This window comes from Mercenaria mercenaria, chromosome 19, assembly GCF_021730395.1.
Source record: "Mercenaria mercenaria strain notata chromosome 19, MADL_Memer_1, whole genome shotgun sequence".
Taxonomy (NCBI): Eukaryota; Metazoa; Mollusca; class Bivalvia; order Venerida; family Veneridae; genus Mercenaria; species Mercenaria mercenaria.
This window is the reverse complement of record NC_069379.1, coordinates 33,247,910-33,319,998: the sequence shown is the minus strand read 5'-3', so window position 1 is coordinate 33,319,998 and position 72,089 is coordinate 33,247,910. Positions and strand designations below refer to the sequence as shown.

The following is a 72,089-nucleotide window of genomic DNA, read 5'->3' as shown; positions in this document are numbered from 1 at the left end:
CCGTCACCGTTTTCGTTGTTGTTGTTTTTACCCATAATTCCCGGAACTGCTGCCGTGCAGTTTGCGCAATAAATAATTTTCAGGACGACATTTGATAAAGTAAAATTGCTTATGAACGATCCGGCGCCGTATTATCAAAACAAATTATTCTATCGAGTTGAAAATTCGCGGTATTAATGGAAATCGGTGTTATTCGGGTTTCTTCATGTAACGAGTTTATGGATGATTCAAGCGGCCCGCTTTTTGTTTCCAATATGGAATAATAATGTAGGCTACATTACAGCAGTGTTTGAATAACAAAATCATCGTTTCTTTATTCTTTTTTAATGTAGAAAAGCCAATAATTTCAAAAATATCAAAGTAAAACGAATTTAGACACGCTGCCCTAACAAAATTTATTTATATACATAATTTTATCGCCAAATTGCGTCGCACTTCACCGTGGTCCAAGATGTTTGAACTATTTCTTTTTTTTTTTTTTTTTTTTTTTTTTTTTTTTTGTCTCACAGTCTTTCCATACATTGCACTACTTTCTCCAAAAAAATCAATTTATTGACTAGAGCTTTACACTTGGAAAAAAATGTTGGCTATAAACTTGAGAGGCCCCAACTACGATCCCTATCGAGGTAAGAAATTAACCTTAATCATACTTAAAAAAAGAAAAAGGCCCCTGACTATTAGGAGTTAGGTAAATTAAATTGGATTTCTTGAATTTCGACCAAGAATGTTTGTGTTATAGATAAAATTCTGGTCAAGAACTTTTTAGAATGAATTTTAAATAAGAATTTTACATGTAAATGGTTGTTTGTCATCCTCACATACAAGAGTTTTATCATAGCTGTATTAGTGGGCCACAATTTGTCCTAAGAGTGACATTTGACAATAATGGCATTTAAAAGAATTGAAATAGTCAGTGTTTAGGATAGCAGGAATATGTATGTTCCGGTATCTATACTACAAAAGATTTTTTTGGGTCGTTTTTAAAAACTATTTGTAACAAATGAACTGAAAAGAAACTGTGCATTCCCGGATTCAGAAATTTGTATTATAGAAACAAATTGACAGCAAAGGCATGATCGTTGAGGCGCATAGCGCCAAGTGTAGGTATGTACCGAAGAGGGTATACTGAACAATTTTAAAAATAAGTACGTACGTGACTGGTGGCCTACTGGTACTGATGATAAACCCGGACAGATGATAAAGTCGACCACCTTGGAATTATTCGATTGCAATCGGTTATTTATATAATTGAACACACCATCTAATAGCAACCACTTACAACACCAACTGGTGTAAACAAAAACAAAATTGGTAATATTCTGTATAAATGAATGACTTACATTTATTTGTATAATAAAATATTTATCCAAAATTACTGGGGAAGAGGGTGTTTTTACGCATGCTCACTGTCAACACATAAAGGCCTGACATTGGGTCACTTTTCATTATTTGATCCAGAATGACTGTTGCAGCATTTTTGGGAAAGTTTCAATATAATACTATGAGGAAAATTTTGTAAATGACAAAGTGGTCGAATTTATCAATGTTCGTACAGTCCCCATTTTACATACCCCTTTCAGGCCCTCACTTCGAGTGAGTTTGCTTACTAAATATAAACTCGAATTATGTAAAGTTTTCAGCAAATGTTAAGCATTATTTTGATACCAACCATGATTGATAACAATTTGCAGAAATAAAAAAGTTACAGGTAAAAAAAAATCCTCATTTTCTGTCCGGGTTTATCATCAGTACCATTATGGGTGCATTTTGGGACTAGATTCTGTGCACCCAAATATCACTATTATATTTAAATCATGAACACTATTTTCCATTGTCTGTCTAGTCTTGACACATTTGAAGAAATGATTAGATCTACGTTCATTTAAACAAAACATTTTAAAACATTTTCATTTGTTAATTTTTATAACAAGAGCAAAACCATCAGGCTTACTGTCAAAACTGAAAGCCAAACCGAAAATATCAGAAAGAACAATTTATGCAGAAAAAAGAAAGAATCCGTATGACTAGGTTTTCCCGTCAGATAGACAGCGCCTAATTTCATATTATGTTTTGTAGTTCAATGAAAAAAATCAATTAATGAATATTAAACAAAAAATACATTCGTTATTACTTCTCATATTTGGTCTTATCCATGCGCACACAAATATGGCATTGTTACATTTTTCATTTAATTCGGTTTAATCATACAGTGCTTTAGGGTATAGCGGATAGCTAACTAATTTTTCCTGCATTCCAATTCAAATAAATGACAATAATAGTTTTTTTCAGTATATCAGACAGAAAACATCTATTCTTCTTAAAACAGCCAGCTTTTCATAGAAATTCATGTGTTTTTTTCTCTTCACGCCATTGTTTACATATGAGCTGATTTAGGGTGTACAGGATAGCTTTGGTCATTTTTTTACATTATTAGTTTAAATCCTCATCGTAACAAACTATATGTATTCTCTTTTCAAAAACATTCAGCTTTTTAAATTTCTATCAAATACTTTTCATTCATTGACGTTTTTTTTACATATTCACTGATTTAGTCTATAGGGAATAGCTTTATTTTACATTTGATGACATATGAAAAATAACACAATAAGCAAATATTTAAAATGTATGTCAGAATGTCTGTTTGCATGCCAGTAAAAGAATGATATAAAAATTTGTGTGTGTGTGTGTGTGTGTGTGTGTGCTCGGGTTTAACGTCTTTTTCAACAATTTTTCAGTCATATAAACGACGGTGTCTACTTGTAGCAGTGAGCACAATGCCCAACTTTGTAGTGCTGCCTCACTGGAATATCACGCCGTAGACACGTGGCATGATAGCCCATCCAGTCACATTATACGGACACCGGGCTGACCAGTCCTAGCACTATCCCCTTAATGCTGAGCGCCAAGCGAGGAAGCTGCTAGTACCATTTTTTACGTCTTTGGTATGACGCGGCCGGGGATCGAACCCACGACCTACCGCACTCGAAGCAGCGCTCTACCACTAGGCTACCGAGGCGGTGGTATGAAAATTTATACAATAATTCAAGTCTAAATATAAAATTTACCAGTCCATCCTCTATACCCTAAAATCCGCTATACCCTAAAGCACTGTATCGGATGTTAGTTAAAACACTCAAGATTTCAAGACTTTTCAAGATTTAGTTTAGCTGGATGTTTTTGTAGCTGACTCCAACGTTAGACCCAAATTGACAAAACGACCCCCACGTACCTCGGTCTTATATTGGAAAGCAAACTGGCCTGAATTTCACAAATACATGGGTTTAGAGGGTGAAAGAATAAGCAGCCTATTTTATAGTAAAACCCTGTCAGTCGAAGAGTTATGGGGTGAAATAAAAACTGCTATCAATAAAGGCATTTCCAAATTCATCCCCTCTAAAACCATCAGGTCCAGTTATTCTGTCCCTTGGATTACGCAAGAAATTAAAAGGCTTATGCGTAAGCGTGACAGTCTGTATATTAAAATGAAGAAAAATAAGAATCAAGGTCATAAAATTTCTACCCAGTTTCATAAGTTAAAAGGTCAAATAAAAAAGAAAATCAAAATAGCCCATGAGAACTATATCCAACATGTACTAGGTTTGGATGACACAGACTGTGAAAAGGGTCATAACTCTACATATTCCACTAAGAAGCTATATAGTCTACTTAAGGCGTCTAAACAGGATGCACAGGGTATCCCTCCTTTAAATGCAAGGAAAGCCCTTCGTCAATAACACAACAGGAGCAACTTTAGACCAAAGTACAGATAAAGCCACTCTACTTAATAAACAGTTCCAATCGGTATTTACTAAAGTGTCTCCCTTTTCATTCCCTCAAACCTCAGAGAGTAAATACCCAAATATGACTGATATAACGATAAGTGTAAATGGTGTCAAAAAGCCCCTGTGTAATTTAAAGCCCCACAAGGCTGCAGGTCCTGTCACACCAGGTCCTGTCACTCCAGGTGTCCCTCAAGGCTCAGTCCTTGGCCCCTCTTATTCCTATTATACATAAATGATCTACCTCAGTCCTTACAATCACAAGTCAGGTTATTTGCAGATGACACCGCAGTTTACCTCACAATCGCTAAAGAACAAGACTGCGTCACACTATAGCAGGACCTCCAGAAACTAGAAACTTGGGAGCACGTCTGGGAGATGGAGTTCAATCCCAGCAAATGTCAGGTCATGAACATAACAAAAAACAGAAAGAAATTTACACATAACTACATTTTACACGGTCAAATCCTGGAAGTGGTCTCCAGTGCAAAGTATCTAGGGGTAGATATAGCAAATGATCTCTCCTGGAACACACATGTAGATAGAATCACAAACAATGCAAACAAAACACTGGGTTTCCTACGCAGAAACCTCCCGGTCAAAAACCAAAATATTAAAGAAACCTCCTACAAGACTCTAGTTAGGCCACAACTAGAGTATGCCTCTACGGTATGGTCACCACACACACAAAGAAACATACATAAAATAGAAATGGTGCAAAGAAGATCTGCCAGGTGGGTAAAGGGTCAATATTCATATTATGATAGTGTAACAAACATGTTAAATGATCTCAGTTGGCAGACACTCGAGGACAGACGGACAATTGCTAGACTTTTCATGTTTTACAAAATCGTTCATGGTTACGTAGCTATTCCAGTCCCTCCGTATCTAGTACAGCCATTGAGACGAACACGTCATATGCACGACCACTCCCTTAGGCAGATCCATACAAACATTAATGTTTTTAAGTTCTCTTTCTTTCCATACACCGTTACCCTATGGTATCAACTGCCACCCCTGATCGTTAATCAGCCTGATCCTGAACATTTCAGACATGCTGTTAACGCATCCCACTACTATTAAGTGACTACACCCTGTTTTGATCCTGATTTTACTCTTGTTAATACAGTTTTATCTTGCACTATCTTCCTTTTGACATCTTACTGTCATTCTTTGGGCAGGTGTATTCCCCGGAAAACCCGGAAATTTTACGGCTAATTTCCGGAAATCATGTACATGGCCATAAGTTTATTATTTGGTGTTATAATCGAAATATTTTGATATATAATCATTTTAGAGCATCTAAGCCTTGGGTAGAAGTAATTTTCTTTAGAGATATTGCTATATGGAAAGTATAACTGACTGTTAAAATTAACCGTTTTTTGCCGTGGAATTGTCATATTTGGAAAACCCGGAAATCATTTACATGGCTACAAGTTTCTAATTTGTTGTTTTAAACCAAATATTTTGAAATATAATCATTTTTGAGCATCTATGCTTTGTGTAGAAGTAAATTATTGTAGAGATATTGTTATATTTAAAGTATAATCGACTGTCAAAATTGAACTTTTTTTCCCGCGAAATTGTCATATTTGGAAAATCCGGAAATCATTTTCATGGTTATAAGTTTCTAATTTGTTGTTTTAATCTAAATATTCTGGTATGATATCTTTTCTGAACATGTATTCATGGGGTAAGTAGAAAAAAAAATTACTGTACATTTAAAGAATAAATGTCTGTCAAAATTTACTGTTTTTGGTCGTCAAAATCGTCATAAAAAAAAGAACTCCATGTCTACCTATAAAATAAAAACACACACATATCAATATAAATTTAATTGCATAATAATCAACATAAAATAAGAATTAATCCATTGATAATCATACAATTTTTACATGCTTAAATGCTTAAAAGTCCATCATGACATAAATATTGTCACATTACTTTCAACACGTTAAATATATTTAATACTGATCCACGTTACACAAAATTATATATATTTATCTAATTATGACAAGAAAAGCATTTTCCAAAACACAAGAAGTTATAATACACTTCAAAACCACCGTATTCACTTTGTATTTACTAATTTAAAGTCCGGTGAAATTTTCTCACCAGGAACAAAAGTGGCAAAGCCATGTTTTGCCTCTGACAGTCTCAACAAATCCTACACATTTCTTATGATACCACTTATGTCTACATTTTTTATTGTCACATTTTACCATATCCCCAACAATATCTGGTAATTTGCATGTACAATACAGTCTTACAGTTTGAACTCGTGCATCTTTACATGGCATTTTTGGCATTTTGTTAATTTTTGGGAATGCACTGAAAGAACATTTGCTTATACATTCGTACAAATGAGCTCGCATTTTAGATATATCGAACCTAATAGTTGAAACATCTACTGTAAAGTTTGTCATTAAGAGTTCGGTCAAATATGCCACCGCAAAAACACCACAGTCGGATGAATTCTCCTGCCGTTGAACTTCTGGAATTATTACTTTCAGACTGTCTTTATGATTGTCATATATTTGGGAGAGTTGAATTGTAATGCTATTGTTCAATGTTCTTTGCGACTTTAAGCTGTCCAATATACACACTGGCTCATTCTCCGAACTTTGAAACGACATTACCCAGTGATGACTACCGTTATAATGGATTTGCGCTGAAGGTGCTGACTGTTTCTGTAAGTTGTCATTAAGATTCCAAAAGCCTAGATTTTCATCAAAGTTTGGTACATATAATGTGTCTTGCATTCCACTGACATTGCTAAATTCGATTTTCAAAATTTCCTGTGCTTTATTAATAATTTTATCATTAAGCCAGCCACTTGGGTTTTCAACTAGTTCAAAATCACTTTGTGACAGTTCTTTGTTATATTCTAAATTAACACTTTGGTGTAGATTGAACGACATATTGTCTGATATTTCTAGTTCATTTTCCTCTGTTAAAACTTCTTCGGCGATAGATGTTAAATTCAACTTATCAAAATCATCAGAGTCAAATTTAATTTTCTTACACGTAGAACTTTTAATGTCAGATTTTTTTCTCTTATTGTTTGTGCTCGGAGTTTTTACATTGATTTTGGACGACGGTGTCATGAAAATTGAATCAGGTGCCGGTTGTACTTCGAAATCTGACGATTTAGGTTTCTTTTGCCCTGTCTTCTTTGCTACCCTTGGGCGACTGTTTCTTTTCAACAAGGAGAGATTTTTTACTTTTGGCTTATCACAAATACCGTCTATGTTCAAAGACATTTTAACTGCCAGTATGTGGTAACATTGCCCTGTAGATGGGCAGCTACAACTTTCTTTTGGTGTAATTGTAACTAGTCTTTTGGAACCCTTAATACCTTCTACAACAAATGTCTTCATTGACGGCACCATTTTTATTTTTAACTTTTATTCTGGCACAGACGCGAACCTGCTAGTTATACCCGAAAGGGGCGTCAAGCAGTATACATACATACATACATAGTTAATACTGTCATTGGTCATAAAAACATGCGACCAGGGACGTTTTGACTTGATAATGTTATAATATCCCTTTGTGGTAATTATTTCTCTTTAAGTTCAAAAGCAATTGAAATTGTTACCAGTCTAAGCATCATTTCCGGGTTGACAGGTAAATAACTTTCAAAAAATAAAAGCTGTTTTTTCCGAAAAATAACTTAAGAGTCTAAAAAAAAATCATATTGCAGGGGTTTATTTTTGTATATCTTTATTTTACTGACCATATGAGCAGCCAAGTGGGACTTTTTTTGGGCACAAACGAAGGGGAGCAACTCGTCACTCACTTTAAATAATTTGACACACCTGTGTTTCGGTTTACCAAAGTTGTCTCAATAATTAGAATGAGACATACAAAAGTCAAACTCTGAGTAGTATTGGAAGTAGTGGAAGTATCTTTGTTTAAGGCATGGTATAGTGTAGCCTTATTCATTTGGCTTATTGTGATGGCTTATTTTACAACAGATTAGTCCAAATAATTTGACGTCAACAGGGGTCACACTGGGAATTTCTTTCTCTGAGCCACTGCTTTTTCTGAAGATAAAATTATGAGGCCAACAACGGCGAAGCGCATAGCATTGACGTTCTTGTAGGACTACATTATATGTACCAAAGTACTCATACTACTCAAGTTCATGTAAAGTGTTTGAGACTGCCCCTCGACTGAATTTTTGTTTCATGTTTTGAGACCTCATAGGCTTTTGTTTTTCATACATTGTATACCAAACTGTTCAGAAAGAGTAGACCTGTCATTCAAGACAGGTTGTTTTGTTCGGTACAATAATATTTCTCTTATATGACATGTACTTTGCTTGTTCACATTCTGTTTTGTAAAAAATATCAAACTTGTTTTTCAAAAATATTTTGACATTAGGTCTGTACTTATTGTGTGCCTAACATATTTCTCCAGGTACTCCCAGCGTTAAAATTGCTACAATACATCTACATTTCAAAAAGTTGCCAAAATTGCAAAACGAAAGTGAAAGTAGAGCTGTCAAAATGACAAAATACTCCTATAATTCAGAAAATATGTAAGTTAACTGTATTTTAATACTAGGAGTACCTAGATAAATATGTTACAGACACAAACAAAACGTATTTAAAGAAAAAATACTTTTGAAAAAAAAAGTTTGATATTTTCTACAAAATAGAACCGTGACGGTCGAAGTACGTGTAATTTTAGACAAAATACTTAGTCTCAAAGAAGCTTACCTTTGTATAATTTATTCCCTACTTCCTCTTAACAATTCAGTGTATTTATAATAAATAGAAACGGTCTTCGAAGAATAAATTTCCAAAATCAAAATTCACCTGAGGGGTGGTCTCCAAACACTTTACATGAACCTTAATGTAGTTATTACATATTTCTTAGTAACCCTTTAAAAAGCTTTTAGAAAATCAATTTGTGTTAATTTCTAAAATTATCATTTTTATAAACATCTGCCATTTAATAAAAAAATCTGAAAATCACATTTAAAATAAAGATGTCAAAAAAGAAAAAAAAATGTTTAAAAAAAACAGTGTCTTATTTTGCACATTGCCTACATATGTGGGTGGGGTTCAATGCCTTCGCATGTTTTATTCTCGAAAAATACTTCAAAATAAGAGCTCCTTTTGCAACAGTTGTCATATTTTTCTTAAATGTAGACTTTTTATTGGCTTTTTATTAAGATTGCACTAAAAAATCTCGTCAGAAATGACAGAAATATCCGAAAATCACGGTCGCGAAAACGGGTGACAAATTCGGAAAACGTAAGTTGGAATTAAATATTTGATAAAATACCTATGTTTTTTTGCTTTTCTATCATCATAGCTATTCAATACTTACAATTTCTGCTTGTCTAAAGCATTTTTATTTGTTTTTGCCCAAACTAACCCTCGGTAATTATAGAAAATTTGTCTAACGGCCGACTGCTCATAAAATCGTATCAAGTGCACAAAATGATGATTATAATTATCCAGTTTGTTATTCAATAATCTAATTATCGCCAATTAACTGCCTGATCAAATAAAAATTTTGCAAACTGGCTCCCTCCTTTTCAATAACGGATGTTGTGTCTACACAGATTATCGATTTTTCACACCTTTTGGTTCGTAAAACTGGCAATATTCGTAGTTTTGCAGACAGACATAGCTTCGGGCCATTTTCGCCAATTAGAAAATTTCGGAGCCACATTTAATTTTTTGTCGCAAATGGCTCAAGTGGCGATCGACAGCGTGACCCCTGCGTCAAAACTGATAGGTCATAATCCCTATCTTTACGTCAAAACCAGTTAAAGACCTCTTCTGTGGTGAAAGTAGATTAAGGTAAAAACACGATCAGGCAATATACTTAAACGATGAAATCGTAAAACAAAATAAAACTGAATCATTTTATGGTTTAAACATAACAGTAAATAACATGTTAATAAAGTGTAAACACTGTATGTTTCATTTTGGCTACCCCGCTGTATTAACACATCCGCCATTACACTCGGTACACGCTGACAGTGCGGTTGGTCGTTATCGATCACGTGACATGAATCGGAGCCATGTAAAATTTGTGCATTGTTTAAAACAGTGACAAACTCGTGTTTTGCCTTTTATTCACATAATCATCAATTGAATGGGAGGAAAAAATGGATATTCTTTCCAGGTATCTTAAAATTCCACTAATGTTTTTGGTTTTGAGTAGTTAAATTGCTATTTAAAAATCGCCACCTAGAATCGTCGCGGAAGGTTCACCACATAAAAGGTCCTTCATATGTTGTACGTGGAGGAAAGATATCGACCTATGCAAATATTGTCACAATATCATGACTCACGTACAGTTAGTTGGACTAACAACAGATCTGATATTTTACAGTTGTCATTCCTCTTAGTCAAAATAATTTTACGTTCAGATTGCTTTGTATTTGTGACTGGCAATCTAAACGTCAAAACTTTGAAGGACCAAAATAATGGAGGATGAATCACAGTACACAGTCATGTAAAGTTAATTTTGGATATTATTTGATAATTTTTACATAAATCAATGAGGAATTAAATCCCCTTTTGAAACATGTAAGTTTGCCATTTGAAACATGTGGTACAATATACTCAGGTGAGCGATTCAGGGTCATCATGACCCTCTTGTGTTTAGATTAATATGTATGCCTGTGGTACAAAGTACAGTTAATTTTGAGTTAAATTACTTCTTTTTTTGTATCAAATTTCAATAGAATGGCTAATACAGAACAGTTTATTATATTATTTTGTTGGCTTAAAATGAGTGTTATTGTAGACAAAAAAGTTCCTAAACTCATGGAATTACGTTTAAATTTCATTTTCTTGCTTTTCCTAAAAAAAAGCAAACATTTTCTAAATTAAAAAAAGAATTGACAAATCCAGCAGTTTCATTTATTGTTAACCCTTAGCCTGCTGGTGGCAAGTGATTTTTGCCTTTTCGACCAGTGCAGACCAGTTGAAGATCAGCCTACATGTCCGAGCAGTCTGATCATGGTCTGCACTGTTCGCTATTCAGTCAGAAAATTTTCAGTGAACACCCCTTTAAATAATAAGTGATGCTGCCCAAATTGAATGATGGACCAGTCCATTGTAGAAATACAAATGTACATGTATAGCAGGGTAAGGGTTAAAGTAGAAGGCAAATGTTGCTAAGTAGAGATGGGTCTTGGATTCCACCGTTTTTTGACTTGATTTGCTGCAGCAAAAAATAACTAGGTCTTCAGGTGCTGGGTTCACAAAACATTTTCAGTCTCAGCTGAGTTTGATAATGAAACTTTATGTATCATTTATGTCTAAATAGCATGTTTAAAACTAAATTTAAAGTTATTAACTATTTTCAAGTGACCTTTTGGTATTAATGGTCAGTCTTATAATATAGCTGAAACTTAACCTTGAAGTTTTAGTAAAATTGATATTAAAATCTCAAACTCAGCTGAGGCTGAAATATGTTTTGTGAAAAATGGGGCCAGGCCACTATAACAGAGTGAAATCCTGCCCCCCCCCCCCCCCAGCCCCCTCCTTACCAACCTTTCCTTTTAATAATGAAAAATCTGAAGCAGTGTATGTTTAAAGAGCGAGTACTAAGCATATAGGTGCAAAGTGAAATTAGATCATGGTCATTTGGCAGGTTTGGGAAAAGAAGATGACTGTGTTGCTGTAATCGTATAAATGATGACGATATGTTTATATTTAGACACGTTAAATGATGGTCATAAGTGTGTTTTATGATGTGCTAATTAATTTCATTTACTCGTAGTGTCGTGATTGTAGGACATGCTTGTTGTATAAGGATTTTTTCATGGTTTATCCATCGGCTGATTTAAACAGTAAGTGTGATTGATTTACTCATTTTTGAACATTTAATGCCCAGAACGTTTAGTTTTTTTTTTTTTCAAATTTTTCATTACACTCTGTGTGTACGATACTGTTTAAAAAGGCAGGAAATTTTATAAGAGAAGTAGTAGTAGATAAATATAAATTACTTTCATTTTTTCTAGTAAAGAAAATTCTTAAACTAAAGCATGAGATCACGATCAGGGAAGCAGTTAATTTAATTAGATCAGTTAAGCCTTAATTATGATAGAATAAATAGGAAGAATAACACACATGGTGCACTTTAAGCTGTAACAGTTGAATGCATAATATATACATGTACAGTGCAATGTACATTTAGTTTATAAAATACATGAGTCATGCTATCATGCAGTACGCATGCAATTTATGACAAATATTAACAATATCACCTTGTAAACCTGTCAAACTATAACCTCTTTTTTTTTAATGAGTAAGCGAAGAATATAATCGAACTAGTTTCGTGTTTTAGTTAATTACAGTGCAACTTGGTTAGAGCAAAATTACTTGAAAGTCTGAACTTTGTTCAAGGTGGTTGTGTTATTTTGTTTTGTTGAGCTTCACAATCATGATTGTTTCAAAATTTGGAAATTTTTAACCCACCTACTTACAAAAAATGTAGCTTGGTAGGGAGATCCGCCAGCTTAGCTTGGTAGGGAGATTTCTGATCTATGGATCGTGAGTTTGATCCTGAAGTATGTTCTCCATGACGATTTGATGAAAAGACATTGTGTTTGAAATCATTCGTCCTCCACCTCTGATTCGATCATGGGAAGTTGGCAGTTACTTGGGGAGAACAGGTGTGCACTGGTACAGAATCCAGAAACATTGGCTGGGTTAACTGCCCACCGCTACATAACTGAAATACCGTTGAAAAATGGTGTTAAACCCAAAACAGACAAAACACATTCAAGTCATTTTGTCATCATCCGTGTGTGGTTAGAGCAGTTTTAAGGTGAACATCAGTGGAGGATAATATTCCCCTCAAGACGTAACTTTTAGCTTGCTGGCATCAACTTGCCGTCAAGTGATTTTGTCTTTGCAACTAGTGCCTCTGTGCAGGTTGATCTTTATCTGCACTGTTCACTGAGTCAGTAAATTTTCAGTGAACACCCCTCTGAACAATAAGTGATACTGCCAAAATTGAATGATAGGCCAGTCTATTTAAGAAATTTAGCAGGGTATAAAGGTTAACGGCCTCAGGCCGAATGATTTGGGGCAAGCTTATAGTTTTGAGGAGTGTCTAGTTTAGAAGGGTTAGCAGTATTTTCATGAAAAAATCAGAATGATAATTCTATTGAAAAAGCTTTTAAAAGAAATGCAGGTCAATTGTAAGTTTATTCTTGACTGTTGTAAATCCTAGTTAAGATGAAACTGATTTTAAAATTATTTTTTGAGAAATTTTCTTTGTATAAATTTCCTACTAGCGGTCAAGGTCACTGACTTCAAATCACTTGCCCTTCATCGATGTGGGTTCAAACCTCACTTTGGGCGTTGAATTTTTCATGTGAGGAAGCCATTCAGCTGGCTTACGGAAGGTCGGTGGTTCTACCCAGGCGCCCTCTCGTGATGAAATAATTCACGGAGGGGCACCTGGGGTCTTCCTCCACCATCAAAGCTGGAAAGTCGCCATATGACCTAAAATTGTGTCGGTGTGACGTTAAACCCAACAAAATGAATAAATTCTTAACTGTAATAATGCGAAAATACATGTAGACAGGCCAGATATCTATGAGATAGGTATGCAAAACAACTTTTTTCTAAGCTAAGTAATTACACTGCATAAGTGTAACACATTATTCGTGATTACTGCATATTACTGCAATGATCGGGGTAATTACCGATAGTTATTATAACAATACAACTGAACAATACAACTGTGTTATAATTACAGTAAGGCCAAGGAAAAAGTATTGTATTGTTGTTCCATGTCAGGTGGATTTTACATGGAGTTTAGGTTGAAGCTTATATTAATTTTTCACGAGGATTGAATCTGATTTGGTTAAAAATCCGGAAGTCTGTTGAGATACAGGTCGTGTCCAAATCAGCTGTCTCACAGTTTAGTGGCTGACAGTAACTGGTACTTGCCATTTCCTTGCCAGTACACCCACCCCACAGCACACACACTCATTTTGTCTATTTGTTCAGTTATTCTCACTAATTGGGTGTTACATCTTCCCACTGGCAATGTTGTTATCCCCCGACGAAAGTCGGAGGGATATAGTTTTGGCGTTGTCCGTCCGTCCGTCCTTCCGTCCGTCTTTCCGTCCGTCCGTCCGGAGCCATATCTAGGAAATGGTTGGGAATATTTATTTAAAACTTCATATACATGTTCACCACTATGAGTTCTTGCGGCCCGTGAACTTTCAGTCAGATTGCCCAAGTAACACCAGAGTTATGGCCCTTAGAAGTTTCTAGTGTTAACTATATAGGGTACTATAAATATGGCAATTTCTGCATCATAACTTTTGATATATTTGACCTAGAACTATGAAACTTAAACAGAATTTAGATCACCATAATGTGGTTGTGTACACACAATTTCATTTGAATTTATGTGTAAATTAAGAGTTATTGCCCTTTAATTGTATAAAAATCCACATATTTGTACATAACAAACTTACCATTTGGTAGAATTTCATTAAATTTCTTTCATTCTTTTTCATGAACATTTATTGTAAACATGTGAAGTTGTGTACCCACACCTGGTCACCCCCTTACCTTGATCACACCCCTCCCCCCCCCCCCCCCACCAAAGAAAAAAAAAAAATCCTTATTTTAGATTCTTTTCAAACAAACTTCATATTCATGTTCACCACTGTGAGGTTATGGGGCCCATCAAGTTTCAGACAGATTGCCCAAGTAACACCAGAGTTATGGCCCTTAGAAGTTTCTAGTGTTAACTATATAGGGTACTATAGATATGGCAATTTCTGCATCATAACTTTTGATATATTTGACCTAGAACTATGAAACTTTAACAGAATTTAGAGCACTATGATGTGGTTGTGCACAGACAATTTTGTATGGATTTCTTTTGTAACTTCAGAGTTATTGCCCTTTAATTGTCTAAAAATCCACATATTTGTACATAACAAACTTACCATTTGGCAGAATTTCATTAAATTTCTTTCATTCTTTTCTGTGAACATTTATTATAAACATGTGAAGTTGCGCACCCACTTGCCTTCCCTTTTTTTTTCAATCGTTCTGATAGCCGTATAATGCCAAAATCAGTCGCATTGTACCCACAGAATGAATACATTAACTATATAAGCCTCACAAAAAGTGTGGCCTATCATTTGTTGAAAATTTTATTTATTTTAAACACCACCTTAAAGGCACTGACCTCCAGATTGTTCGAAAACAAAAATAGAAGATTTTTCTAGATATCATTCTGGAATTTAACGCTGTATTTCTTAAGAAAGCTTTGAAACTTAATTACTGTCACACATGTACTATAATATAATTATGTTATGGAAACACATGAGAATTAGTTGTTTTTACTACTTTTTAGCTCGACTATTCAAAGAATAGTCTAGCTATTCTACTCACCCTGGCGTCGGCGTCGGCGTCACACCTTGGTTAAGTTTTTGCATGCAAGTACATACAGCTATCATTTAAAGGCATATAGCTTTGAAACTTATTTATTCTTTTTCTAGGTCAATTACCAACCTCACTGGGTCAAGTTCCATAACTCTAACATGTATTTTGAGCAAATTATGCCCCCTTTTGGACTTAGAAAATTCTGGTTAAAGTTTTACATGCAAGTTACTATCTCCAAAACTAATGCAGATATTGAATTGAAACTTCACATGTGTCTTCGGGGTTATAAAACTAGTTGATAGCACCAAGTCCCATAACTCTGACCTTCATTTTGGCCAAATTATGCCCCCTTTTGGACTTAGAAAATTCTGGTTAAAGTTTTGCGTGCAAGTACATACAGCTATTACTAAAAGGCATATAGATTTAAAACTTATTTTTTCTTTTTCTAGATCAATTACCTACCTCACTGGGTCAAGTCCCATAACTCTGACATGTATTTTGGCCAAATTATGCCCCCTTTTGGACTTAGAAAATTCTGGTTAAAGTTTTACATGCAAGTTATTATCTCCAAAACTAATGCAGATATTGAATTGAAACTTCACATGTGTCTTCGGGGTTATAAAACTAGTTGATAGCACCAAGTCCCATAAATCTGACCTTTAATTTGGCCAAATTATGCCCCCTTTTTGACTTAGAAAATTCTGGTTAAAGTTTTGCGTGCAAGTACATACAGCTATTACTAAAAGGCATATAGATTTGAAACTTATTTTTTCTTTTTCTAGATCAATTACCTACCTCACTGGGTCAAGTCCCATAACTCTGACATGTATTTTGGCCAAATTATGCCCCCTTTTGGACTTAGAAAATCCTGGTTAAAGTTTTACATGCAAGTAACTATCTCCAAAACTACTACAGATATTAAATTGAAACTTCACATGTGTCTTCGGGGTTATAAAACTAGTTGATAGCACCAAGTCCTATAACTCTGACTTGTATTTTGGGCAAATTATGCCCCCTTTTGGACTTAGAAAATCCTGGTTAAAGTTTTGCGTGCAAGTACATACAGCTATTACCAAAAGGCATATAGCTTTGAAACTTATTTATTCTTTTTCTAGGTCAATTACCAACCTCACTGGGTCAAGTTCCATAACTCTTAACATGTATTTTGAGCAAATTATGCCCCCTTTTGGACTTAGAAAATCATCTGGTTAAAGTTTTACATGCAAGTTACTATCCCCAAAACTAATGCAGATATTGAATTGAAACTTAACATGTTTCTTCGGGGTTATAAAACTAGTTGATAGCACCAAGTCCCATAACTCTGATATGTATTTTGGTCAAATTATGTCCCCTTTCGAACTTAAAACTCTTTTGATATTTAACATTTTGGGTAATAATTTCCTGCTTCTGTGACAATATTTCGAATAGTCGAGCTTGGCTGTCTTACGGACAGCTCTTGTTATGATGAAAATCTAAAAGCATTTGTAACGCTTTATGCGAGGTAAATGATGTCTCGATTATAAATATCTATATTAAACGAACACTAAATCCTCAATAGCTGTATTGGTAATGGCAGCGGGAAACTTCTTTATTAATTAATTAATGCTGAGGCGGTCTGGGTTCGATTCCCGATGCAGTCATCTTTTTTTCTTGATTTGGCATTTTAAAATAGTTCAGAAACAAAATCTCATATTCTAAATTGATTGGGTCTTAGGCATATCGACTATACCGATATATCAGAAGACAAATATCATTGATACATCGATATATCGATTATTAAGTTAGATTAACAACCTATTTGTTCATATGCATACTATATACCTACCTGTAAATGCTAGTTTTAGTTTTATTGCCTACTTTTCATATTACTGTTTGATTATGTTGTATTTGTATTTATGAAAATAAAAGAAACAAATAAAAATTAATAAAATCTTTCATTTTTATTTTGCCTTCACTTCTCTTTTGCATTTATCTAAATTTACAACTTTGTAAGCTTAATTGTTTTTGAGGGTCTGAGTGTTTTTCTCAGGATAGTTTTTTCTCTCTGTAAACTATCGATTTTTGAAAATGGGAATCGATAATCGATCGACAAAAAAATATCGTTGATACATCGATATCGTTTCTATCGATGACAGCCCTAATTCTAATGTTCATAATGTTGGGGTCGGGGATGAGGGGGAGGGGTGATGCATTTGTCCCTAATATGGCAGCTCTTGTTTATTTTGTGGTTGATATTCACATCTAGTCAAATTTCTTTGTCAAACTGCTGGTAAATGTTGGCAGTCTGTTGTGGAAACAAATGACAAATATGTTCCGGCCTAATGCATGTTGTGAAAATGCATTAAGTACACAATGTGAAAGTCAACATAAAAGCAGGTGGTTTGTGTGGTATTGGAAATATATTTTTTGTTAACATTGAGTCATCTATTTGGATTTATTATTTGATCTCTTGTCTTATAGTGAATGTGGAGGTAAGTGTAATAAATATTTCTTAGTGTCTTATAGTATGGAGTGGAATCTTTTGATTTTGCAGGGACATAAGTTCATGGATTTCAAATTTAACCTTTAGCCTGCTGGTGGCAATTGCTTTTGCCTTTGCGACCAGTGCAGACCAAGATCAGCCTACACATCCGTGCAGGCTGATCATGGTCTTCACTGTTCGCTATCCAGTCAGTAAATTTTCAGTGAACACCCCTTCTATTAATAAATGGTTTTGCCCCAATTGAATGATGGACCAGTCCATTTTAGAAATTTAGCAGGCTAAGCGTTAAACAACAAAATCTGCTAAAGTTATCATATATATATATACTCCCTTGGGCTTTAGCTAAGGGGGAGATACTGTGGTCAGTGGTTGTCTGTCGTGCATCAACATTTTGCTTTAAACAACATCTCCTAAACCATCAGGCCAATTTAGATGAAACTTTACAGGAATGTTCCTTAGATGGTCTGCTTTAAAAGTTGTTCAAAGAATTGAATTCTGTACAGAACTCTTGTTGCCATGGCAACCGAAAGAAAAAACTTCAAAAATAGTTTTGTCCAAAACTAATGGGCCTAGGGCTTTGATATCTGGTATGTTGCATCATCTAGTGGTCCTCTACAAAGATTGTTCAAATTATCCTACTTGTGTCAAATATGGCCCTGCCCTTGGGGTCACATAGTTTACATAGACTTATATAGGGAAAAATGTTGAAAATCATGTCCAAAACCACAGAGCCTAGGGCTTTGATATTTTGTATATAGCATCACCTAGTGGTCCTCTACCTAGATAGTTCAAATCATCCCCCTAGGGTCAAATATGGCCCCGCCCTGGTGGGGCACATGGTTTAAATAGACACAGGTAAGCCATAAAGGGGAATCATGGCCCTCTTGTCATCTATATTTGATATCACCCACCCCCTCCTTGGTTTTCTATTCTCCGTGAAATGGTATACATTGTACTTTAGGTTTGGTTCATTATACAGGGATAACGCATGTTTTTTGCAGAATCCCTCAGGATTGATTGGCGCCAACATATCCCGAGGGATTCTCAAAATATTGTAACGCAAAATAAACACGCCCCTAACACTGTTCTAGCATAAAATGGGTAAAAACTGATAAATGAATGTAGTGTCCCATAGTGCCCCTCAACGTCATTGAATTTCCAAGATATGTGCGGGAATATCTGCATTGTTTTATCACATTGGAATTATCATTTTGAAGACGTAATACATTTACGTTTTGCGACTGCATGAATGTGCATCTGAAAAAAAGGTGTTTAACAGCACATGAGTGCAAGAATCTCTATGTTAACACATGTTTACTCACAACCCCAAAACTGACAAGAACAGCAGTTTTATGCTAGAATGCATTTCTTGCAGTTTACTCAATTGTGTATAAATGGATGCTCAGTCGGGTATAACCGTATTACTTGAATTCTCCCTTATGCTTTGATTCATTTCGGTTATGGTATATTCACTACCCACCAGGGTTTTTGATATATTCTTGTCAGTGATTTAGGAAGTTTTTTCCACTTACTTGAAATAAAAATCCCAGCTATCTAATCTAGTGGATTCTTCAAGTAGAACATTAGCTGTTTGCCTCCAAATATGGTAGCATTGATGTAAATATAAGTGTCCTTCACAGCTTATGGTGAAGTATGTTGATGTTTTTGGTTTAGGGTTACCATATTAGGACTAAAATATTCGAGATGACCTTTTTAGCAAAAGTTGTACGCATGTTCATTAAATGTATACAATAACAAGTCAGGGAGGACCTGGTAGCCAAGTCTGTAGCAATGAGCAGATTAGAGGAATTTCCATAAACTATGAGTTTTCTTTCTTTGAGTCATTTTTGCCCATTTGTGTACTGCTGTTGTTTAAACCTGCCCAGTTAGCTCAGTAGGGTCTAACACAGAGGTCCCAATTTAAATTGGTATTAGCTTGGTAAATTTTCTTCATGATGACAGGTAGATAAAATCTGCTCTCTGAATCATGATTCATGATTTGTAGGGACATTGCTGTGTGGCTACCTTACTTACTGAACTACCTTTGAAAAAGGTGTGTAAAAATCAAAGACCATTTAACATTAAGCCTGCTGGTGGCAAGTGATTCTGCCTTTGCGACCAGTGCAGACCAAGACCAGCCTGCACACCCATGCTCTGCACTGTTCGCTGTTCAATCAGTAAATTTTCAGCAAACACCCTTCTAGTATTAAATGGTATTGTCCAAATTGAATGATGAACCAGTCCATTTTAGAAATTTAGCAGGGTAAAGGTTAATGACATATTTTCTGCCATAAGTGCATTACTTTCCATGTGTGAAGTGGATATGTATTAATTATTGCTTAACGACAATTTTATGACAGATTGACAGGTTAACTGCATGTACTAATAACTGTGCTGCACACACTCTGTATATGCTAATTAGTTCAAAATCTGGAAATTTATTAGGATATGTGCAACAGAGTTACTGCCCTTGGAATTAAAATTGATGCTGTGTTAGGCTTTGTAGGGATTTTATGGTAACTGCTAGGTCTGTGATCAGATTGTGATAATAGTGTATTCATGAAAGGAGAAAGTCAAGGACTATTTGGTATAGAGCTACGTCATTGTCCTTGCTAAAGTTCAAACTTTATCCTCTTTATCAATAGATTGTAGAAATTTATGAGTATAAATGATGCAGTGTACAAAATTTCATGATAATTGATACATTGAAAAAAGAAAAAGATACTGCTCAAGATAAGTATTTTATCAAGAGTTAAAAAGAAATTTTCAGTCAATGGTTGAACACTCAACATCAGACTAATTTAGCTATTTTTTGGCCTGTGATATGACAGTCTGAATATATTTAACCCTTAGCCTGCTAAATTTCTAAAATGGACTGTTCCGTCATTCAGTTTGGGCAATACCATTAATTATTCGAAGGGGTGTTCACTGAAAATTTACTAACTGAATAGCGAACAGTGCAGACCATGATCAGCCTGCACGGACGTGCAGGCTGATCTTGGTCTACACTGGTCGCAAAGGCAAAACCAATCGCCACCAGCAGGCTAAGGGTTAATGCTATGAAGTAATTGTGTTCCCACCTTCAGCATTTTCTTGGCAGTTAACATAGTTCATAGTAGCACATAGGTTTCTATACCAGTTTGGGAATGCTGAAATTGCATAGGGATATTATGTTTTTGTTAATATCGCCATTATGTGTCCACCACATGAAAATAAGCGTACATGGTTATCAGTTAAAGTAAGTAAGGGTCATTGCCTGGCCCAGGGGTTGTGCTTTAATTGGTAAGAAACCGAAGAAGTTAATCAGATCTTGTGATAATTTACTGCTAAATTTGAAGTTGTAAACAAAAGTAATTAAATTTAAGGTTTACTATTAATCAGTGTTTTATGTAAATCAACTCCCAATGAGAAAATACAGGTGTTTTCTTGTATGAAAACAGGCATGTATTGTTTTACATGAAAGTTTTTGAATTCTTTTTCCCCCCATCTTATTTTACTTTTGATATAAATATGACAGGGTTTCAACAATGGGAAGTTTGTTTTCATTTTTATCTCTGCTCCTTCAAATTGAGAAGAGAAGTGTGGGTTTGACATGGATATCTATAAAATACATTTTCCTGATACAGATTACAAGATACAAACATACAAAGGCCAATGTAATATTATGATTGGTTTCTGGAGCAGGAATTTTTCTTTAATCTGAGTCATGTGTTATGAAACTTAAGTTTGAAAACCAGTCTAAGATTACTGCATTTTCATTGGTTAATTTAGAGACTGTGTTCAGAAACAGCCAATCAGATGTTGGAGTTACCAGACTGAGTCTCCAACTTGCATTTTGAATTTTAGTGCTCTTTTTTTTTCATGCCTTTAAACGAAAACATTGAAGCATCCAAAGTTTCTTATTAAATGATAGAAAACTTGCTGTTGGTTTCATTTGACAGGATTTGCTTCTGTGCATTGCACAGTGCAGCACATTTAACTCTTAGCCTGCTGGCGGCAAATGATTATGCCCTTGCGACCAGTGCAGACCAAGATCAGACTGCACATCCGTGCAGTCTGATCATGGTCTGCACTGTTCGCTATTCAGTCAGTAAATTTTCAGTGAAAACCCCTTTGAATAATAAGTGGTACTGTCCAAATTGAAAGACGGACCAGTCCATTATAGAAATAAAGCAGGGTAAGGGTTAAAGTCAAACCAGAGTTCTTATTGCACTCTTTAATTGCTTTTAATACTTTGCTATAAATGCAGACTCATAACTTCATGTTATAAAAAAAAAAATCCTCCGTTAAAATTGCTGGAATGAATTAGAATTAACATAGAAACAAGTTATCTTATGAAATGAATTATACCGGTAAGTAGCGAATATTTACTAGGGTGGTTGAGACAGTAGACAGGACATCCCTTCTTTTCCGGGAGGAAACTTAACATCTTTCATTAAACACTTCAAAAACGGTAGTTAGAGGGATTAGGACAATATGGCTGTATTTGCTAATTCATATCAGTACCTTTATACAATGTTCTTGCTTTAATCCTTTGATTGCCCTTGAATATTGTTATCAGCAGCAAACACACTCAAACTGTGCAGTACTCTGCACTGTTGTGAAATATGTACAAGTTTTCTGATGTCTGGCTGTTCAGATTTCATACAGTTCTAATAGTATTTAAGGCCATATATGATTTGTTATACAGCATGGTTTACTTGTGAAGTTTTTTTTAAGTTGGAGCTTGTCTTAAATGCCATATAGCCTTTGCACTGCCTATAAGCTTGTTCCAGTGAGACTTTACACATATGTTGAACATGATGGTCAAGTGTGTCATGCACAAGAGACAGGTTTGTACCAACATCGCCAAGGTCACAGGTCAAAACGTCCATTTTGTGGGAACATGAATTTGAGGATTTCAGATTTTAAAACGTAAACAACAAATGTATTCGCTAGCTAGGATTTAATTATCATTTATGACACAACAGCAAAATATAAAAAATTTGTACCTCATGAATAATATTATTTCACGGTATTAAGATATCGAGATGAGATCATTTTATGTTTACCGACATGTTTTATTGAGTCACTTAAGTTGTAAAAAGAAATTTCAAAATGTAAAATGCAGTCATACAAATGATTTTGGGAGAAATAATTTTATCAAAGATCACAGTTATATCAATATATTGTATTTCAACAACACACATTACCACAGCTTGATTCAGTGTTGAAGTGTTTTATCTTCGAATTAGAAAAATATTCATCCATCTTTTGAAGCGTTTAGTCAAATACGGCTTGATATATTGCAATTATTCGGCTTGATGTATTACGAGATCGGTCGTTGAAATAGACGCAAGTATTTTCATTCCTCATTTTATTACATGGACTAAACATTTGAACAAAATTTTGTTATTTTTTATTGATGCAAAGTGGTTTAATCTTGCCTGTTATTGATTTTAGAAGATGGAGTGTTAGGTTAGAAACTGCAGGGAAGAAATAGTGAAAAGTTGATGCATTTTTTTGGAAATAAAGTACCTTATGTGCACTCATCAGGATAATTCTGCTTTTTGTTCATACTTTGAGGATTATTCACCTCTGTGTTAAGAGTAAGGTAACATAGATTTTTAAATGTGAAATTGAGATAAAGCGTAAATTAGCATAGACTGCTTTGAGCAGAATATGTTGGCTGTTTAATAGGCTGGTCAAAGTTCAAGGCTGAACTTCGTTGTAAGATACTCAGTATGGTAAAGCACAGTGGTGCAGGGTATAAAATACTCAGTTGGGCAAGCACAGTGTTGCAGGAGTAGAACGTCAGACCTTTAATCGGACGATTGCGAGTTAAAGGTTTGAATACCAGTGGGAGGGGAGTTTTACCATGTTACCGATAAGAAGTCAAGGAAGCAGTGAATGATTATCAATATCAATGATATGGCTGTATAGTAGCAGAAAAATCTGTTCAGAACCAAACAGCTGTGCAGTTTTATTTTCATAACATCTATGGTATTTTCAACTTGAACTGTTAAATAGACACTTCATACACCGATTCAACATGCATTGCCATATTTGTGCAGATATGAAAAAACTTACTTTAAAGGCCATTATGATAGTTTTATTTGTTTAATTTTGATGATTTATCTTTTTGCCTTTAAAGGTACATTTGTATGATAATATTTCTGTAATATTTCTGTGAAAATAATTTAGAACTTTTCAGATTTTAACTCTTTAACTGAATAGGCTCTTTGATATTCAGTAACTTGTGCAAAAATTGACCTTATGAATTACTGTGACTTTGCTTAGATCATAACATTTAACTTGAGTATTTCAGATTACCTCCCTTTTAGACAGGTGTGTAAAATTACCTCCCTTAAATATGACTGACATTTTGGATCACTTGTTTATTTCTTTCGAATAGAAAAGTTTGTCAGTGATCTCTTTTGAATAGAAAAGGTTTACTATATAAAATCACGTATTATTTCACATTACAGATATAATTATTATCTTTATGCTATAATAATTTACTTACTTTGTATTTATTTTATTTCTGTAATTGGTTTACATTACTCTGACATACAAAAAAAATAATGCTCATTATGTTAAACTTTAACCTGCTGGTGGCAAGTGATTTTGCCTTCGCGACCAGTGCAGACAAACTGCAGGCTGATCATTGTCTGCACTGTTCGCTATTCTGTCAGTAAATTTTCAGTGAACATCCCTTTGAATCATAAGTGGTACTGCCCAAATTGAAGGATAGACCAGTCCATTTTAGAAATTTAGCAAGGAAAAGATTAATTAAGCTTAGCATGACAACTGAGAAAGCTAACCCTTTATACTGGCTGACCATTTTAGTTTTACATTAAAGTTGAATTAATGAAATTTGATTAAGGCCAAAAAGTATGTGGTTCTTTGTTACATGTAAAAAGGGTTAAAAAAAAGAAGGGGTTTTGTTGTTGTTGTTATTTTTAAACGGATGAGCTATAATCCTCGGGTTGATCTCACTGTAGGTCTTCTTGGATGAAAACAAAAAAAAAAGGTCACACTTGTTTATGTATAGACATGTGACACATGCGCTCGTCAAGTAATAAATATTTATGCCCTTAGAATAGTGTAAGTGACAAATTAGGCCCATAAAATACTGGGTGTTGGTGTTATTGATGTAAATAAAGGTGTATAATGTACATTTGATAGTAAGTTCATAATGGGAGGGGGACAGTAATGTATGCAAGTTTGGGGGAAGAAACATGTGTAATGAAGATTAGAGGTGGAGAGTAAAAAACCAAAACTTGACATTTGAAGTATACATGTGCTTAGAGTGTAAATGTTTAAAGGGAGCAAGCGTGGCAAGTTGAGGCTTGAATAAGTTTTTTTTGTTGTTGTTTTTTTTAATATTTGAAAGTCCAAGAGTGCTTTAAAATTTTCAGCAAAAATAAGATATTAGGGTGGAGATGTTATATTTATACAAGAATAATATTCAGTGTAGGGATTATGCTGCGGAATTGTGATTTAGGACTGTCGTAGGGCTGAATTTTTTTGGGTGTAAAAAAATTGTATATGACATCGTGTATCGTTTATATCAACACTGATAATAGGGATCCTGTCATTTTTCTAGGTGCATGATAAAATAAATAAAATCTGAATTAAAAAATGTTTTCATATTAAACTTTATACCAGATGGAAATTACATTAAGCATTAGTCATGAGGGATTCCCTATACATGTATAAAAAAAATAAGTTATTGACAAAATTAATGTTGTAGATACCGTAGGTTCTGGAGGTATAATAGCATGGAAGATAAGAGATTAACCCGAGCTAATTTGTATGATTATATCTTAGATTTGTCTGATATGACACAGTTTAGTAACTTTTTTCGTTGCTATATTTTCAGATATTTTGATAAGGATGGGTCTTTGATGCTTCAGCTGGTTACCATAGCTACCAAAGGAACCGCAGAAAACTTTGTTGGTAACAAACATCTGTGGAGTTTTATGTGCAATGTATTGTGGGATAGCAATGTTTTCTAAGGACCCAGAAATAAAGTGATGGATATTTATTGTTGGGCAATGATTTTGTAAAAGGTAAATTTTTCTTGATTTTGATAAATTTGTTATATAGCTGTGATCTAGGAGGTCCCTTTTATAGGGAGAAATTAAAGGGACTGACCCACATACTATAGACAAAAAATAATTTATGTAAAAAATCCATAAAAAGTGATTTACTAGTGGTACAAACTTATTGATCAGATAAAAGATATTTGCCAGGTAGTTTTATAAATAAATGTTACAGTTGTTTACTCATAGCCTACACATTTAAAAGCCATTCTTCAGGGAGTCGGGCCCAGTGGTTAGAGCATTGGGCTAGCACCAGAGCGACCCGGTTTGAATCCTGCCACAGGCAGTAGGGATTTTTCGTGATAAAATATGCATTGCGCTTCGATTTGTTGTCGCTAAAAGTCGTAAGCTGGGGGCACGTCCGGGATACAGACTTTCCTTGTATCTTACTTCCCCTCTTCAAAGAAGTCATCATTTCTGATGACGTGTAAGCCATTCTGGCATGGAAAGTGCCATTTTCGGCGCAAGATAAAGTCCGTATCTCGGACGAACCCCCATCTTGCAAATTTTTTTAGTATTAAAGTATAAACTATAAATTCAACTCTGTAATGAATGAATATACTACTTTCATAGTGCTGGTATTCACTTATGACCTTAATTTACTGAAAGTGGGGCGGGGCTTGGGAAAGAGGTTTTAAGTTCAAATCCCATTATTACCAGGGAATTGGTTGCTGTTTTTATTTTACTGTTCAGGCGTACATCTATGTTTGAAGTGTGGAAGTTGTCTGCAGTAATAAGTGGACTTGTTTACAAACTACAGATCCAGTTTCTTTAGGATTTTTTTTTCCTCAGTTTATCGGAAAATAATGACCTCTTTGTACAACTCGAATATGTCCCCAGGTTCAATCTTTACAAATCCATGCCACACATATTAAGCTGAAATATAGCCAAAAAAGACATTATTAAGCTTAAATGTAGCCAAAAAAGACATATTAAGATGAAATGCAGCTAAAAAGACATAAGCTGAAATGTAGCAGAAAAAAGATATTAAGCTGAAATTTAGCAGAAAAAGACATATTAAGCTGAAATGTAGCAGAAAAGTATTTTAGCTTAAAAAACACAAAACAAACACAAAAAAAAAAATGGCAGTAAACAGTAAAAAAACAAGATCAGTAGGAGATTAGTAAGCCTGACCTTATCTCTATATTAATCAGTGGGGAAACTTATTGGAAATCCATACAGGAAATAGATCTGATCGTATACAGGTAGATAATACATTAATCTTGTTATTATCGGAAATCAACATTTTTGTTTTATGCTTGAGTGTCATTGGTTCATAAGATTTTAGCCTGCTGGCTGCAAGTTATACTGCCTTTGCAGACCAAGATTAGTCTGTACATCCGTGCAGGCTAATCATGGTCTGCACTGTTGGCAATTCAGTCAGTTAAAGACCTGCTCCAGTTCTACCTTTTAACCTTAAATTGTCACTGAAAAAACATGGAAATCCTGACTATGAACAGTGACGCCTGTCAAAATAGCGTCTATTTATATAAAATTCTATATAAAATACCTGTGGTTTTGCGTGCTAAAGTGTGGCGCATGGCCGTTAACTGTTACCTATTGTAATCATGGGTTGCATACACACAATAGAATTTGAATAGCCGCGGAGCAGGGCTTTAATTTTCATTGAACATCCCTTTGCATGTTTGAAAAATAAACGGTATTGCCCAAATTGAACGATGGATGAGTTTATTTTAGAAATTTAGCAGGGTAAAGGTTACTTAACACTTACTATTTTCAAGAAGTTTATTTTTGCTTATATCTGTTGGATTTATCAGACATGAATTAGAAAATATCGGGGTAAATTTTAACAAGTGTTGTCTCGGTATATACCTGCTTTATCTCTGGAATGCCTTTTCTGTTTCACTTTTCAGGAAGTCCGAAAATATAATATTTCACGATTAATCAAAATTGGACAAACCACAGATTAAATTGAAGAAATAAAATTCATGTGAATTGGAAGCGTTTTACAGTAACAACAGTGCGAATCTAAGATAATCTCTTTTGCAAGCAGTGTTTGTTGGCATAGTGAATTCAGAAGCTGTTTACACCTGGAACCAGGAAGAAAAGTTGTGTTTAAAACAATTGATAAATGATTTGTCCACTTACGGTAGGCTTTTTATTAAAGTTTTTAGTTCTCATCAGCCAAGGTTCAAGTAGAGTGTAGTAAAAAAAATGTGGGAAATGAAAGTACTTTTCACTACGACACTTGAACTCTTTTAAGTGCACGTTACAGCTTATCAGCAAATTTCTTGATGCGAAAATATTTATAAGTACTTGATGGCCCTTAAAATTTTACATGTTGGGTCACAAACTTAAAAAAGTATAGACACAAAGTTTAGAAATTTAAATTATAATTATACTGGTATTAAAACTGTCAAGTTGTATAATTCTGATTTATGGTTTTGGATATTTTTGGGGGGGATAAAAAAAAATTCAGATTTATGGTTTATGTCTAGGGGCATACATGACATTGTGTACATTTTTATACCTCATTTATACAAGTCATGATTATAACATAACATATTTCATTTACTATTTCTTACTGTCTAAATATACCCGCCCGCTTAGCTCAGTAGGTAGAGCGTTGGTCTATGGATCGCGGGGTCGCGAGTTCGATCCTCGGGCGGGGAGTATGTTCTCCATGAATATTTGATAAACGACATTGTGTCTGAAATCATTAGTCCTCCACCTCTGATTCATGTGGGGAAGTTGGCAGTTACTTGCGAAGAACAGGTTTGTACTGGTACAGAATCCAGGAACACTGGTTAGGCTAAGTTGGCTAACTGCCCGCCGTTACATGACTGAAATACTGCTGAAAAACGGAGTAAAACCCAAAACTAACAAATACTGTCTAAATATACCCAGAATTAAATTCTTAGATAATTATGTCTCCCACCACAAGACGTATTAATTTACTCCTTTCTACCTGTCTGTGTGTCTGTCTGTCTGTCACAATCTTGTCAGTACTCTTAAGTTGAACATTTCTCATCTGATCTTCGCCAAACTTGAACAAGATGTGTTTGTCAATAAGTCCTTGACCAGGTTCAATCACTAGCCAAATTGCATGGCCCAGGCAGTTCGGAATTATGGCCCTTGAAATACCAAAAATAGCTAAAAATGGCTGCCAGTATCCACACTTTGTCATTGGTACATGGTTGATGCCAGTATCTGCACTCTTAAGGTATTGGTGCATAGTTGACTCAGATACATAACTATTCATATGATTAGGCAGTTGTGGGAGATAAGCCCTTTTCAGATTATTCTGTGAAATCAAAATATGAAAACTCTGTGGGCTACAGCAAAGGAAGTTTTTTGTCCTGTACCTTTTCGCCTGTGCATGGTTGATGAAAAGTCTGTGTCAACTTGAAGTAGTTGTGTGTGCCTAGCAATAACTTCCTTGTTATTAATCTTTAAACTTCTAGAAGTTAACCCTGCCCAATGGTAGGAGTTCTGTGTAATTTATTCATTACAAATGAGAAAAAGAGGCGGATTTTCTTTATTTGTGTTATAAATCACAATTTTGCAACAAAGAGTACAAGTCACTGCTGGCTGACTTTTGAGTTTTTATGTTTTTGGTGACTCAGCTAAACCTGATATTGATTGATAACATGTTAAACAAAGTGGGTGAATTTACATAATGAACTCAATTTTATGTCCTTTTCGTTATACAGATTTGTTTATTCAGTGATCAAGGCCTTCCTGTTGTTTATTTTGTGATATACCACATGCATGAGGGCGCTAGAGGAAGTAGTTAAATGTCCCAGCATCTGAATGGTGAACCTCCATTTTATATGAGATGATAAACCACAAGCCTTCTTGTTGTTTATTTTGTGATATACCACATGCATCATTGTGCTAGAGGAGTAAAATGTTTTAGCATCTGCATTGTGAACGGCCATTGTATATATACCAAAGGGCCTTGCTTGATTTCAGCTAGTCTGACTATCGACTTGGAAATCCTTTTCCAGCTTTTATAAATAAATGTCGAAATTTCTTTTTCTTCTTTTCCCCCCACTTTTATTATCTCAGCAGATTTCTTCTTAGCTTTGATAATATTGTTTTGAGACTAAAAGGGGCACAGGTTACAAAATTTGAATAGCCCTAGGAGTTATCTGCTATGAACAAAACATACTGTCTGAATACAGACTTGATTTCAATATGCAAACAAAGTATCATGATGGATATATTCTGACCTACAATTCTACATTCATTTTGTGGTTATGACTGATATCAGGTGGTTTTGTTGTTTATTTTCAAATAAACAATGCAAACACCTTGCATTCTGAAGAAGTAACCAAGCTTGCAGTTCATACTTGCATACTCAAGAAACGGTGGAACTTACACCTCAGGCAACACCTAGCTTGCTGAAGAACTAAGGAAGATTAAAACTCGGGCAGAACCTTGCAAACTAAAGAACAAGGGAAGCTTACACCTCAGGCAACACCTGGCTAGCTGAAGAATCAGGGAAGTTGGTTAAGAAGACCCAGAGACGTTTACATATCAGGCAGCACTTGGCATGCTAAAAAACTAGGGAAGCTTGCACCTCTGGCAACTCCTGGCATGTTGAAGAACCAGGAAATCTTTCACCTCGAGGAACACTTTTCATGCAACTAAGTAAACTGTTGCCCCAGGCATTTTGAAGAACCAGCGAAGATTACACCTAAGGCAACACCTGACTTTCTTAAGAACCAGGAAGATAAGGCAACACCTGGCACTCTTGAAAACCAGGGAAGATTACACCTCAGGCAACACTGGACAATTTTAAGAACCAGGGAATATTACACCTCAGGCAACACTGGACAATTTTAAGAACCAGGGAATATTACACCTCCGGCAACACTGGACAATTTTAAGAACCAGGGAATATTACACCTCAGGCAACAAAGGACACTCATAAGAACCAGGGAATATTACACCTCAGGCAACACTGGACAATCTTAAGAACCAGGGAATATTACACCTTAGGCAACACCGGACACTCCTAAGAACCAGGGAATATTACACCTCAGGCAAAACTGGATACTTAAAACAGGGAAGATACACTCAGGCAACACGGACATTTAAGAACCAGGGAAGATTACACCTCAGGCAACACGGACAATCTTAAGAACCAGGGAAGGATTACACTCAGGCAACACGGACACTCTTAAGAATCGGGGAAGATTACACTCAGCAACACGGACACTCTTAAGAATCGGGGAAGATTACACCTCAGGCAACACGGACACTCTAAGAACCAGGAAGGATTAACCTCAGGCAACACCGACCTCTAAGAATGGGAAGATACACTAGCAACGGACACTCTTAAGAACCAGGGAAGGATTACACCTCAGGCAACACCGGACACTCTTAAGAACCAGGGAAGATTACACCTCAGGCAACACCGGACACTCTTAAGAACCAGGGAAGGATTACACCTCAGGCAACACCGGACACTCTTAAGAACCAGGGAAGGATTACACCTCAGGCAACACCGGACACTCTTAAGAACCAGGGAAGATTACACCTCAGGCAACACCGGACACTCTTAAAAACCAGGGAAAATTACACCTCAGGCAACACCAGACACTCTTAAGAACCAGGGAAGGATTACACCTCAGGCAACACCGGACACTCTTAAACAGGAAATACCCTCAGGCAACCGCACTAGACAGGAAGATTACACCTCAGGCAAACGACACTAAGATCGGAAGATTCACCTGCAACCAGAACTCTGAAGAACTTAGAAGGTTACACCTCAGGCTACACCTGGCATGCTGAAGAACCCTTGAAGAATACACCTCAGGCAACACCTTGCAGGGCCCTCTCTACATTTTGGGGGATTGGGGCCGGGGCCCTTGGAGGGGGGAATTTCGCGTCGTTTTCAAGGGGGGGGAATTCATTCTGGAGATATGACATCTGATCATAACCCCTTAAATTAAGGTCAATTGAGTATAACAGATATCAAACTAATGTGAATATATCTGAAGTATTGTACAGAACATAATCTATTGAAAACAGGCAACTTTTATTTTCTTTTATTAAATCAGTTATGTGACATCCAATCGAGGTTCACATGTTGTCATTATCGGTAGCACTAGCAGTATCCACGGACATTGTCTCAGCAGCAGCCGGAGCAGGGCTTCCCTTCATCGTATCTACCTGATTGTGCATGTCTGGCCCTGATGAAACAGCGGTGTCCGTGACAGTAGTTTTTTTTTTTTTTTTTTGGAGAGCATGCTGCTAAAAAAAGCAAATCTATTTTTGCACATTTCGCCCCTGTTGCATCCGTGATCTTTTTACGGTATGATGTGCATTATGCGACATTTTTTTTCAAAGGGAAGTAACTTTGCATACACGCATCCAGGGAACTGAAAAATGCGCGTATTATATGGATCAGTAAAACCAGGGGTTCCACTAGACCTGAAAACCCAAGAGTCCCGGGACCCTTTGGTCCAAATTTTGAAGGGTCCTTTTTCAAAATACAAGAGTCCAGAGTGCCCCAACACATCGATACAATTGACTATATTTTCTTATAAAGTAATACTAGGTAATTAATGGCTACTACAACCAAGAACATGTTACAGCATAATAACAATTTCTGTTTCACGTCATATAATCTCATATTGTAAATAATTTTTTATCAAAATTCATTTTAATTTGATGAGGTTTTTCTTCAATATTTTTGTTTGTTAGCAGAAAAGTGCTAAAACACTGTAAAAATGTATCCAAAAACGTACTATCCGGATACTGGTACACTTTTGGAATGTCGTCTGAAATGTTGTTTTTGCCAGTTAACTTGGTCCACTAAGGTAAACCAGAGATAGTTCCTCAAATAATGATGCTACTTTTCATTAAAAATTGCATTGAAAGTCAAGTTTTTGTAGTGAATTTTGGAAAAATTGCATATGTCATCGGGTGTAATTAGAATCGTGAACGGACATTCTAAACTTTTTTTTACTTTCCAAATTCATTTAAATTTGTGGATTTTCTCGTTGATATTAAGGTACAATCATTGAACAATGATCTAATTTAAAGTTTGCATGAAGAAATCATGCAGGACACTTTTCACATGCTCGGTAATCAGCTGGTCGCTTAATTACGATAATAATTGGCGCCTTTTTTGACAGTATGCAGGCTCAATACGGGTAACGCTTTATCAATTAATGTTAACACTTCATTGATTCTCATTACCTATGTTCACTCGCCGTGACGTAACTTGCTGATAAAGAAAAATCAGCATTGCATGTCCACAGGATAAAGGGCGGGAATTTAGCAGAAGATCAAAGGCAGGAAGGCATGACCGCGAGTGTTTATTTTGAATACACGTGTTTATCGTGGACATAGTTTTACTGTAGGAAATGACTGATAAGAGGAAGGATTATCAAAGGAAAATGTCTCCGGGTCCCGAGTGACGCACAGGCAATTATCATGCCGGGTCCTTTGAGCGTCTTTTGAAAATCTCCCGGACCCGGGTTCCCGGGTCAAATGGAACCCCTGAGTGAAACTTTATCAGGTCCATTAAGTTACGAGATGCTCCTAAGACTATCGGGTATCGATTTTTTTCTTGATTTTTTTTTCTTTCAAGGGGGAATTTTTCTACACTTGGGGGGAAAAAACATACTATTTCGAGGGGGGAACGGGGCCGAATTTCGGCCCCCAAAAATCGGCAAACGAGGGCCCTGCCTTGTATGCTCAAGAACCAACGAAAATTACACTAGGCAACTCCCGGTGTACCCTAAAGAACCACGGAGGCTTCTGAAGCTGTAGCTTTTTGTTTAATGTTATAAAATTCTAAACTCCCTTGAGGAGTTGCCCATTCATAATTTAGATTACACAAGTTGACACACTTTGGTCATAAAATGTCAGCTAAAATATTTTTTATACAAATTAGATTTTTTTGAATGACTGGTAAATCTCTTAAGCTGAATGGGGGTTATTTCCTAATTTGTGGTATAAAGCCGCAAATATATGCTTTTTAGTAAAATATGTCAAGCATAAGAAAGATGACTGACATAATTTTGATGTCTTATCTGATCTGTTGTAGAAAATACAAGCATATAAAATTTCTTTCCATTTAAGCTGAAGTATATGAGTAAAAAAAATTTAAAATTTAGAAGGCAGAAAGATGCCTGTTTTGCAATTATTTGGCTCAGTGGACTACAAATCTTGAATTCCTCAACAACTAGGATTACAATCCCCTAGGTGTATGATGATCTTATCAATGAGAATATGAAATGATTTTATTGACAGGTATATTTATTTGTTTAGCAGCTTGCAAACAGAAGTCTTGTATTTACAAATAAGATAAATCCAGGAATTGCTGTGCATGTTGGCATGTGCTAAAGCGTGGAGTTGAATGGAGTTTTCCTAGATTTTTGAAGCCTTGAAAGATGCTGCATAATATGATTATTTATATCTATAAAAAAAATTCAAAATTCAAGATAATCTACAAAAGAAGCTTGTGAAATTTGTGTCCTAAAGGAAAAGTTCATAGCATTTTAAAAACGCACATGAAAGTTTAGAAAATCAGAGTTTGATAATAATTTAAGTGGACCAAATGAACATCTGGCCCCGTGTTCACAAAACGTTTTCACTCTCAACTGAGTTTGATAATGAAATTTTATTAGTCATTTATATCAAAACGGTATGATTAAAACTTAATTTTATACTCAAAATTATTTTCAAGTGACTTTTCAGTATTGATGGTCTGTCTCAGATGGGATTTAACCTTGAAGTTTTAGCAAAATTAATATTAAAATATCAAACTCAAACTCAGCTGAGATTGAAAAATGTTTTGTGAACACGGGGCCTGGGTATTATAGACCTGATTTTATCCATCATAGTCTTGATGTTGGGCTTCGGTCGCTGAGGGTTTGTGGTAGCTTACCTGGAATTACATGCCCCACATCTCTGGGTTTGTGCCATGTTTTGTATTCATGGGAAGAAACCATCTAGCTGACTTGCAGACAGTTTTACCCATCTGTGTCTGAAATAATTTCAGTAGGATGAAGAAGCCATTTTATTTTAACAGCTTGAAAGATGCCATATTTCTCAAAATTGTTCAAAATGACTTTCTGGTAATGAGCTGTTTCAGTTTTAAGGACAAGAATGGAAAGACTAAAATCAGATTTGCCTTACGAGAAATAAGAGACGTCAAAGTGTCGCCAGAACTTAAGTATGCAATATTTTTCAGCAGTAATGGCCCAAATGTTTGCATTTAAGAATGTTGTTAAATTTTTGAAACATATCTTTCACCTTAGTAAGGATACTTAACCTTTAGCCTGCTGGCGGCAAGTGATTCTGCCTTTGCGACCAGTGCAGACCAAGATCAGCCTGCACATCCATGCAGTCTGATCATGGTCTGCACTGTTCGCTATTTAGTAAGTAAATTTTAAGTGATCATCCCTTTGAATAATAAATGGCATTGCGCATATTGAACGATAGACCAGTCCATTTTAGAAATTTAGCAGGGTAATGGTTAAAAAAAATAGTGAAGTAAATTGTAAAACTGATATTCATAGTGAGCTAATGTGTGTATTGATTGCAGGAAAAATGAGTACCAGTCGATTGATTACAGAAAAAAATTACTACCAGTCCATGTTTTGTTTTACGCTTTATCTGTGTGGGTGACTGACAGTCAGTTCATGTGAATGTTTGCCAAATTGGTTGTTTACCCTTGTCATAAATGTAAATAATTTGGATATATAATATATACAGTGAGTTAACAATACCATGTACACTGGGAAAAAAAAATGATTTCCCTTATAATTTGATAACCAAAAAAACTTTTGATTTTGGTAAGAAAAAAAAATGTTTAAAGTACCTTTGAATTTCATGGAATTTAAAGAAGATTTTTGTTTAGAAGTGCCTCAAATTGATAAAGGAGATAAAGGAGATTAAGACAAATCTAAAGGGAATCTCTACAGTTTTTGTTGGAGCTAAGAGTGTTACTGTTTTTTATCTATTTTTTGTTTTTGTTTTTTGTAGAGTGGATTTATTTTGTTGTTTTTATGCTGAATTGATGTGTTGCATATTGTTTGATGTTTCTTCTCTTTTGAATATTTTTGTTGTTGTTGTTTTTTTTACTAGCCATTAGACAAGGCTGTATTATGTTGTTTTTCTCATAACAAAAAGATTGAAGTTTTTGTTTCCCATAATTTTACAAGATTACAGTTTTACATTTTTCTTTTGCTTTTTTGAAAGGTTTCAATTTTTAAGTTAATTTTTTTTGGAAAGAATATTTTACATATAATTAGTATTATATATTGCAATTTGAGTATGACATATAATTTAATAAAAATGTTTTTTTCATTTTCAGAATCTTGCATAACAGGTTACCATACCAACAATAGTTACTGCCCTTGTTTTAAACAAAAGAAGAACGGACCAAATACAGTGGCATTACAAGAGAGTGGCAATTTTAAACTAGCATTGGCGAAATATGGAATATAACTAACTGAAGATTTAACACAAGGGAGATAATTTGAAAAGGAAACAGGAAATTTTATTAGGACTGAGTGGATCAGGCAGTTAGTCATAACCTGATAAAATCATGTAAAAACCGTTTGTTTGTCCAGTGATCTATGAGTGTTTAATCTGAATTTGTGGTTACGCATACGCTGAGGAGATATAAATAGGTATTTTGTTATCCTTGCTGATTAAGTTGATATTTTCGATCAAGAATGGAGATAGTGCTTTTAAGATAGGGTTTCCTTTTCATAAGTACTGAAATCTCTCGTCTGTCGGAGTATCATTTAAACATTGCTGAAATATTGTCATTTTAATGAATATTTAATAAACAGAGAAAATTGTGTTCATTTATGATAGGAGTGGTAATTTTACAAGAAATAAATAAAAAGGATATTTTTGCTGTGATTTTCTTGAATTTCGAGGAAAAGGAAACAAGCATTGTGGAACTAAACATTCCAGTTTTAAAGAAATAATGTCTGTGATAAAAGAACTCTTGTGATAAAGATAGACAACTCATATTTTTTATAAAGGAAAGGGAGATAATTTGTAACTAAACAAGGAAATAAAAGGGAGATTATCCATTTGAAGTGCAGGACAGCAGAAACAAAGTATTGGATTCAGAAGAAGTGACAAGTTGATGGAAAATTGTGTTTAGAGTTTACTGCAAGGGAAATAACTGAGAAGATATTACAGATCAAGGGAGCTAATTCTTTGAGAGAATCTGACCAAAGAAAGAATACTCAATTTTATAACATTCCATAATTATTTATTTAGCAAACAAATGACTATGGCAATGGGACTTCTTGTTTGTTTTAATTGTTGCATAACAGAACAGCCACAGCCGGTAGGTATACGTTTTTATTTACTACATAAAGGGAGGTAATAATTATAAAAATGAAGAGAAAATTAAAGTTAGCGTAATAGCTGTCGTAAATTTATTGGTAATACAGTCAACATTGTATTAAGAGACCACCCAAGGGACTGCTAAGAAGTGGTCTCTTAATGGAATGGTCTCTTAGTGAATTTCAGTCAGATGAAAAGAAAAGTTATTTTAACTGTTAATGTAACTGTATCTATTAGGAACATACATGTATGGTTTAAAAATCTGTTTTAACATCTTGAACACTTTTCCAAGTCCACAAACCGTGAAAATTATTGCTAGATTGTCAGTTCGACTGATACAAAGGTTAATTGCATTCAGTCACGTGCAAAACGTACTCGCTAATTACACAGATGAAGAAATGCCCGGTAGAATTTTTGTACCAGGCCGCTTAATAGATACTTTTGTCGAATATTTTACCTATCGGGACTACATTAATGTGGTCGCTATTCGTTTAATAAAAAAGTCGTTTAATGGAATGAATTTATGTACTGAAATGTTCGGGAGGGATTTTGACCGGTCATTTAATACAAAAATGGCTTAGAGGTGGTCGCAAGTACGATGTCGACTGTATTACTTATATTTCAAGCAATTCTTCAACTGGATAGACTTAACTGAAACTTAGATGACATTGTTACTTAAAAAAAAAATCTGTGGTGCTTAACATAGTCTCGGGGGCCTCCGTGGCCTAGTGGTTACAGTCTTTGACTTCAAATCACTTGCCCCTCATCGATGTGGGTTCAAGCCTCACTAGGGGCATTGAATTCTTCATTTGAGGAAGCCATCCAGCTGGCTTACGGAAGGTCGGTGGTTCTACTCAGGTGCCCGCTCGTGATGAAATAATGCACGGATGGCCACATGGGGTCTTCCTCCGCTATCAAAGCTGGAAAGTGGCCATATGACCTATAATTTTGAACCTAACAAATCGACATAGTTTCAAAGTTAATTTCTTGAAAAGAGAAACAAAAATATGTACTATTATATTATACCAGATTTATATAATGCCCTTTTAATGATAACCATGTCTAAAGGCACTTAACATAAAAAGTAAAATAAAACATCAGAGTTTAAAAATGTGTAATTGGGCATAACATAAGGCTGTATTTTTTTTTAAAGGCATTTTGTAAATCCTGAAATAGTCTTTGAGTAAATTTTAACTTTGATTGTAATTTTATAGTATTTTGTTTTGTTTTTCTTTGTACAGAAACGTAGACGACGGATTGACCGCAGTATGATTGGAGAGCCAACGAATTTCAGACATACGGCTCATGTTGGGTCGGGAGATGTCGGCCTTACACCAAATAGTTCAACAAATAGTGTAAGATTTACATTATGTTTTTGGCTGCTTGAAGTTAGTCTCTAACTGAAATGTGTATAGTTTACCGAGACTTTAAGGAGTTACCATTTAAGTAATATTTTGTTTGATATACAAATAAGCTGCACTGCCGAGTGGATAAGAGTGACTGGCTTTAGTTGTTCACACCATGGCCGCATACCAAAGACATGCAAAAGTAGCTTCCTAGCTTGGTGCTCGGCATTAAGAGAATGATTCTGGGGCAGGTCAGTCCAGTGTCGTTATAATGTGACTGGGTGGGGTGTATGTCAGGTGTCAGTGGCATGTTATTCCAGTGAGGCAGCACTATTATGTTGGGCATTGAGTTCACTGCTAAATTTATAGGACTGAAAAATTGTTGAAAATTTGCTAAACAGAAATGCACTAATTCAAGTAAGCTAATCCTAGAATTTCACATGAAGACTAAATAAGTAATCAGTAGTCTGTGGCCAAGTGGTTAAGGTCACTGACTAGAATTGTCACTCACCTTAAAGTTTGAGGCCCACTTTGATTATCATAGTTGGCATGCAGGTCTGTGGTTCAACTCAAGTGCTTGAAAAATGCTTGACTGTGGCACCTAGGAATGTACTTAGCCATATTCTCTAAACCAGTACGGAACCCAGACAGAATGTAATGGAATGATGTATTATTTCCCAGATATTAGTTTTCTAAATTGATGTATATACTTTGCTATTTGATATATACATTCTTAGTGGATTTAATACCCATTAAGTTCTCTGGCAGACAGACTGTAGAAATTGAAATGATGTTACTGAAGAAGAACATCCTCCAAAATCCTATTTTCTTTATAAAAAGATTAATGTTTCTACTATAACTCTGGGAATGAAGTCATTGCAGCAGCTTATAGAAAAATCAATTTTTATGCCAGATTTCATGCATTTCCTTAGATATCACTGGGTAGGATAAAAGACTGGTTCCAGTTTTTAGGATTTTAAGACTCCAGCTTCTGATTGGATGATTTAAGCTTATTCTTGATATTGACCAATGGCAAGGCTGTATTCTTGGACTGCTGTATACTCAGTTTTATATTCTCGAAACCAGTCTAAAAATCAGGTTGATGGTACACAAGTGTTTTAGCTCATACCACTGTTAATGAGGTACAAATCTCCTGCTTTCATCCCATCAAATACACTTTGTACAGTATTGTAGGCTGAAGTGGTATCTCTGTAGGTCAGGGGACTTGCGACAGGTTGTGAGTTAGATCCTGAAAGTTTCGGATGAAGCGCATACATATGTTATAGTACACCAGATTTATATACATGTATCACACTTTTCATGATAAACACTTTCACAGGTGCTTTAAATACAAAGGCGGCCACTCAAGGCGCCAAATTCATTCTCTGCTAGTACAGACACAGAGCGGTCTGACCTGAGGGACAGAGAGAGAGAAATCCTTTCAGATACAGACCTGTCTGGCAACATTTTTGCAAATAGACAGCCTGGTTCATTAATATTCCTGGTGTATAGCACCAGTACACGCAAAGCTGTCTTTCCTGCGAAGAATTGAACTTGCACTGCCCTCTAAATTAGGTGGGAGACACAAAAGAGCATCTCAGAAATTACCAATGCCTGGACCAGGATGCATGTTTACTCTACCTCATTCTCTTGCTTCTAAGATCATAATTGATTTCTTGCTGGGAGCTACCAATAAAACACTTGAAACAGGATTAGGTTGATTAATACATTTGTAGTTTTATGCATGTGTACTGTAAAAATTTGTAATTTCATTTGCATGGAATGGCCATTTTAAAGAGATTTAAGTTTGAAAGATATGATAAATGGGAATGTTATAGGAGGGAGGAGGAGAGGGGGGGAGATATGATAAATGGGAATGTTATAGGAGGAGGGGCAGGGCGATAGGGGGGCGAGGTGTTGGAGTTAATATTTTGTAGCTGACAAAGCCACAAAATCCTTGAAAATTAGTCTCACACTGATATTTTAAAGTTTATAATATTGAACAAACTTTTTAATGTGTTTATATATTTCATTTCAGTTAACAAATATTCAAGGTCAGATGTCATCGAAAGGAGAAGGTGATGACGCTGCCAGCCCAATAGCAGTACATTTAAATGTTATAGACTTACCTGCCCGTAATAACTCTTAGGTAAGAAATTTGAATTATTGATCTTGCTCAAAACACATAAGGTTTTTGGGGAAGCTTTGATCGGTTATTTCTCTTGCAACTTAAGTGTAGCCCAACAGGAAGTGGGCAGATCTATGGATCGCGGTGTCTTGAGTTGGATCCTAGAGAGGTGCATAATTATGTTCTGTATGACGATTAAAAAATCATTCGTCTTTAGGGTCGCGATTCATGTAGAGAAGTTTCTAGCGGAGAACAGGTTGATACTGGTATATAATCCAGGAACACTGGTTAGGTTAGCTGCTTGCAGTTAAGTAACTGGAATACTGTTAAAAAAATGGCGCTGAACCCATTGGAATTCTGGGAACATGCAAACTATGCCCAGGTTCTTCTTCCATGAAACCTATACACTGACCTATGTAAGGGTTATGGAGAATAAAAAATACAATTCAGATGGACGACCTTAAGATTTTTGGATTGAGATGCTGTGCCCTTAAGCCACCTTAAAAGTATCATACACCTATTAAACAGTGATAGCGTGCCTCAGATGGTTATTGTCACGAAAACACCTGCAATGGCAGGAGGGCAAAGCCCTTTTACTAATTGAGCCTCGCCATGAGAAAGCCAATAAGTGCGATTGCGACCAGCATGGATTCAGACCAGTCTGTGCATCCATGCAGTCTGGTTAGGATCCATGCTGTTCGCTTTCAAAGCTTATTGGAATTAGAGAAACTGTTGGCGAACAGCATGGATTCTGACCAGACTTTGCAGATGCTCAATTTATGTTTAAGAGAGCCAAAATCAGCTGTTAAGAGTTGTTTATTATATACCTAAGCCTAACTTTAGGGTTTTTGTGGCATAACGATCCATACTGTTACTTTATTAAGCTGTAATAAGTTCAGTTTGGAAATACATTCGTGTGAGATTCTCTGTATATATTTCAGAATTTGCCTCCACTTTAGATTTATAAAAGTGCATTGTGTTTTAGAGTTCTATTAAAGTGCATTGTGTTTTAAAGTTCTCTTAACCTTTTTTTTTTATTCTCTCTTAACATTTTATTTAAAGGATCTTAAGATCCTTCTGATTTAACTTCCTTGAGTCATGATTATCTGACACATAATTTATAGCATCCTTAAAACATGAACATGTGATTTATATATAAGGCCTAAAAAAAAACTTTGTTTTCGGTAACATGCTTAAAAAAAAATTAGGATATGTAGGTCAGAATTGTTTTTTTTTTTTGTTTTTTTTTTTTTTTTTTTTTTTTTTTTTTTTTTTTTATAGAGACTTTTAGGAAATTATTTTATGAGGGTTAGAGCGTCAGTAAGTTGATTTTAACATCACTGAACATGTTTAAAGCATAAAAAAATGAAGTTTTGCAACTTTTTGTTAAAAAGTTGAAAAAAAATTCTCCAAGGCCAAAACATTAAGGGTCAGGCCAAAAATTTAGGGTAACAATTTTTTTTTTTACGCCTGAAGACCATTGACCATATCGACATTATTGATAAATCCCGTTTTCCGGTATTTCCGTACATAGGGTCAGGGGGGTCGGTGAGATTAACCGATATAAAGACCGTGTACAATATGAGCGATTATTTTTGCCAGAAGATAAGAATTTATGAAAGATCTTACTTTCTCACAATGGAAATACTAATCTACGACTTCGGCAACATTTTTTTTGCAAAAATAATCTGTTTATCTTGAAAAATGCAAATAATTTCACACCTTCGGAGGATATTTTTGCTATATCTTAATTACAACAATGTTTAATGATAATCTGCAATACTTTTTTTATTCATTTTCTTTGTTTAAAACTTTAAAAACGGATAATCTAAACACTACCGCCATGTAGCGTAATGGCCGATACCCCCCTCACCGTGAAAACAGGAACGGGCGTTTATTAGCGGTTTATACCGGAAAACGGGATTTTATCCATAATGTCGATATCGAGAATATTTAGAAAATGTCTGTTTTTATTTTTTCAGTTTTCCAGTTTTGGAGTTAGATCATCATTATGTAGATATTCAAGTGCTTTCAAATTCCAACATCAGTTGACTCAGGCTTGCATATGCTGCATTGTGTAATATATTGCTGAATGAGTACAAAATATTGTTGTCAACATGATCATCATGGAATAGCATACCATTGCTATCTTATCTGAAAATAACGTTGGACCAGATGCCAGCCTTTCTGTTTTCTTTGCCAGTGATGAATTGCGACTGAGTACCTTAGCATCGATTGTCTAAAAGAAACATCATTTGATGGTAAGCAGACGTGATTGAGATAAATTACAAGGTTGGTCTTTGACAGGAGGTGCAAACATTGTCATCAGATACTGTTGTCATCATTCCACTGGTAGCAGTAATTATTTAAAACACCATTGAATGAATTAAATAGATCATTTAGCCATAAAGGGCTTACATTTGATCTACACATGACAGTAATTTGAATCATGTATTCACAAATACCTAGTGTAGCAGAAGTGATATTTGGATAAAACATTTCTGAACAAAGTTTAGATATTGTTATCATCTTCATTGGAAGTGTGGATGGATGAGTACGTATTGGAAGAATTGCACAAGGCCACCAATATCGTCGTCATCATCATCATCAGCAGCAGCATAATCAGCTTTACCGATAATTTTATGTAAAAAAACGTTTACTATTTTTAAACTATTTCAGACTATTAAAATGTTAGTGTGATTTTCTTTACTCAGCATGGGATATTCAGCAAGAAATTTTGTGTTCGTAAATTCATAAATATTTTACTTCCCTAACTGATAAGAATACAGTTGTCTGACTAAAATATGTGATATAGAGGATTTTTTTGTATAATCAGAATACTTAGAAGTCATTCTATTTCATGGGCACAAAATTTTGTTGTTTTGATCAAAACAACTAATTTATTAGGATATTTTAATGTTTTCAAATTTGGCCATAAGTTAGCCCTTATCATGTTTGGCATGATGGATTCTGCCTTTGCAACCCTGCACCATCCTTGCATTCTGATCAAGATCTACACTGTTCACCATTCAGTCAGTATCTTTTTGGCAAACACCCGCTTTGACAGTTAATGGTACTGTCCAAATTGAAAGATGGACAAGTCCAGTATAGAAATTTAGCAGGGTAAGGGTTAGAATAGAAATTTCACTTCTTTGTCAGGATATTCTAAGCAGATCGACTGGACTACGAAATCCACGAAAAATTGTCCTCCAAGAATATCAGTGATTTCACCAGTATCTTCCACAGAATGAAATTTTCTGAGTTACATAGCAACATATGGTGTTCATGAGGTAAAGCTATTTTGATCTAAAACACACAAGTTTTCTTTTTATTTTATATCTAATGTTAGTGTTTTTGACCAAGGTTTTACTAGGTTGACTTGCATAACCAGCAGAAAAAAATTTTCACAGTGAAATTACCAAATACAATTCACCATTTTATTTCAGTAGTTTGTTAAACACAGGTAATAAAGCAACTTTATGGAATTCAGAAGATTGAAAAAAAAAAAAAGATTTTAAAGAATATTCATATTTTTATTGAAGAAAAGGACTTGTAAAACAAGGAGAACTGTGTGCCTTATTGACATTGTTATTTATTTATGTAAGTTTAACTTACTAGTAAAACATAAGTAAATTGGCGTTACTTGGAATTGTTGGAACTCGCGTTACAGTAAAGCTAAGAAAAATTAGAAGATGCTGCCTTAATTGGAATAAAAATGGTATTTATGCAAACAAATGTGTAGGCTTTTTTATTTTTTTTTTTTTTTTTTTTTTTTTTTTCCTCCAGATTTGCTGGTTAAAGTGTCCACTGAGGTTATAGTTGTTACCTATAGTACTATATAATTGTTTCTTTTTAGGGGTGACTGTTACTTTTTAAGATGCTTTTTCGAAGTTTTAATGTACCGGTACATTTTGTAGAAAGTGCAATAAAGAATGGAAGTGTGTTCTTGAAGTTACTGGGAAAAATGCTGGGGTCACTATATGAGCCGCGCCATGGGAAAACCAACATAGTGGCTTTGCGACCAGCATGGATCCAGACCAGCCTGCGCATCCGTGCAGTCTGGTCAGGATCCATGCTGTTCGCTTTCAAAGACTATTATTATTAGAGAAACCATTAGCGAACAGCATGGATCCTGACCAGACTGTGCGGATGCGAAGGCTGGTCTGGATCCATGCTGGTCGCAAAGCCACTATGTTGGTTTTCTCATGGCATGGCTCATATCTTATTAGGCCCCTTTGAAGAAGATAGGGTTTATTACATTGAAAATGTTGGTGTGACAGTGGACCATTATATTTCTAATCATTAAATGGAAACGGCTTTGACATAGGGTGCCAGATTCCAAAGAATTGCATGTCAGAGACATATGACCTATCAAAAGGTCAAAGGTTAAGGTCTGAAAACTTGTTTCTGATATATAACTGTTGAGTACTTAGGCCAGAGGCATTTAAAGTACAGTTGAACCTGTCTTAAACAGCCATCTGAATTAAGCCTCTGGGGCTTATGCCCAAACTTGACTTTGTTCTAGGTTGAACTTATCTTAAGCAGCCAACTATCTTAAGCAGTCAGAGTGTCCTTACCCTTTAATGTAGGTTGGCTTGCATAATATTTAGGGATGAGAGGCATGTGCGTTTTAAAACTCTCGTTAAGGAGGTAGGGCAATCTTTCTTTTGATTTTTACACACACTTGTAAGTGTAAAGGCACTGAACAAATTTGTAATTATTTTTATACAAAATACTTTAACAGTTATTGGTCAGTACGAAAAGACTTACAGATATATTTTATATACTTCTTTTTTTATTGTAAACAGGAATTTAGGATTTTTGTAAACAGGGGACAGATATAGAAGATTTGATAAAAGTTATTTTTGTATGTAATTTTATGATTGTATTTTTGTCAACAGTTAGAAGACAGTTAATCAGGAATTGAAGATTATACCTAATGGGGAATCATTTAATTTTGTGGGCATGGAATTCCATGGTTTTGGACAAAACAGCTACCTTGTGTAGATAAGAATTAGTGGAAATCAACTTTTCAAGATGAAATGAATGGAAATTTTACTTACTTTTGGGGGATTTACTTACACAAATTAATGCGCTCACATAAAATAGTCCCCCACAAATAATTAAGGATTTCACAGTATGGCAGTTGATTTCTTAATGTCAGATAATATAGTTTTTTTTCTACTGTTTATATTTTAACTGTTTGTTTTTATATCTTGTTAAAGTTGACCATCATGTTTATTAATTATGATATAAAGTATACAATGTTTTGCCTTGAAGTAGTATGCTTAACAATATGCAGTACTATTTTTGATCCAGCTTTCTTGGGTATTTTTCTGAGAGATGTGTTAAATTCATTTTGAAAGTGATGTCAGGTATTAGTCAATAGGTAATAACCAACTTGAAGAAGATAGAATTTGCAAAAGGTAAAACTTTTTGAGGCTTATTTCAAAGCTAGTAAAGTGACTTTCTTAAGTACAGTATCCGTTTTTATCAAAACCATAATCCAGGAGGGTCCTCCACGGCCAGGTGGTCACGGTTGCTGAATCGTTTGCCCCCCACTGCTTTGGGTTCATAACTTATCTTGCGTTTAGATTTCTTTGAGAAGAAGTCATCCATCTGGCTTGTGGAAGGTCAATCTACCAAAGTGCCTGCACGGGCCAAAAATAATGGTCAAGAGGGGCACCTGGGATCTTCCTTCTCTGTGGAAACCTTGAAAAGTCGCAATATGACCTACAATTGTCTAACGTTAAACCGAACAAAATAGCCAATAGTCCCGGCAAGTTAATTGTTCCACAATATAATTGAAAAACATATAGCTACGTCTTGCCTTCCATGTGTCATCTTGCTAATGCTTTATCATACATATTGTATGTTAGTGATGTAAGTATTTGAAATGATTGTGCATTCACAAGTTTAGAGCAGAAAAATTCATCTTTCAGAGAAGCTGCAAGATTTTAAAATTAAATGAGCCGCACCGTGAGAAAACCAACCTAGTGGCTTTGCGACCAGCATGGATCCAGCGCAGTCTGGTCAGGATCCTGTTTGCTTTTAAAGTCTATTGCAATTAGAGAAACAGATGCGCAGGCTGGTCTGAATCCATGCTGTTCTCAAAGTCACTATGTTGGTTTTCTCATGGCATGGCTCAAATAGTGTTCAAGTTACTCTGTTAATACTGTATGTTTTCTTTGTTTGGATTATGTTGAAATTTAGAAAATAAAAATTTCACACAGAAAACCCTTGAGTGCCTGGTATAAACTTGGCAATGCAACATAGTTGATGTTTTAAAGATATATTATGCCCATCTTATAAGTAGTATGCCTAGTTAGGATATATTATAAGTAGATACTGATTTAAGTTGGAAAAAATCTGCATCGGTATACTTAATGTGGTTAAATGTAGAGCTATAAACATAGTTAAATGTTGTCTGTGGTAGCAACAGTTATAGTGGCATATGAATGTATACTGTGTTTATTTCTACATTTGTAATATTTTTTGACATAGCATACATTATTCTTTACACACAGGAACATTTATTTTCCATATTTACATAGATAACATTTAGAAGTTGTTTGTATTTCCAAACACAAAATTTGGGCATAATATATGTTTAATCAGTGTAAGTTTACACTGAAAACACTTTAAAGTTTACAAAAGTAAAGATTATTCATTCAAAACTTTATTCCTTTTTTGTGCAATCTATTCATTCTAATTTATTGTCACTACTGTAAAATCATTTATTTTCGTAGGCACAAAATTTCATGGTTTTGGCCAAAATGGCTATTTGTGGGGGGGTGTGGGGGTATGAATTTGTTGATTTCAACTTTTGAACATAAAATGAATGGAAATTTTACTTATTGGGATTTCATTTTCGTGGATTGACTAAATCACGAAATCCACGCAAAAAATAGTCCCCCACGAATATTTATGATTTCACAGTAAACAGAAGTTAAGGGAGAAATTGTAATACAAAAATGTGTCATTTTATATATACATTTCTTTATTTCTCTTTATTGTGTTCATTTATGTATTTTATGAAATTATAAAAAAAAGTCTTGATTATATGTCGCTTCATTTTAAAACAAAATTTTATTCCTGAATAATAAAACCTTGGTATTCAGGTACGAATAATGATTAAAAGTTGCAAGCTGGTTTTAGATTTGTAATGAAAATTGCTGATTATTCATTGAAGTGAAGGATTTGTATTTTATTCTAGGAAGTTAATTGATTGTTAAATATTATTTTGCTTCTGTAAGTAAAATGAGCCGCGCCATGAGAAAACCAACATAGTGCGTTTGCGATCAGCATGGATCCAGACCAGACTGTGCGGACCAGTCTGGATCCATGCTGTTCACTTTCAAAGCCTATTGCAATTAGAGAAAGCAAAATTTTAGCAAACAGCATGGATCCAGACTGGTTAGCACAGGCACTATGTTGGTTTTCTCGTGGTGCGGCTCAAATTTGAATAGCGTGTTCCAAAGAAATTGTTGTCATGTTATCAAAGCTGTTAAGTTTAGTGTTCATTGAAATTACAATTCTGTACACATACAGTTTATCATTAGTTCTTTATACAGGAGTGACATCTCGGGTGTTTCGAAGGCTCCTACGAAACAATGTATATTTGATGTTACTTACTTTAATCAGGCAGATAGAAAGCTTGTCCGGCTGTATGTGTAATTTGCGCACTGTCTTAACATTAGTAGAGAGGTTATGATGTCAGTACTTGTGCATATAATCAGGGTCCATGACCCAGTGGATAAGGTTATTGGCTTCCAATCGCAATATCTCTCACAGCTGTGGGTTCGAAAACCTCACTTGAAGTGTAGAATTATTCAATTGTTGAAGCCTCTTTTAAGTATATTGCTCTTTTGTATTGTACTATTGAAATGTTGATAAGTAGTAACTATTAATTTTAAGAGAACAAAGTGATTTTTACAAGTTTTTATGTTAATTTTGTTTTTTTGTTTTGCATATACAGATTTGATCAGGTTCTGTACGGAAAATGTGGCACCTCCTTAATCTTCAAGAACAAAGTGAACAATTTTCCGTAAAGTGGGCACTGTATCTCATTTAAGTGTTAAGTATATAATGGTATATTTATCATTGAATGTTTGTTATGTAGTGTATAATTAATCTTTTACTGCCAGGTTCAAGGGTTCTTTTAGTTAAATCGTAAGTAACATTTTCAGTGCAGGTTTGATGCATTTTCAGTAAAGATCACACACAGAGACCATATCGCTGCAAAGTTTAATGTGCTTTAGATCATAACACATGTCTAAATTTATGACCACTTTATTAAAAGAAACAATTGGAACTTCGTATCTCAGACTTGCTTATCTAATAATTTCCGCCTTCTCTAAGACATATTTAAGCCCCGGCCCGAAAAGACATAGAAAAATCATGTTAAGTCAATTTCAGTTTTCTTAAAGTAAAACACTCGATCCCTTGGAGATGAGGTATAGAGTTTCAGCTGTATTTAGCCACTGACAGAAATGTCATTTTCAGTTGACTGTATCCCATAAGTCGTGTTAAGGTAATGGATCAGTAATTTCCATTCAGTTACATAATCTCCAAATTCTGCTTTGGTATTCTCCAACTGTAGCTCAAACAAACTTGGCTTTTTGTAGAGAAATGCTGAGATCACATATGGCAAATACTTAATAGAATGGAAATCGCTTATTACGGTTATGTGTAAATAACCTTTTTGGATTTTCTCTGAAATGCTTGTAGTAGATGAATAATATTACAGTTGGTTCTGGCTTGAGATCATTACCATACTGTTGTCAGATCTTGACAATAAAATGGTTTACATTTCATATAGGTATGATTTGACCATATATATATTGAATTACTTTTTCATGTCCAGTCTTTCATAATTTAGAGCTATTAAAATTGACATATTTCAAAACTTACAAATCATTTTTAGCACAACCAAATGATTGTCAGACCATATTTGGAAGACACTGATAACTATCGGTATGTGTAGGGAGTTGTAATGCATATGCTTGAAATCGCACCTTTATATAATATTATGTTAATTAACAATACCCTATACTTGGCAGTACAAGGTGACATGTTATGAAGTATGTTTCTTGTTTTTTAACTTTCTTGATGAAAGTGTTACAATAAAGCTTGTTGCTCTCTACATTCTCTTATGTTTTATAATACCCATGCAATGGTAATGGGAAGGCCATCTAGTGTTACCCTATCCTTGTGTGATATACAGTGATAATGGGAAGGCCATCTAGTGTTACCCTATCCTTGTGTGATATACAATGATAATGGGAAGGCCATCTAGTGTTACCCTGTCCTTGTGTGATATACAATGATAATGGGAAGGCCATCTAGTGTTACCCTGTCCTTGTGTGATATACAATGATAATGGGAGGGCCATCTAGTGTTACCCTATCCTTGTGTGATATACAATGATAATGGGAAGGCCATCTAGTGCTACCCTATCCTTGTGAGATATACAATGATAATGGCAAGAACATCTAGTGTTACCCTATCCTTGTGTGATATACAATGATAATGGCATGCACATCTAGTGCTACCCTATCCTTGTGTGATATACAATGATAATGGCAAGGACATCTAGTGTTACCCTATCCTTGAGTGATACACTATGATAATGGCAAGAACATCTAGTATTACCCTATCCTTGAGTGATACACTATGATAATGGAATGAACATCTAGTGCTACCCTATCCTTGAGTGATAAACTATGATAATAGCAAGAACATCTAGTGCTACCCTATCCTTGAGTGATATACTATGATAATAGCAAGAACATCTAGTGCTACCCTATCCTTGAGTGATATACTATGATAATAGCAAGAACATCTAGTATTATTCTATCCTTGAGTGATATACTATGATAATGGCAAGGACATCCAGTGTTACCGTATCCTTGAGTGATACACTATGATAATGGCAAGAACATCTAGTATTACCCTATCCTTGAGTGATATACTATGATAATGGAATGAACATCTAGTGCTACCCTATCCTTGAGTGATATACTATGATAATTAAGCAAGAACATCTAGTGTTACCCTATCCTTGAGTGATATACAATGATAATGGCAAGAACAATTAGTCTTTATAATGACCATTTGTGATACTAGTATTATACCATGGCCATGACATTTGGTGTTACTGGTACTTTTATCATTTTGTGTTATCACGCTGTGATAATGGCAAGGACATTTATTATTACCCCTTTCCATGCACGATATTATGCCATGATAATGACAAAGGCATCTAATGTTACTTCTGTCCTTATGTGATGTTTTAAGATCATAATGGCAAGAACATCTAGTACTGCCCTGTTCCTGTGTTTGGAAAGTCGTAAGAAATTGGTCCCGATGATAGGATTTCAATATAACTGTACAAATGACTATCATAATATGAAACATCTGTGTTTTCACATAGCAGAGGGATAAATGTTCTGTGGATACATTTCTTGTTGAACAGGAATAAACGGTACACAAATACTGAAAATTACTTCTGTTTCATATTTGTCCACAAGTGTAAGCAGGTCAGCACAATACTACTCTATAGGTTGTAAGTAAAATCATTGTGAGGCAATTATGTACAGGTCATTGTTTGCTCGAGTCTGTTACCATTTTTCAACTGAATTTCAGTTCTGCAACCTTACCAGTATTGCTAGAGTTTGTTCTCATTGTAGATGAAAAACCCAGGTACCCCCTTAGCATTATGTCAGGGGCTGGTGGGCACCTGGGTAGATCCATCAACCTGTTGAAACCATATCAACGATTCATGTGTGGGAGTGGTCATTTTCTTGAAGAGGTCAAGATAACTGTCACAGTGGTAAAGAATCCTGTTCACGAGAGGTTATGAAATGTACATGAAACCAGCATGCCCCCTTGCATCGGCTCAAGCTGAATTCATAAAAGCATAAAAAAAATTGATATTGCCCATTAAGAACTTCAGCTGCAAACATTCTGGTTTAAAAAAAGGCTGGAAGTCTTTGCACTGACCAAATCTATCTACATTGCTTAATTTCATGGCCATAAGTTAAAAAAAGAAACATTTTTGTTTTGCAGGATTTAGAAGGAATTCTTCCCACTGGCCAAATCTGTCACTGCATTACTGTGGAATCATTTAATTCCATGGGCATGAGATTCTATGGTTTTACCAAAATAGTAATTTCATAGGAATAATAACTAGTTTTGAGGACAAAATGACTGAACATTCTATGTATTTCCTTTGATTTAATTAAAGGATTGGCACAAACAATATTAAAGATTTCATAGTATCTACTTTCCAAAAACAATCATCATTTGTATGAATGATGACTCACACCTGTTGAATAAAGATTGTGAAGTAAACCTTTCAATTTAAACAATAAGTTTGCACTTTGATTGCAAATCATGATTTTGCACCCTTTTTCTAAAATACAGTAATTCTAACAATAAGTTGAACCTTTGTTCATTGATCCAACGTTCAGCAACAATCGATTATAGAAGTTCAAAGTTCCATTTATTCTTAGTTATTTTCACTTTCTGTATAATTACTGACAATTTTGTTCAAATTCTGGTTTGTTACCTGATGAAATGTATACACAAGCATAGAGAAGGGATTGCTAAATTCCTTCATACAGAATGGCAAGTCTTGGATAACAACACAACTGTACAGAATTCCAAGTTCACTAACCCAAATACAGTACATGTACAACTTGCATGCCAACACTGAATCCCACCTATTGGATGTCAGCACATATTGTGTGTACAATCTACTGACTAAAGGTAAGGGTTAGGTTTAACGTAAGTTTGATAGTGTACATTCAATGCGTGTGTACATTCAATGCGGGAGAATTTATGCTGACCACAAGAAGTGGTCTCTTCACACAAACGGTCTTCTAAAACAACATAATTTTTTGTTCTTAAAACAACACAAAATGGAACACTTGAGCAAGTTTGACTGGACAAAGGTCACATATAGCAGTCAAAAAGTTTTGGACCTGATCTATATCTATAAAATTATAAATTCAACAAGTTTGCACAAAAGGCATGTATAGTTTGATAACTTTCCTACATAAAATCTAGGCATGTAGCCCTAGAGTATAGGTCACACTAAGAGGTCATAGTCCTACATGTCTTTTTTTATCAAGCAGAAAACTCAATATACATTGTATTTTGTTTTAAAACCAATACACAATCTCAATATTTAAACCAAGCTCAAATGTACTTGAAACAGAAGAGAATCTATTCACTTTAAATACTGTGAAATTGTTCCATTTCATTAACATGAAATTTTCAGCCAAAAAAAGGCTATTTTGTTGGGATATAAATTTGCAGATTTCAATGCCTGAACAAAAAAGTTGGAATGTTTGTTGAGATTCAATTTCAAGGATTGACTCAACCATGAATTTATTTATTTATTTGGGTTTTAAGGCGCACCAACACAGTATAGGTTATATGGCGCCAAACAGGACTACAAATTTTGGTTCCACATCTCATTTACATCGAAAATAAAAACATGAGGTATGGAAGACTCAACCATGAAATCTATGAAATTAATTCCTCCAGAAACATCAGTGATTTTACAGAATTCCATATTTGAAAGTTTGTAGCTATTATGTGTAACATATTACTTTTGAAGGGCGATCATTTAAAACATGTATATAGCTTTGCCCTTTGTTGCTAGTGTATTATTCATGTTTTTGAATAGTCAAGTGGTTTGTATCTAAATAATGTCATAAAATCAGCTTGGTGTTTTTCTTAAATCCAAAACTAAGTACACTGACCTGTACATTTTATCAGACAACATCATAGAAAATTGGTTACAACTGTGCAAAAGGTCGTAAACATGTGCACTTCAGAAAATGTCTTAAATTTGTTATTTTCTAAACTGTTCAAACATCCAAACTTTTCAAGTTCGTTAAAGATAAAAGCCCATCATGTTTTAAACACTTACCCTGCTAAATTTCTAAAATTGACTGGTCCATCATTCAATTTGGGTAGCATCACTTATTATTAAAAGGGGTGTTCACTGAAAATTTACCGACTGAACAGTGAAGACAATGATCAGCCTGCAAGAATGTAAGATGGCACGCTTCACTTCTCACAGTGCTTGACTCTGAATTAGTGCTTTGCCAGTAACAGAGATATTTGACTTCATCAAAAACTTTAACCAAAAAATTCTAAGTTAAAAAGGGGCATAACTCTCTCAAAATTCAAATCAGAGTTTAGTTATGAGGATTATTTCTCCTGGTGTATACTTTGACAGTAAATAACTCTTTAAGTATAAAGTAAATAGCTTTGATAGTAACAGAGATATCTGACTTTTTCAAAAAACTTTAACCAACTGCAATGCCGATGCCTGGGCGCGTGCAATAGCTCTACTTTTTCTTTGAAAAGTCAAGCTAAAAATTCAACAATCTCAATCTTTCCTTTATGTTTGTCAAACTTATTTCATTATATGCTCAAAAAAAAACGTACCCAATATTTCAAATAATTTATTCAACAACAAATAAATGCAATTTCTATTATCTACATTAATAATTCATTCATGAAAGAACACATGCTATAGAATAGGAGGGTCAGACTTTAAATTCATTTTAAAAGCTGGCAATTTGCATTTGTGTATCTATTCTCAGCATGCCATTCCAGGATTTCTCAAGTTGTTATAAAAAAAAACATTGCTAACATGAGATCAAAGAAAGCAGAAATAGCACACGAGAATACAACTGTCATTATGGATCAACTCCAGTCAAACTCTGTTCACTTGAACTGTGAGAATTTGAAAACCGCCCTTTGCTTGAACTCCTGTCAGGTCCCTGCAAAATCACTGTTTAAATAGAGAATATTACGAGAGTGTCTTTTCATATTGATTTTATCATATGAGTTGAATAAATTTAGGCTTTTTATTAATTTTATTCAACGAGTTTAATAAATTCAATGGAAAGTAACAAATGTAATATTACTTATATCACATGTTAGCTTTTCCTGCCTAAATATCAAAAATTGTACTTTCTTTAACTATTTTTAACAAGTCAATTTGACCTATGTCTCCTGTACTTTAAACGACGTCAACGTCAAAGCTTTATTACATAACTGTATTATCAATTTTATGTAATGGCTTTATTTACCTCCCGCGACATCAAACATGTGATAATGTATATTATTCAATGGCTCAAAGTTACAATAACACAAACACATTTTTCTGGTCCCATAGAGTTCAAGCTAACAAAGTTTGACTGTACCTGAATGCAAAATACTTTGTACTATTTACAATTTTGGTCGAAATTAAAAAAAAAAAAAACCTAAATTCTTTACATTGTTTTCATTTGATTTTCTGTCACATTTTTGTTTGATACATTCTGATCACGAGGAAAACTGGTTTCAGTGTTTGTTGTCTCAGAAGGTTCTTTAAGACTGGAATTTCCTTGACTGGTTGTTAAAAATTCGCATTTTCTTTCATGTCTAATCAGACTGGTTCTATACTGAAATGCCTTTCCACAACGGCACACTTCCTGTTTTGCTGCATTGTGGGTAGTCATGTGTATTTCAAGGTTTGAGTCATTGTCAAAGGCTTTGTCACATTTGTCAAAACTGAGTTTACCTGAATTTAAATGAGTACTATGAACATGTTTCCTGAGATCTGATTCAGAACCAAAAAGTTCTTGACAATGGTTACAAATATGGCATATATTTTCCTCTTCTTCACACTCATCTACATCTGGTTCCCCGCCTGACTTGTTCCCAACATTTTCCATATCCATACCATTCTGCTTCAGAAACACATGGTTCCCCTTACCACTAACAGCCTGGTTCTCTATCTCTGTATCTAACTGGCCTGGTTCTCCTTTAATCAAAGAATCACTTTCCTCTTTTTCTACTCCATTTAAAGATTTGTTCCCGATATTTTCAACACTAGTACCAGTCTGGTGCATATAGAGCTGGTTCCCTTCATCAACAACAGTATGGTTCCCTGTATCTGTTTCATACTGGACTACATGTATATCATCTTCTGAGACAAATGAAGAACCATTGCCATTTTGAATAAAATGAACTTTCCTACTCTCTAGCTCTTCTGGCGTACTGCTTATCTGAAAACATACAAACTGATATCAAATACTGTGAAATCATTAATATTTGTGGGGGGCAAATTTTCGTGGATTTCGTGATGGAGTCAATCCACGAAATTTAATTCCAATGAACAAGTAAAATTCCCATTCACTTTATGTTCAAAAGTTGAGATCCATGAATTCATATCCCCACAAAATTGCCAATTCGACCAAAACAAAGAAATTTCAAGCCCAGGAAATTAAATGATTTTACAGTAAAAGAAACATATCCGCTATGGAGACCAGTATTCTAGCATTAAACTGACGTTCTTGTCACTTTCAGGGGTATTTTAACAGGAGAAAACAGGTGTTAACAGAGAGATTCTGTTAAAACGCATTATGGCCCCAAAACGGATAACTCAAAAAGGAAATGACGTCCATGTGAAAAAACGACTCAGGCATTCCCGCGTGTTACATGGAAATTTAATGACGTTGAGGGATAATTTATTAGTTTATCTTTTTTTATATAATAGCTTTAACACATGTTCATATTGTGTTGTAAAATGTCGAGAATCCCCCGGGAAATGTAAGCACAAGCAAAAGGTCAGCAAAGACAAGAATTTACAAGATTACATACATTAAACAGGATTGAGGATTAAGCTGCAAGCTTGTAGTAAAACCTCTTTTCTGGTACTTAAACTAATTTCTAACAATGCATTGTATTTCAAATACATTAATCTAAGAGGAATACTGAGTACACTGTCTGAATTTAAAGGCACTGACCTCCAGATCTGGCTAAAAATAATCTTTCTTTCAAATTGAAGTTTGGTCATATTATGAGTTTGTTTCTAAAATATTTCAAAAATTCCAAATCAAGAAAAACAAGTGAATGAAGTATTGCCATGCAATACAAAGTCCCCTACTGGAAGGCACCTAATTTTTTCTACTGCAGTATAACATAATGAACTGATATCTGTCAATGATGTATAAACAATATTGTACTACATATACAATATGTTATAACATTATAACAACACACTTGGATTAAAATGTGCATATATAAAAACCCACAGTTGTTTTCATATTGAATTTTTTTGGCTGATTATAAAAATGTTATCATGTAAGTTATTTATAGTAACAACAAAGGGAAATTAATCTTTAAAAAAAAAAAAAAAAAAAAAAAAAAAAAAAATAATAATATAAGTCCACAAGAAACTCTTTACCAGGTAGAGATAGGTCAAAATACACCTAAAAATTGGATGTAACATGCATGCTGTACCACAGAAAAATGGTCTCGATTTTTCTCTACCGCCAGTAATAAAAAAGTTACAATAAAATCTATTTATAGTAAAAACAAAGGGACGTAATTCTAAAAACAAGGGTGCCTCATGGTGGTGAACATTTGGTCCAAGTTACATCAAAATCCCTCCATGCATGAAGAAAAAATGTTCCGTACAAAGTCATTCTTGAATTTGACCTTTGACCTCTAAATATGACCTTGACCTTAGACCTAGGGACCTGGTTCTTGCGCATGACATGTTGTCTCATCCAGGGAATATTTGTGCCAACTGATATCTAAATCCTGCTTTGCATGACAAAGTTATAGACCGGACAGGAAAAAAATCCTCTTGACCTTTGATCTCAAAGTGTGACCTTGACCTTTAAGCTAGGGTACTGGGTGTTGCGCATGACACGTCGTCTCATCATGGGAAACATTTGTGCCAAGTAATATTAAAATCCCTTCATGGATGGCAGAGTTAAGGACGGGACAGGAAAAAAACTCTGTTGACCTTTGACCCCCAATTGTGACCTTGACCTTTGCGCTTGGGGTCCGGGATTTGCGCATGACACGTCGTCTTATCATGGGGAACACTTGTGCTAAGTAATATTAAAATCCCTTAATGAATGTCAGAGTTATGGACCGGACACGAAACAGACCCTGTTCATGCTATGTTAACATTTGACTGCTAAGTGTGACCTTGACCTTTGAGCTAGGGGTCTGAAAGTTGGTGCATGACACATCGTCTTATTATGAGGTACATTTGTGCCAAGTAATATTAAAATCCCTTCATAGATGGAGAGTTATGGACCGGACAGGAAAAAAGCCTTGTTGACCTTTGACCTCCAATTGTGACCTTGACCTTTAAGCTAGGGGTCCAGGTTTTGCGCATGACACGTCATCTCCTCATGGGGAACATTTGTGCCAAGTAATATTAAAATCTCTTCATGGATGGGAGAGTTATGGACCGGACAGGAAAAAAGCCCTGTTGACCTTTGACCTCCAATTGTGACCTTGACCTTTGAGCTAGGGGTCCGGGATTTGCGCACGACACATCATCTCATCATGGGGAACATTTGTGCCAAGTAATACTAAAATCCCTTCAAGGATGGGAGAGTTGTGGACCCGGACAGGAAAAAAGCCCTGTTGACCTTTGACCTCCTATTGTGACCTTGACCTTTGAGCTAGGGGTCTGGGTTTTGCGCATGACACGTCGTCTCATCATGGGGAACATTTGTGCCAAGTAATATTAAAATCCCTTCATGGATGACAGAGTTATGGACCGGACACGAAATTGCGGACGGACGGAATGACGGAATGACGGAATGACAGAATGACGGAATGACGGAAAGACGGAATGACGGAAAGACGGAATGACGGAAAAGAGCATTCCTATAGTCCCCAAAACTGGTTTTCAACCAGTAGGGGACTAAAAAAGAGATGACCCTGTCCTCGTAACCAATAGGGCTTTAGTGGATTTAGTATATTATGACTTCAAAATATAGATATTTATAATCGAGACAGTTTACCTGGAGTAAAGTGTTACAAACGCTTTTCGATTTTCATCGTAAAAAGTAGTAAAAACAGCAAATTTCATGTGTTTCTATAACATATACAGTCAAGCCTGTCACATGTGACCGTCGATGGGACAGACGAAATAAAGTCACATATGGCAGGGAGTCACTTAATACAGTCACAAACGGTCCTCTGATACCCAACCCACTTACATATACAGGCCTGAAAGATCGCCCATGCCGGGCCCTTGCAGTACCCAAACATGTTGATGTGTAAACTTATCACTAATTGATTACACCTTGGTCTATTGTCTTCATACACAAAAGGGGATTACGAGATTGTTTGACACTAAACAATGACATAATTAGATGGTCATTAGACAAACTGTAAATTGCCAGGTCGAAATCAAACTTTTAAAACTATTTTGTGATGGACTTTTAAATAATTTCTGAATTTTAAACCAACCCAGTGCAGTTGAATTCGGCCCAAAAATCGGCAAACCTGTACGAATAAAGTCGCTTATTAAGACGAATTGAAGCAAATTTGACCGAAAAATGAAGGTCGCTTGTCATGTTAGACAGGGAGTCGCTTAATACGGACTCATTTTATAGCATTTTACATCTGACAGACTTGACAAGGGTCACATGAGACAGGGAGTCATTAAATTCAGAGAGTCCCTAAGGCAATCTCGACTGTTGTTTGTCAGTAATTATGTTTTAAAGCCTTCTTAAGAAATATCTAAAAAATTTTGTTTTGTTGTTGAACAATCTTTAACAACATTAAGTAATGCATATAAATGGAACTATGACATCACTGTGCACAAAATGGCTACAATTTCAATAAATTGATAACATTTAGATTGTCATAAATCGTTTTCATTTGTAGTCCAATTTTCACTACTTTTTCACCACTTTTCATGTTTTATTAAGCCCTTTCTCAAAAGATGTATTGTCAATTGTTGCATGTTCCCCTTTAACTAAAGGTGCAGGATCAGTTTTTCATTGCAGAATATTCTTACCTTGTGTATACTTTTCTCATGTCTCATCAGATTAGATCTGTATGTTGACTTGTAATCACAGAGACCGCATATATAATGTGCCGTAACCATGGCAGCACCTTCTAGGTTGATCCTGTGTACACCTCTCTCGTGGCGTGTAACATTTGCCTTGAATTTGGACATATAGTTACATAAACTGCATTTACTGTATCCCTTTGGTACAAACACAGCTGAAAAAAGGGAGATAAATACAATGAAATAATTTAATTAATGGTCAGTGGTTAAACCTCTATTTCAAAGAGATATACATGTGTAGATTTCAACCTTTGAAGATCAAATGCAACCACAAATTCCTGAATGTTAGTCCCCAATAAAAACTAAAATGGTCAATAGAGGTAGTTAATGCCTCCAGATGCTGCTTTGAAACAAGGAAAGTAAAATGTTGTGATCAGGACTTTTTACCCACAAATGTGACTCTGACCTTGGACCTAGTACCAAGCTGGTCTGTACACTCTGAATGAAGTGAAAAATCTAGAATTAAAATATATGGAGTGGGAATAAATTTAAGTTACTGTAAAATCATTTAATTTCATGGGCATGAAATTTTCGTGGTTTTGGTCAAAGCGGCAATTTCATGGAGATATGAATTTGTGGATTTCAACTTTAAACAAGAGCTGTCTCCATAGGATAACACATGCCCCCGATGGCACTTTGAATGAATAGTTATGGCCGATTTTAGAGTTTAGGACCTTTGACCTACGGAGCTGGGTCTTGCGCGCGACACATCGTCTTACTGTGTCACACATTCATGCATAGTTATTTTAAAATCCATGCATGAATGACAAAGATATGGACCGGACATGCCCATCAATGCACTATCATGAAAAATGATCTTTAACGTCTAAGTGTGACCTTGACCTTTGAGCTACGGACCTGGGTCTTGCGTGTGACACGTCGTCTTATTGTGGTACACATTCATGCCAAGTTATTTGAAAATCCATCCATCGATGACAAAGATATGGACCGGACACGCCCATCAATGCACTATCCTTTAACATCTAAGTGTGACCTTGACCTTTGAGCTACGAACCTGGGTCTTGCACAGGACACGTCGTCTTACTGTGGTACACATTAATGCCAAGTTATTTGAAAATCCATCCATCGATGACAAAGATATGGACCGGACACGCCCATCAATGCACTATCCTTTAACGTCTAAGTGTGACCTTGACCTTTGAGCTACGGACCTGGGTCTTGCGCACTGCACGTCGTCTTACTGTGGTACACATTCATGCCAAGTTATTTGAAAATCCATCCATCGATGACAAAGATATGGACCGGACATGCCCATCAATGCACTATCCTTTAACGTCTAAGTGTGACCATGACCTTTGAGCTACGGACCTTGGTCTTGCGCACTGCACGTCGTCTTACTGTGGTACACATTCATGCCAAGTTATTTGAAAATCCATCCATCGATGACAAAGATATGGACCGGACACGAAAATTGCGGACAGACCGACAGACAGACAGACGGTTCAAAAACTATATGCCTCCCTTCGGGGGCATAAAAATCATACAATGAACATAAAATGAATGGGAATTTTACTTCTTCATTGGGATTAAATTTTGTGGATCGATTCAACAACGAAATCCACGAAAATTAGTCCCCCACGAATATTAATGATTTCACAGTATTTGATCTTGTGACTATGACCCTAAACTTTTGATTGGATCACATGCTGTACTTGTTATAAATTAGCTAAACAACTGATGAAAATTCTTCAAGCAGTTTAGATGATACAGAACAGACATGAAATTACACTACTTGACCTTTGTCCTTCAAGTGTGACTTTAACTTTGGGCTTATTGACCAAGGTTGTGCGCTCTGCACATCAACTTAATCAGGCATATGACTGATGTTAGTTTCATGAAAAGCTTGTACAGACACCAATTTTTTTGCTATATGACCTTTGAACTTAACCTTTGGCCTTAACCTTGGACCTTGTGACCTGGGTTTTGCCAACTGCATGACATCTTAGTGATGTTGATGTAAATTTTATGAAAATCTTCCAAGCTGTTTAAACCTTAGCCTGCTGGCGGCAGATGATTCTGCCTTTGCGTCCAGTGCAGACCAAGATCAGCCTGCACATCCGTGCAGTCTGATCATGGTCTGCACTGTTTGCTATTCAGTCAGTAAATTTTCAGTGTAAACCCCTTTGAATAATAAATGGTAGTGTCCAAGTTGAAAGATGGACCAGTCCATTATAGAAATATAGCAGGGTAAGGGTTAAACAATATAAGGGAGACAGGAATTAAAGCTGTTTGACCTCCAAGTGTGACCTTGGCCTTGGACTTAGTGACCTTGGTTGTGCGCTCTGCATCTTGTAGAGGTTAAAAACTGATGCTAGTTCTATGAAAATCTTCAAATAGAGCAGACAAGATGACCAGATGGATGGACCGACTGAATGACAGACTTGCGTGACTTCAACATAGCCCCCATATTCTTTATATCTGACGATATTAAAAAATAATCAAAAGTAAACAAAGATTAAGCTTCAGTCAGAATCAGTAAATACTGCCTCTATATTGTATAGTCCTTTAAACTACAATATATTTATTTTAACCTCCAACATTTTTGTCATAAGTTCTTGCTCCGTTATTTTTTCATCACATACGAATATTTTGAAGTCAGACTTCTCACACTTTCTCATAACTTAACCATACCCGGGATGTTACTTTTATCCTCCATACTTTTTCCTTCAGTAACTAATTTCAGTGATGGTGTGAGTGACCTTGACCTCTTGGGTTCCAAATACGCTGTTGTCTGCTCTGTCTCTGAACTAAATACATGGAAAAAAATATTTCTAAATTACCAATTTATACAGAAATTGAGTGAAAAAGTTGATTTTGCCACTTTCCTAAATATGATAAAAGATAGAGTTAGTGATAATAATTTCATCTAAGCTGGAATTAAGTTCTTACAGTAATGAATTAACCTATATTTAAGTCAGTAATCTACACTTTTCTTCCTAAATAAAGTTCTGTTGAAGTTTAAGATATCAATCAGTTGTTCCAGTATAGACATGTTTTCTAACATACATACTGAACACTTATATATCAACAAGACTTATACGAACCTTTCATCCCCACACGTATCTTCACCATTCATTTCAAGGAATTTTCTTTTGCGAGGCTGGTTAACGTTCTGTTTTACTGAGCCTGCACTTTGTGAGACTGGTGTTTTATCTTTACTATCTGTAAAATCAAATTTAAAGAAATCAAAAGGAAAAAAAAGAAATAATGGCTGTACTGGCTCCATTAACAAGACGTATGCTGGTTCAAATCCAGACTTAGGCAGGACTTTCTGTATACAGTGATTCACAGTCCTCCAGACATGACTCAAAATTAATGTCCCACATAAAAGCTTTACGCTCTGCACATGAAGATCCAGGGGAAAGTTAATGTACTTGGAGCATCTACTTTATCTGGCATTATCCTCCAAATCTGACATACAAAGACAAAGCAATGGAGAATGGGACAAGAAAGACACTCATTTCTGATTTAAAAGCCAACCAAGACAACGATATAAACAAAAGAGCCATTTTGACCAAAGTCATGAAATTTCATATCCGCTAAGGCCATAAGTCAAACATTTTATTTGCGGTAATGCGACCCAAATTTTCTTGTGTGAGTTGGTAGGTAGGGAATTTATTTTGCATAAATCATCAGAATATCCAGAAACAAAGCTGTCACTAATGGTGACAAATGCCCCTGCAGTGCCTTGACCTTTGGTCTGGTGACCTTGACCTTTGACCTGGTGACCCCAAAGTCAGTAGGGGTCATGTACTCAATAAGTACTATCAGCATGTGAAGCTTGAAGGTCCTGGGTGCAGTGGTTGGCGAGTAAAGTGCCTTCATGCAAAAAGTTAACGCAAAAAGTTAACATTGTGACGAACTAACGGACGGACAGTTGAAAACTAATATGCTCCCTTCGGGGGCATATAAAACATTCAATGGCAGCAATTTTAACGGGTAGGTCGTGTTACCGCAAACAAATGTTTTTTAATGATAGCCTAAAATAAATGACCTCATAGTATTTGACATCAAAAATTTTACTGCGTGACTAACTATTGATAGATTTTCTGCATATTTCTTATAAAAACTGTTCATAATTCTCACATATTTAAGCCAACACTTCAATAATTACTTACTCTTTACACAAAATTCTTTAAACATACACAAAACATCTCCCTGATTAAGAAATTCCCGACCAAGCTCAGTACCGACTGTATTATTTTCTGTGGCATCGTTTTCCACAACACGAGCTGTTAGTAATACACTTTCTTCTCCAGTGTTGGCTAATTGATCTATCTACAAGCAGAAAAGACTTTTGTAAAACACTTTTTATATATATGAAGTATATTAATTAGATATTGAACATCAGGCCCAGTTGTTCGAAACTTTAAACTAACCGCCTGTTAAATTTTGATTCAACATAATAGACTTGGTGGGAAACACTAGTATGATGTTTTAATTTTACTGTAAAGACATTTTAGTGTCAAAAATCCTTAACTGACAAATTTGTTTTTCTAAGTTTTCTAAAATGTCAAAATATAACTCTGAAAGTTAATCAACTGTTAGCTTAATCCCTTGTTAAAGTTTCGAAACAACTGGGTCCAGTACCGGTATTTCAATTTTACACTGAAAATAAACAAATATCCTCTGACTTCTTAAAGTCACTCACCAACAGTTTGGGAGAAAATTTTCAAAATGTTCATTTCAACCAATTTTGGCACAGAAAGAATGACAGGTGAGTGAAAACAGGTGTTTGATATTTTTTTTAAAAAGTGTTGCAACGACTGATTCAATTCTGCACAATATGGTTATTCGTTAGGATATCTTACAAAATTCACATGTCAGTATGTTTGTAGAACTGGTACACACTGAGAACCTACATTTTATGGATTTCTGAAAGAAAAAAAATTTCACCTAAAATGTATGAACCAGACGTTTTAATAAACTTCAAGTAAATGAAATGATCTTTAGCATGAACCCATTTCATGAAAAAAGAATCTAAATTTCCTTTAAACAGATTTTCACCACTATGTTGGTTTTATCATGGCGCGGCTCATTTATAGTAGCCACAGATAACCCAATTAAAATGACTAACGTTCTTCAAGACGAGTCGCCACACAAGGGCAGCGTCTGTTTCTGTAAAGAAACAAAAGAAAAGGAAGTCAAAGATTTACCAGTGTTTGTATCTGAGTTCTGATGATTTCTCTGTACATGGATCTATAGGCAGGTGACTCTCTAATCTTCTGTAAGGTTTCTTTGCTTCTCATCATGAAGTTCCTGTATCAGACAAAATATTTAAACTTGCATAAATTTGTTTGAACATACCAGGCAGGACAAAAAATTACCTACACATTTCAGACAAATGATGACTTTCTTCCTGTTAAATGGATATTATTTCTTGCATGAGTGGGTACACCGATAAAACCACCACTATTTGTGGCACAGGAAGACATGCTGATAAAACCACCACTATTTCTGGCACAGGAAGGCACACTGATAGAACCACCACTATTTCTGGCACAGGAAGGCATATTGATAGAACCACCACTATTTCTGGCACAGGAAGGCACATTGATAGAACCGCCACTATTTCTGGCACAGGAATGCATGTACACTGATAAAACGACCAGTTTTTTTGGCTAAGGAAGGCACATTGATAGAACCACCACTATATCTTCTTCTTCTTCTTCCAGATAAAGTACATGTAGCCAGGGCCCACTCAAGAGATCTGGAGCATTGACGCACTTGGTAAATTGGCAGAGGAAGGCACAATTAATGCCAATGGCAAAACCACCATTATTTCTGGCATGGGCAGGCATGGGACCATCAGTTTCTGGCACAGGTTGGCACACTGACAAAACCACTATTTCTGGCACTGCATGGCCAGACACTGGTAGAACCACCACTATTTCTGGTACAGGCAGGTAGACTGGTATGCTTTTCTCTTTTCTTTTTCTTGCGCACCATTATATCATGGTCAAAGATGACAGTATAACGTACAATGTAGATGTAGATGGTAGAACCACCACTATTTCTGGTACGGGCAGGTACACTGGTAGAACCACCTCTATTTCTGGCACGGGCAGGCATGGGACATCACTGTTTCTGGCACAGGTTGTCACACTGATAAAACCTCCACTATTTCAATATATGTTTAAGTTTATCAGTTATTGTAGAATGAAACTGTTTTCTAATTAACTGATCTATGATCAATAATACCCCACCCACAATACTGAACATAGCACAAAATTAGGTCTGAACTCAAATATGTTGAGATTAAACAATACCTGCTTCGAGGTTTGCACGATTTTTATTCAGTTGAAGACAAAGAAATGCACAGAAATATTTTGCAAATTATTTTGACTGATCATTTTTTGTCGACAGGCGCTTGACAAATTGCAATCAAGTGACGTCACACAAATCACCTCAGAGGGGCGTTTAGATCCGCCATCTTGTTTATTTTGAGCCTATTTGCTCGAAAAACATAGCAATATCTGCAAAAATCAGTGCCATCGGAAAAGAATATTTGCTCAAGACAAACCAGCAGACATCATCTATCATCAATACATCGATTACTACTGTTATTTTGTGGGTACTTTGGGAAAAATTTAACCCAACCGTCATCTGTCTGTTGACAACTTTCCCGGAAGAGAAGGAAAATGGGTACTAAAGATGATGAATATGACTATCTGTTTAAAGGTATGTCCCGCTTCAAACATTATATGACACGCGTTCGTTTTATTTTATTTAGTTACTTCTTGTTTTATCTCTTAAATTTGAATTCGTTTCAAATAAAACAAAATCTGGGAGGGGTCATTTTTGGGGTAGTTTGGGATCTGTCAAAAACAATTACGTATTTGACAGATGAGTCATTTAGAGGGTTCTACGCTTCATGTTACTGTCAGTGTCTGGCAGTTATTTCAAACACTTTTACAGCAAAAACAGAATGAGTCAATAGGACTCTGAAATGTCCAGGAATTCACACTAACCTATGAAAGTGTATAGATCACTTTCAAAACTTACCTTTTGTAGTGGTTGCAAGCACAGTAGGGTATTTCTGACATTCTTATGTTGGGATAACCATTTAGTGACACCATACAGTGATTTAAGAAAGCTTGTGTTTTACCAACTGGTATGGACTTTAGGCAGTATTCATCCAAATTATAATTATTATTATATGATGTGCTCTTTATCACTGCAGTTTTCTCATGAAGGCAAAATTATGTTGAAAATATAATGTTTTAAATGTAATTTATGTAATGATATATATAATGTTTTAAATGTAATTTTTAAAGTTCTATTGCAAACATATTCTAAATCTCATGAAGGGACTGTCCAGTTTATCATGACCTCAATACCAATTTTATGTGTAGGTTTTATTTTTAGATATGAACCATGTTGTGTTGTACAGTTCCAGGCTGGCATTTAAATTTGTAAACAAGGGATGACTCATTGCGGACTGTACTGATAAGAAAACAGCTGATTGAAATAAGCCAATGAAAGTGCCAAAGTTACTTAAATTGACTGAAATAGTACTATAAAATTTTAAAATTAGTCACTTGTTTTGAATTAGTCATGATAAAAAGTTATAGATCTATGTCACTTTATATCGACATATTTTACATGTACATCCTTGGTTTTTGTATATAAGGGTTTTGATTTGAATGTTTACTTCAATATATGTTAAATGCTACTTGTATTTTGATCATAACATTTCACAAATAAGTGTTGACTAGCCAGAGGCAATGTAATACTTTATGCTGAATAAATTTTTATCTTCGTAAAAATACCGTTCGTGAACTTACTTCAGTGATAAATTTGTTTTTCTGGAGTGAAGTATTGTGTTATAAGTTTGGTGCTGTTTGGAATTACTGTTTGATATTCAGTATAACTATGTCTGTATATGAGGCAAGTAAATGTACACACAACGGCATGGTCAGCCATTACTGTGACGATGAGTACGCATTTATCTTTAAAGGTGATTATTGCTTATGTTCATTAGTAAAATATTTTTACATACTGTCATTAAAAACAACTTATTTGATAAGAACTTTCATCCAAATTGAAACCAGAATGCTGATTAACCCTTAGCCTGCTGCAGGGGGATTTAACAGCCTTTGCAAACAGCTTGGAACCAGATCAGACGCCGATTAAATCGGCGTTTGATTAGGTTCCAAGCTGTTTGTTACTCTGACAATATTTCTTCCAATTTTGGAGCAAATTGAATGAACTTTACAATTTAAGCAGACGACATTTCCAGCAGATGACGACAATTTATCTAGCATGCTAAAGGTTAATACATGGACTTGTAGATGTATTTCAAACAGAAGACCTGTGAAAGAATTTGGACCTGAACAACTTGCTGATCTGGGTTTTTTGGGGTTTTTTTTTTTTTTGTCTTGATATTGTCTTTTTACTGTCTTCTAGCAAAGCATGTTTTTATGAAGGAAGTTACTGTAGTACATGTTTGATGAGATAACATTCTTTTTACGCAGTTTATAAGGAAGAAATTTAGGTAACAAATTGTTTTTATGTCTTAAGGTGTCTGGTTACTGTTCATAGTTTCATAGAAACATGATCCTATTTGACTAGCATCTGTGGATGTTATTTCAAATATCTAATAAAATAACATTTGTAAAAGTGAATATGTTATGATATCTGTATTTTTGAAATTTTTTGTAAATATAAAAAATAATGTAATAATATAAAATTCTTTTACATGCTGTCAGATACAGCTGGTTTCTGTTAGCCTTACTCATTTGTCTAAAATTATTCAGGATGGCTGATTTTATGATCTGAACTTTTAACAATTACTTCCCTCCATCAGGATGATTGGACAGTGACAGTCAAAAGTAACGCTGTTCCGAAAGGTCCTGTTATTCGGACTACTATCTTTAAAATGTATAATGCATAATTGTCTGATCAGTACATGAATTGCCCAAGTCATCCCAGATAATTCAGTACTGAGCAGTTTTCAACTGTAGTCGGCAGTTCTGTTACTGAAATTAACCAGAAACCATACTGTATACAGATATCAGTATTTTTGTGCCAATGTGTGCCTTGCCATAGTTTGCTGTTTTAAAAGCATTGTTACCACCTGAGAAAAGACTTACGAAATGTCCATAAACCTACCTTAGTCCTTATGTTTTCATAGCATATTTAGCTGTAAAAAGTTATTGGCTGTTTAAACAAAAAGTGGTCATTGAATGTTTTTTTTCAGGAACACTTTGAAAGCCCAAAAATAATATTGGGAGGGATCCAGGGTAAACAATGCAAGACCCAAGAACAAATTTTGTCTGTCTTTGGTATTTTATGGTCACTGCTTACCAGATTTCTAGGGCTATAGTTTCAGTAGAATTCTGGGTCCATATTCATTGGCTAAAGTCTGAAATTTAGTCATAAGAATGACAAATATTCATTTTACCTTAACTTTGCATAAAGCAAAATTTTGCTGACCTAATTATAGACTATGGAAAGTACATTCATGCAAAATTATATTGTTATTGAAGCAGAATAGAAAGAAAATTTAGGCTTTTAAACCAAGAAAGTGAAAAAGTCTAGTTTCAGACTACAAACGTTGATGAGTACAGGCCTTGTTAAAACAAATTTTATGATAATTGATTTTATTGTAAATTTCAGTTGTGCTGATTGGAGACAGTGGTGTAGGAAAATCCAATCTTCTGTCAAGATTTACTAGAAATGAATTCAACTTGGAAAGTAAGAGTACAATTGGTGTCGAGTTTGCTACAAGGTAAGCCTTTGGGGGAAAGTGGTTGTGTTGGACAAACACTTATTGAATTGGATAAACAATAGTTTTTCATCAGTATTTTTGGTGTATACAATTTGTCTTTTTTACTCCTTCTAAAATTAACGTTTACCAATACTGTCTGAAAATTTGAAAGAAAAAAAGTCGTATTAATTTTGTGAAAGCCAATTTTAGATGTATGAGAAAGTGGTGTTTTTTGTGCATTATCTATTCATGGCTGAAAATGTATATTGATTTATAACACTCTGCGTTGTTGTGTTATCAAAACCATTATGGTAATTTGAGAGATAACAAGATTTTTGTGACATCTATCTATAATGAATTCAATACATTATACATGTATGTCTCACTTTGTGTAAGATTATAGATAATGCTCATATTTTTGTGATGGCCAGGTAAATATAGGTGTGATGATTAAATATTGACCTGGTTAGAAGATGCCAGCATCATCATTCACCAATAAGGTGATCAGTCAAGTTTTTGACATACATATTACTTTGATGAAGTTATCATTTTGTGAGTGCATGGAACATGAGTTTTATGCCCCGGGCATATAGCTACTGAACTGTCCGTCCGTTTGTCCACCTGTCTGTCTGTATGAACCAAATTGCCTACAGTCCACATTGATGACCTGATTTAGTTCATACACTCAACAATCTACAAACTGACCTATATAAAGATGACCTTGACCTTCATGTGATATTTACCATAAAACTTGAAACCTGTGAAAACAACATCTTTGTTCATACACCCATGGGCATGAATTTGCGTTTTTGATTAGTACTTGTTTCGGTAAAATTGTGGGGGGGGGGAGCAAGTTGTTACTAAATTAAAGGTTTTTGAAACAATGGCAATGACTTTTTTTCCTATTTAGGGGGATTGTGTTGGGTGCCTTTTGGAGGAATAAATTTGCTTATAGTAAAAGTGGTATTTTTAATACAATGTTACTTTTCAAAAGAAGTTGGATAAGTAATGACTTAATTGAACACATTACCTTGGGTTTCTAATGTTGAGGTTTACATATATATTAATACCGGTAGTCTTGACAAATTAAGTATGTGGAAAAAATTGTGAATTGATTTATACCAGTGTTCTTGCTGGAGTTATAAAATTATAGAATTAAGAGTGTTATAGATGTGACTGTAAAACAAGGGGAGTTCCGGAAAATAGGCAGCTCTGATAACCCTGACAGGTTTCAGTGTTAGGCAATATTTATTAATTAGAAAATACTGCTATACAAAGCTGATGTTTTCAGTGGCTTCACACTTTATGTGCAATTCTAAATTGTCAGTCATGCAGAAATTGTAATTTAAAATTCTGGTATGAAATCAGAAAACTTACCTCTCCAGGAAGGAGAAAAATATCTTAACTGTTTCGTTTGATCAAACTCGAAGGGACCATCAATTTTTTTCAAGTTATCGGCATTTTGAGCCATTGAAAATATACAAGATACACTGATCTTTCCGGGATGTGATGATTTCAAGCAAAGAGTGGTGCTAGAATTATCCGAGCGAACAAAGTTTGACTGTACACAAGTACTGGTTTTCTCTATGGTTAAAAGATAAGAGTTGAACAATTTAGGCGATTGGTCTTGCAGTATATATGTTAAAATATTCTCTATGAAGATGTTTGAGTAATAAATGTTTTCAGTTTATAAGATAATGTCATGAATAATGTATATTTTTCAGGAGTATACAAGTTGATGGTAAAACAATTAAAGCACAAATTTGGGACACAGCAGGTCAAGAACGATACAGGGCTATCACTAGTGCGTAAGTATAATAGAATAAAGATATTGGCATTTGGTCTTTAAGCATATACTAAGCAAATATAAACATATTTTTTGTTTTGGGATTTCTTTAAGTTTTAAAAGGTTACTCTTTATTTATAGTTTGTAAATAATTACTCAGGAGAAAATTTATGTGATATTCCCCCATGTCTCTATGTAAATAAGACTTAAAATTAATTGAAATATAAAAAAATGTCTCAGTGGTTTCATTAAGTACAAGGGCACGAGGATTTCCCCCTGCTATAGCTGTCTAAAGCTGAGGCTACTTTTCCTGCAGTAAAAAAAAACTACATGGGAGTTCTCATAAATATCGGAGATCCTCGGGACTCCATGGGGTCCCATTAGTGTCAAACCCTGATGACTAATGGACCAGATTTCTAAATGAACCTGATGTGAATAGGGAGACCATACTTGATATATCCCTTCAAATCTTCACTTTCTATGTTTATATGACCCAGGGATCAAACTTGCAACCTCGTGGGATAGTTGTGTACCTTTTCGGCTATTAAGACATACTCAGGCAGATTCTGTGTATTTTGGAGACAAGGTCTGTGAATCCAGAATCACTGACAAAGTGGGTGTATTTGCATCATCGTTTATCTTGTCTTACAGATATTACAGAGGTGCAGTGGGTGCATTGCTAGTCTACGATATCGCTAAACATTTAACATATGAAAATGTAGAACGCTGGTTGAAGGAATTACGCGACCATGCAGACAATAATATTGTGATAATGTTGGTGGGCAACAAGAGTGATCTTCGACATCTACGTGCAGTTCCCACAGACGAGGCAAAGGCTTATGCAGGTTAGCACTTTATCTTTTGATGTGTTTCAGTAGAAATGTAGCTCAATACTGACAATAGGTAAAGAGAATCAGATCCAGGTATTAGTCCATTATGTGCACACCAGAACATCTGGGCACATGCTTGTCAATTATTTAAGTCTGAAATTTAAGCTTAAAATCTCACACTTTAAACAGTTTATTAAAAGTGGCCAGGGTTATGAATTTGTTATTTTGGACCTGTGTATGATTGTATAAATTTTGAGACTTGGACATGTATAAAAATTATTTTTGCTCAGCTCTTAGTCTTATTTTCAAAAGCGGATGAA

At 35.2% G+C, this 72,089-nt stretch overlaps 3 protein-coding genes across 6 annotated transcripts; 2 read left to right on the top strand and 1 right to left on the bottom strand.

Moving 5' to 3' along the window:
• The first annotated feature begins 22,866 nt into the window (after nt 1-22,866).
• LOC123542206 (CDC42 small effector protein 2-like) lies at nt 22,867-49,664 on the top strand. Its single transcript, XM_053530801.1, has 6 exons — nt 22,867-22,998; nt 25,525-25,714; nt 36,051-37,046; nt 38,287-38,400; nt 40,430-40,540; nt 42,502-49,664. Exons 3-5 carry the CDS (start codon nt 36,984-36,986, stop codon nt 40,538-40,540), a joined length of 288 nt encoding a protein of 95 aa, XP_053386776.1. The 5' UTR covers nt 22,867-22,998; nt 25,525-25,714; nt 36,051-36,983; the 3' UTR covers nt 42,502-49,664.
• A 2,073-nt stretch (nt 49,665-51,737) lies between these two features.
• LOC123542221 (zinc finger protein 484-like) lies at nt 51,738-66,859 on the bottom strand. Of its 3 annotated transcripts, none has more exons than XM_045327937.2 (7): nt 66,447-66,859; nt 64,598-64,700; nt 63,560-63,719; nt 62,486-62,603; nt 62,073-62,188; nt 59,367-59,575; nt 51,738-55,596 (listed from the first exon to the last, which is right to left on the bottom strand). In XM_045327937.2, the coding sequence occupies exons 1-7, from the start codon at nt 66,518-66,520 to the stop codon at nt 54,820-54,822; spliced, it is 1,557 nt and encodes a 518-aa protein (XP_045183872.2). In that variant the 5' UTR covers nt 66,521-66,859; the 3' UTR covers nt 51,738-54,819. The 3 variants fall into 3 exon arrangements, with proteins under 3 accessions (XP_045183872.2, XP_053386979.1, XP_045183873.2); XM_053531004.1 differs by having other exon boundaries at nt 62,100-62,188; XM_045327938.2 differs by lacking the exon at nt 66,447-66,859 and adding an exon at nt 65,711-65,854.
• LOC123542222 (ras-related protein Rab-11B) lies at nt 66,080-71,815 on the top strand. Of its 2 annotated transcripts, none has more exons than XM_053531008.1 (4): nt 66,080-66,122; nt 69,063-69,174; nt 70,878-70,961; nt 71,591-71,814. In XM_053531008.1, the coding sequence occupies exons 1-4, from the start codon at nt 66,083-66,085 to the stop codon at nt 71,787-71,789; spliced, it is 435 nt and encodes a 144-aa protein (XP_053386983.1). In that variant the 5' UTR covers nt 66,080-66,082; the 3' UTR covers nt 71,790-71,814. The 2 variants fall into 2 exon arrangements, with proteins under 2 accessions (XP_053386983.1, XP_053386982.1); XM_053531007.1 differs by lacking the exon at nt 66,080-66,122 and adding an exon at nt 67,026-67,401 and having other exon boundaries at nt 71,591-71,815.
• Nucleotides 71,816-72,089: the final 274 nt, after the last annotated feature.

What these genes read in the sequence shown, in the direction of transcription:
- LOC123542206 (XM_053530801.1), top strand. Translation starts at nt 36,984, where the DNA reads ATGACTATGGCAATGGGACTTCTTGTTTGTTTTAATTGTTGCATAACA. An exon ending in TAACAGAACAGCCACAGCCG is followed by an intron (nt 37,047 to 38,286) that starts GTAGGTATACGT and finishes TTCTTTGTACAG; the next exon opens with AAACGTAGACGACGGATTGA. An exon ending in CAAATAGTTCAACAAATAGT is followed by an intron (nt 38,401 to 40,429) that starts GTAAGATTTACA and finishes ATTTCATTTCAG; the next exon opens with TTAACAAATATTCAAGGTCA.
- LOC123542221 (XM_045327937.2), bottom strand. Translation starts at nt 66,520, where the DNA reads ATGGTGTCACTAAATGGTTATCCCAACATAAGAATGTCAGAAATACCC. An exon ending in GATACGTGTGGGGATGAAAG is followed by an intron (nt 62,189 to 62,485) that starts GTTCGTATAAGT and finishes CCATGTATTTAG; the next exon opens with TTCAGAGACAGAGCAGACAA. An exon ending in ATGAGAAAAGTATACACAAG is followed by an intron (nt 55,597 to 59,366) that starts GTAAGAATATTC and finishes GTATGTTTTCAG; the next exon opens with ATAAGCAGTACGCCAGAAGA.
- LOC123542222 (XM_053531007.1), top strand. Translation starts at nt 67,317, where the DNA reads ATGTCTGTATATGAGGCAAGTAAATGTACACACAACGGCATGGTCAGC. An exon ending in GGTGTCGAGTTTGCTACAAG is followed by an intron (nt 69,175 to 70,877) that starts GTAAGCCTTTGG and finishes TATATTTTTCAG; the next exon opens with GAGTATACAAGTTGATGGTA. An exon ending in TACAGGGCTATCACTAGTGC is followed by an intron (nt 70,962 to 71,590) that starts GTAAGTATAATA and finishes CTTGTCTTACAG; the next exon opens with ATATTACAGAGGTGCAGTGG.